The sequence below is a fragment of the Littorina saxatilis genome, linkage group LG9 (assembly GCF_037325665.1).
Source record: "Littorina saxatilis isolate snail1 linkage group LG9, US_GU_Lsax_2.0, whole genome shotgun sequence".
NCBI lineage: Eukaryota > Metazoa > Mollusca > Gastropoda > Littorinimorpha > Littorinidae > Littorina > Littorina saxatilis.
Genome location: NC_090253.1, coordinates 28,517,953 through 28,585,670, shown reverse-complemented (window position 1 = coordinate 28,585,670; position 67,718 = coordinate 28,517,953). Strand labels below are relative to the sequence as shown.

General features: G+C 44.7%; 1 protein-coding gene across 2 annotated transcripts; it reads left to right on the top strand.

Moving 5' to 3' along the window:
- The first annotated feature begins 12,748 nt into the window (after positions 1 to 12,748).
- LOC138975788 (homeobox protein cut-like) lies at positions 12,749 to 53,182 on the top strand. Of its 2 annotated transcripts, XM_070348543.1 has the most exons (11): positions 12,749 to 12,989; positions 22,062 to 22,110; positions 22,899 to 23,069; positions 32,722 to 32,796; positions 33,041 to 33,147; positions 33,636 to 33,788; positions 35,649 to 36,256; positions 36,883 to 36,998; positions 37,468 to 38,644; positions 39,882 to 40,562; positions 45,984 to 53,182. In XM_070348543.1, the coding sequence occupies exons 1-11, from the start codon at positions 12,835 to 12,837 to the stop codon at positions 47,072 to 47,074; spliced, it is 4,383 nt and encodes a 1,460-aa protein (XP_070204644.1). In that variant the 5' UTR covers positions 12,749 to 12,834; the 3' UTR covers positions 47,075 to 53,182. The 2 variants fall into 2 exon arrangements, with proteins under 2 accessions (XP_070204644.1, XP_070204643.1); XM_070348542.1 differs by lacking the exons at positions 12,749 to 12,989; positions 22,062 to 22,110; positions 22,899 to 23,069; ... (1 more) ...; positions 33,041 to 33,147; positions 33,636 to 33,788 and having other exon boundaries at positions 35,268 to 36,256; positions 37,471 to 38,644.
- The last annotated feature ends 14,536 nt before the right edge of the window (positions 53,183 to 67,718 follow it).

Sequence of the window (67,718 nt, the reverse complement as noted above, 5' to 3'; positions counted from 1 at the left end):
GACCGTCTCAGGAATGTATAGAACCTGTTCACCAAGTTTGGTGACGATCGGTCCGTTCATTCTTGAGATCTATATGCGAACACAAACACACAAACAAACACCCAAACAAACACATCGAGCGAAACCTATACACACCCCTATACCGGGGGTGTAAAAACTGAACACATATGGCTGGCTTTGAGTGTTTAGTGCGTGTGGCCCATAGTACGGTAGAAGGTTTTTCTGTGAGGATTGGAAACGGAAGATATTTTTGACGTGATGAAGGAGGCTAACAATGTTACAGGATAGGAACATTTTAAATGTTAATCAGCCTCGACGATGACAACATTGCCATCACTCGAGTGAACGAGGGTGTGTGGTTTTTTTCAATGGAAAGGGTGGGTTACGTCCCTTGTTGTAACATTAAGTGTAATACATGCAAACCCAAAATTTGATGAGTATATAAATTAGCATAATTTTGTGAAGAAATGATAATTTTCATGGCTGCCAGTTTACAGACTTGACATGAATGATGCGTTATGACTCCACTGCTCGTACCGATTTTGTTAATGCCATGTGGGAAAAATCATCCGTGTTTTCCATATTAATGAGAATGTTGAAACTGTTTGACAAGCTAGAGGTCCGACTTAGCATTAAACTGTGTTAATGTAGAATGTATGAATACAAGTACACTTAATGACCCGCGTTTTGAGAGAAGGATACAAAAACGGAAGACGAAGAAGAAGAAAAAGAAAATTGACAGGATGCATAAATTGACGTGAGGTGCACCCGCGTTTTAACGAATGAAGGGTGTATAGCATATATGAATATTGTGTGAACTGTACATGTGGTGGTTTTTGTCCGTATGGTTAATTGTTTTATGTAGGGTGTACATTTATATGTTATATTCTGTATATGTTCTTTTGTAAAGGACCTAGAGCCATAGGTTAGGCACTTGAAAATGTCAAGGGGATTTTGATTTTGTTTTCTTGGATATGTAGATTCTTTAGCGTTTGTGCTAAAATTGTGCGAAGATTTTGTACTTTTTGTTGTTGTATTCTTTCTTGCCAAATTGTTACGTACGTGGGGCGGGGATGTAGCTCAGTCGGTAGCGCGCTGGATTTGTATCCAGTTGGCCGCTGTCAGCGTGAGTTCGTCCCCACGTTCGGCGAGAGATTTATTTCTCAGAGTCAACTTTGTGTGCAGACTCTCCTCGGTGTCCGAACACCCCCGTGTGTACACGCAAGCACAAGACCAAGTGCGCACGAAAAAGATCCTGTAATCCATGTCAGAGTTCGGTGGGTTATAGAAACACGAAAATACCCAGCATGCTTCCTCCGAAAACGGCGTATGGCTGCCTAAATGGCGGGGTAAAAAAACGGTCATACACGTGAAATTCCACTCGTGCAAAAAACACGAGTGTACGTGGGAGTTTCAGCCCACAAACGCAGAAGAAGAAGAAGAAGTTACGTACGTGTTCTTCAGCATAAGGAGGTACTATACCTCCGATTATACGTCATGTGGAATGTTACTAGGATATCAAGGAAATCGAGCACACCGAACGATTTGAAGGATGGGATGAAGCTGAAGCTGGAATTGTTAGCCTTCTTCTGGTCTCTGAGGTATATTAACTGTGCAGTTGTCTTGGAAGACATCACTCTGATTTGTGTCTGGTAGCGGTTTTAATGGGCGAGTTGGAGAAAACATAACAGTTAGTAGCTTAACTGTGCCATTGTTTTGAAAAACAATACTATGATTTGCGTCTGTGGTTGCGGTTGGTTGGAGATTTTGAGAAAAATGGAAGAGTGCGTTTCTTGAGTATCAACTGCGTCATCATTTGCGAGAACACTCAGATTTGCATCTGTGATACTGATAGCGGCCAATGGGAGATTTGGAGAAAAACAGAAAAGTCCGTTTCTGAAGTATCAAAACCGCACCATCGTTTTCAAACACAATCATTTCATGTGTCTCCAATAGCGGTCTGTTGGATATTTTGTGAGAAAAGAAAGAAAAGAAAAAAGTTAGGCAAATTGATTTGCGGGTTTAATGGAAGATTGGGAGAGAAGAAAGGAAAAGAAGAATTCAGCAAAGACGATAGAAGTCCATTAAGACGGGGAGCTGGTCGTTAATTGTGTAGGAAGTGGCAGGTGTCAGAGTGTGTCGTCTCCACCACGCATCACACGGCTGGGGTTAGATGCCTGTTTCCTCGACCCTCTTTGAAATAATAGACCACCTTCCTCTTCTTCTACTGCTCTCGCTCTTCTCATCACACGTTTTGTTTTGTTGGACATCTACATCTACAACAAGAAACAGGCACATCCAGCTATATATATATCGCTTTTTTGACTCACATGCGAAGCAAAAGTGAGTCTGTACCGCAGTGGGGAACTGCGGTTATGAAATTAAAAGCCCCTCCTGTTTTTGGAACCGCAGGAGCTTTCTAGTTTGCTGTTAGGTAGATTTTTGGTTCCTCTTTCCTGTCATGCTCTCTTTTTCTTCATGAATTCTTTTCTTTTTTCTGCCTTCTTGCTCATTCACCTGTATTTTTTCCAAAAATCTCTTCTCTTGCCGCTTGTCTCGCGATTCATGTATAGTTTAATCTGTTAGTGTTCTGATGTAAGTCCAGCAGTAGATAGGTTAAGCCTATTTTAACATACTGGAAACTGGTAATCTTCCAGTAGGTATTAATTTAGTTTTACTAAAGCCTGCTGGGACACAAGTAATGGGTTAGTGCATTTGTAAACAGGAATCGCTTGACAAGTGGCCCCCTTCATCCCCCCCTTCCTCGTCCTGATATGGCTCTGCGTAGTCGGCTGGACGTAAAGCAACAAATAAACAAACAAACAAACTATGTACTCACCCGAGTCGTCCGTCCGTCCGTCCGTCCCGGCGTCCGTCCGTCCGGAAAACTTTAACGTTGGATATTTCTTGGACACTATTCAGTCTATCAGTACCAAATTTGGCAAGATGGTGTATGATGACAAGGCCCCAAAAAACATAGCATCAAGGTCAAGGTCGCAGGGGCCATAAATGTTGTCTAAAAAACTGCTATTTTTCACATTTTTCCCATTTTCTCTGAAGTTTTTGAGATTTAATACCTCACCTATATATGATATATAGGGCAAAGTAAGCCCCATCTTTTGATACCAGTTTGGTTTACCTTGCTTCAAGGTCAAGGTCACAGGAGCTCTTCAAAGTTGGATTGTATACATATTTTGAAGTGACCTTGACCCTGAACTATGGAAGATAACTGTTTCAAACTTAAAAATTATGTGGGGCACATGTTATGCTTTCATCATGAGACACATTTGGTCACATATGATCAAGGTCAAGGTCACTTTGACCCTTATGAAATGTGACCAAAATAAGGTAGTGAACCACTAAAAGTGACCATATCTCATGGTAGAAAGAGCCAATAAGCACCATTGTACTTCCTATGTCTTGAATTAACAGCTTTGTGTTGCATGACCTTGGATGACCTTGACCTTGGGTCAAGGTCACATGTATTTTGGTAGGAAAAATGTGTAAAGCAGTTCTTAGTGTATGATGTCATTGCTAGGTTTAGCTGAAGGTCAAGGTCATGTAAAGGTCAAGGTCAAGCATGTTTCTGTGAACTTTGTATACATGTCATGATTGTAACCCTTGTTAAAATAAACTTATGTTTAAACCAAGCATGTGAGTCGTATGGGCTTTGCCCTTCTTGTTTATCATTAACATTCCTTTTCAACGCATATTTTCATATGCAAGTTCTAAGACAAATTAGGGTTAGGGTTTGCAATTAGGGTTAGGGTTGACCCTAAACCGTAATTGTTTCTAAAGATAAAAAAATAAAGGAATTTAAGCTGTGTACACACAGATACGGTAATGCGTAAAGCTTGGTAAAGGGAAGTTTTGTTGGACGAAGCACGGGTCCTTGGAGATCTTTCGGAGACAGTTTGTCTCTGACTGTCTGTCAAGGACCGCCACCCTGCCCCTCCCGCACCCCCCCTCCCCCCCCCCCCCCCCCCCCCCCCGCACCTCCCAACGTTTATCTAGCACGCACACCTTTCAGCAACAACATCAAAAGTACATTTGTGAAAAATTGTCTCTTATTTTAACAACTCCCCGCCCTCCCCCCCCCCCCCCCCCCCCCCCCCCCCCCTCCAGACGTGACACGTGCGGTAATATACTTGTAGTTTAAGGTTACAGAATTATCTCGACTGCTTGGCACTTTCTTTCTGTAACTCATTTTTCTCCCGTTGAGACAAGGAAAGAGTAAACAGACTCATTACTTCAAACGAATTATACACCACCACCCCCACCCCCCTCGCCTCGCCTCACAGAGGGCCTTGAAATAGGTAAGTTGATTAAGGGGGAGGGGGGGGGGGTCCACCGCCCTTGACTCGAGCAGCATGAGGGTCGTTTAATTTCAACCTGTGCTTGTCATCATTGCCTGTATGGCACAATATCCAGTAATCGCGCGAGGGGCGACATTACCTATTGAACAAGAAGTATATATGGCACAGAGATATATGTCAATAAAAAAACAACCGCGGGTTAGGGGGAAGAATTTACCCGATGCTCCCCAGCATGTCGTAAGAGGCGACTAACGGATTCTGTTTCTCTTTTTACCCTTAAGTATTTCTTGTATAGAATATAGTCAATTTTTGTAAAGATTTTAGTCAAGCAGTATGTAAGAAATGTTAAGTCCTTTGTACTGGAAACTTGCATTCTCCCAGTAAGGTAATACGTAACATTGTACTACGTTGCAAGCCCCTGGAGCAAATTTTTGATTAGTGCTTTTGTGAACAAGAAACAATTGACAAGTGGCTCTATCTCATCTCCCCCCTTTCCCCGTCGCGATATAACCTTCGTGGTTGAAAACGACGTTAAACACCAAATAAAGAAAGAAAGTCAATACAAAAACACGTCGATGCAATGAATGATAAAAACTGGGATTTTTTTAATATATCATTTTAAATGTTATTTATTTTTTTATTGTTTCATTTTTGTGTGTGTGTGTGTAGATTGACTGGTTTACGAGTTGTTTTCCAGTATGTTAAAAGTATGTTAACCACTGGAGAGAAAAAAAGTATTGCACATTTCTGGTTAAACTCGAACACTGGATGTCATAGAATAATTAAACATCTCTTTATTCAAAACGAATAGGTGAAGAACGATTTTAAGCGGTAAGAGAAGCGATGGTCTTTGTTTTCACTCAGGTGTGAAACGGTTAAGTTCATTTCGGCGTGTCTAGGCAAAGTGTCAGGTGTGTGATGCGGGAGCTACATCTAGATTAGTGCCAAACTCGCTGCTGTCTCTGAGTTTGACTCGTGCAGCAATCTTCCTAGTTATCCCGTCTTATCTTATAGTCATTTTTGCCAGCGTGTGGATGGGCTTCAGTTCAGTTCATTTCAGCTCAGTTTAGTTTAGTTCAGTTCAGTTTCTCTACCTTTGTGACAAGATCCATATATAGACCCTTGGATCCATACACCATGGGATCACCTAGACCCTGGGATCCGTAAATCCTGGGATCCATCGGTCTTTGAGTCGACTGGCATATAGGTACGCGCCCTTCATAAAATGTAAGGTTCAGATAACATGTTCAACGAAGCAAAAAAAGACGTAACAGCGAACCGTGTCGTTTTTCATGTCGACTCACCGAGATCACGTGACCGGATGCCATTGCTTGGCGTTGTCGACTTGCGCCTATCAGAGTAATGCTCTAACGACACTCTGCATTTGTCTTCAGAGTGAGAAAACGTGTGGTGAATGGGTGGGTGGGATAATGTTATTATTGTTAATTGCCTGGATCTGTTAATTTGATATGAACTGAGGACGAACTTCAACAAGAATTCCGAGGAAGTGAGAAAAGAAATCGAACATCGTGTTGTACTCCCTCTTCAGTGCGCTCCCCGCCCCTCTCTCTCTCTCCCCCCCCCCTCTCCCCCTCTCTCTCTCTCCCCCCTCTCGCTCTCCCCCTCCCTCCCTCTCTTGCTATCTCTCATGGAGTCTCTGCGTGTGTACCAGGGAGGCCGTCACCAAGTATTTTACGCGTTGAAATCAGAAAATACCGGTCAAATCTACCGGACAGGTTAACCAGCCTTTGTTGCGAAAGCCAAGATTCGCACCAGCGAAGAAATATAATATATCGGTTTGCAAACTACCCAGCAGAGTTCACTGCATAGGGGACTTCCCTGTTGTCAACGAGAAAAGACAAGACATACACAGAAAAAAGATCACCTAAGATGTGAGCGTGCTATTAATTACTATGCAGGCCAGGAGACAAAGGATCTGGGAGAAGATGATTTTAAGTGGCAGGACATGGGCGTTGTTTTTGACAATCACTTACCTGTCCCTCACCCGCTCTCAATCAACCGGGGGTGAGAGAGGGAGGGGATAGGGGCAAGGGGGGGGGGGGGTCTTGTAGACAGGTAAAGACACAACAGACGCTGCTGCTGTCGGACGCTACATCGGCCTTTATAATGACTGATTGCTGTTTTACCGCCAACAGGAAAACGCTTCATTCTTATGGGATGATAAGTTTGAAACGTGATGAGAGGTGGGGTGGGGGGGGTTGAGAGAGATTAGGGGGGGGGGGGGGGATATGCAATTCATTTTTATTCCAAGGCGGTTCAGGGGCGGAGGACATCTAGTGGTTGTCATCTAGAGATCTATCCCTCGCAGAAGCAAAAGTAAAACAATTAAAAACAAATTCTGTCTCAGTACCAACTGCTATAGCGCCATAAAATATGTACAGTTTTCAAACGGTCTCATATCCGAAAAGGACCCCCCTCCCCACACAAAAAGTGAACCTTAACAATCGATTTACTTTTAGTATTTGTAGTAATAATTATAGTTCTCGAGGGACAACTGTTGCACTATTTTGCTGTCGTCGACAAAAAAAGGAAGAGATGGTATATTACTAACCTTGCTGAGGTGGACGGGGCAAAACAACATCAGACAATCCATTAGCCAAAGGTGGTGGGGAAGCAGACGACACGAACAGAAAGGGGCGTGGCTTATGTAAATGGGGAGGGCGTGATTGGAGTAAGGGTGGGGGGGGGGGGGGGACTAAGGGGTTTGGGGAAAGATATCATGAATGACTTAGACAAGGGGCTCGAGACAGTGATATAAGAGACAGCAATAAAACCAAAGAGACAATTGTTTGCACGTAAGTATTATTGATGCCTTCCCATTCCACCTCCCCACAGAGTACCGGACATGGACAGGGATATACTGATATATATGGACTGGGAGCTGCGGCTGGTAGAGGGGGAGGGGGGTAAGCAGAGAGGGCGGGGTGAACGGAGAAACAGATACGTGTGGATGAACACAAACGTGTATGATGATGCGCGAGCTAAAGAGACGAAGCGTGAAATGACGACTGTTTCGGATTGAGCACAGTAGAAAGGAGAAGCGATGTGAATAGAATTAGAATTCATCGCAAAGAATTGAGAGGCAGTTGAGGGTTGCATAGTGAGTAGTCGATAGTCGTGGGGTAATGTAAGAGGAACCTGACTAGAAAATCATGGCACAGTAATAGTAGAATACGAAGACTGCTGGTGCACAGACAGTAGTCATGCGGTAAGGTAAGCATTATTGATGCATTGGAACAAGAAGACTGTTGGTGAAAAGACAGTAGTTATGCGGTAAGGGAAGCATTTATTGATGCAGAGAAGAAAGAGAGACCGAGATATTGGAGGGAGGAAGAGACAGACAGATAGCGAGAGATTGGTAAGGTAAGCATTATTGATGCAGGGAAGAAAGAGAGATCGAGATATTGGAGGGAGGAAGAGACAGACAGATAGCGAGAGATTGGTAAGGTAAGCATTATTGATGCAGGGAAGAAAGAGAGACCGAGATATTGGAGGGAGGAAGAGACAGACAGATAGCGAGAGATTGGTAAGGTAAGCATTATTGGTGCAGGGAAGAAAGAGAGACCGAGATATTGGATGGAGGCGGAGACAGACAGAGAGCGAGAGATTGGAGAGAGAAAGACTGGAGGGAGGTGGAGACAGACAGAGAGCAAGAGATTGGAGAGAGAAAGACTGGATGGAGGCGGAGACAGACAGAGAGCAAGAGATTCGAGAGAGAAAGACTGGATGGAGGCGGAGACAGACAGAGAGCAAGAGATTCGAGAGAGAAAGACTGGATGGAGGCGGAGACAGACAGAGAGCGAGAGATTGGAGAGAGAAAGACTGGAGGGAGGCGGAGACAGACAGAGAGCAAGAGATTAGAGAGAGAAAGACTGGATGGAGGCGGAGACAGACAGAGAGCAAGAGATTGGAGAGAGAAAGACTGGATGGAGGCGGAGACAGACAGAGAGCGAGAGATTGGAGAGAGAAAGACTGGAGGGAGACGGAGACAGACAGAGAGCAAGAGATTAGAGAGAGAAAGACTGGAGGGAGGCGGAGACAGACAGAGAGCAAGAGATTGGAGAGAGAAAGACTGGAGGGAGGTGGAGACAGACAGAGAGCAAGAGATTGGAGAGAGAAAGACTGGAGGGAGGCGGAGACAGACAGAGAGCAAGAGATTGGAGAGAGAAAGACTGGAGGGAGACGGAGACAGACAGAGAGCAAGAGATTGGAGAGAGAAAGACTGGAGGGAGGCGGAGACAGACAGAGAGCAAGAGATTAGAGAGAGAAAGACTGGAGGGAGGTGGAGACAGACAGAGAGCAAGAGATTGGAGAGAGAAAGACTGGAGGGAGGCGGAGACAGACAGAGAGCAAGAGATTAGAGAGAGAAAGACTGGAGGGAGGCGGAGACAGACAGAGAGCAAGAGATTGGAGAGAGAAAGACTGGAGGGAGACGGAGACAGACAGAGAGCAAGAGATTAGAGAGAGAAAGACTGGAGGGAGACGGAGACAGACAGAGAGCAAGAGATTGGAGAGAGAAAGACTGGAGGGAGACGGAGACAGACAGAGAGCAAGAGATTGGAGAGAGAAAGACTGGAGGGAGGTGGAGACAGACAGAGAGCAAGAGATTAGAGAGAGAAAGACTGGAGGGAGGCGGAGACAGACAGAGAGCAAGAGATTGGAGAGAGAAAGACTGGAGGGAGGTGGAGACAGACAGAGAGCAAGAGATTAGAGAGAGAGAGAAAGACTGGAGGGAGGCGGAGACAGACAGAGAGCAAGAGATTGGAGAGAGAAAGACTGGAGGGAGGCGGAGACAGACAGAGAGCAAGAGATTGGAGAGAGAAAGACTGGAGGGAGAGGAAGATGAGCAGTGAGAAAAAGACATTCATTAGAGATTTATGAGGCTCGCGGCCTGTCAACGGACGGGTCCTGTCACTGTCAGCGTTTTTGACAGCCATCCTCCCGTAATGGATTTAGGTGTCCTCCTAGTCACTCCAAATCACCTGCCCAAAACACAACACAGCGCACAGCGCACCTCCCGGGCCCCCCTCCTTGTCTTACTTCTTGTCTCTGCCCTGCCACCTCATCATTCCTTCTCCCTTGGCTTTATCATTCCGTGTCCACAAGTCTTTTTTTTTCCCTGTCTATGTTATGCTCTGTGGTTTCTTGACATTTGGCTGACCTCCCGGTTTGTTGTACAGTTTGGTCCAAAGTTAAGGTACTACCCATCTGCCACTCGGAATCATCTCATCAAGAAATTATGTAAAACTCTATCTCCGCCCTCTGTTATATCTGTGTATGTCTTTCTGTCTGTCTGTCTGTCTGTCTGTCTCTGTCTGTCTGTGTCTGTCTGTCTGTCTGTTTGCCTGTCTGTTTGCCTGTCTGTCTGCCTCTCTATCTCTACCTCCCTCCCCTTCTCTCCCTCCCCCTCTCTCCCTCCCCCTCTCTCCCTCCCTATTCTCTATCTATCTATCTCCCTCTCTTTCTCTCACTCCCGCCCTCCTTCAATCTCTTTCTCCCCCTCCCTCCCCCCCTTCCCTCTCTCCCTCTCTCCTCCCCTCCTCCCCCTCTCTCCTCCCCTCCTTCCTTCTCTCTCCTCCCCTCCTTCCTTCTCTCTCCTCCCCTCCTTCCTTCTCTCTCCCTCCACACACTCTCCCCTCCTTCCTTCTCTCCCCCTCCTTCCTTCTCTCCCCCTCCCCGTCTCTCTCCCCCTCCCCGTCTCTCCCCCTTCCGTCCCCACCACCACCCTTGATCCACTCTACTCCCTCCCTATTCTCTATCTATCTATCTCCCTCTCTTTCTCTCACTCCCGCCCTCCTTCAATCTCTTTCTCCCCCTCCCTCCCCCCTTCCCTCTCTCCCTCTCTCCTCCCCCTCTCTCCTCCCCTCCTTCCTTCTCTCTCCCTCTACACTCTCTCCCCTCCTTCCTTCTCTCCCCCCTCCCCGTCTCTCCCCCTCCCAGTCTCTCCCCCTCCGCTTTTCTCCCCCTTCCGTCCCCACCACCACCCTTGATCCACTCTAGAGGGAGAGAGGGGGAGGGAGAGGGAGAAAAGGGGAGGGGGGAGAGACGGGGAGGGGAGAGAGAAGGGGATGAGAGGAAAAGGAGAATAGAGTGGATCAAGGGTGGTGGTGGGGACGGAAGGGGGAGAAAAAGGGAGGGGGGGGAGAGACGGGGAGGGTCCCCCCTTCCCTCTCTCCCTCTCTCCTCCCCCCTCTCTCCTCCCCTCCTTCCTTCTCTCTCCCTCTACACTCTCTCCCCTCCTTCCTTCTCTCCCCCCTCCCCGTCTCTCCCCCCCTCCCCTTTTCTCCCCCTTCCGTCCCCACCCCCATCCTAGATCCACTCTATTCTCCTTTTCCTCTCATCCCCTTCTCTCCCCCCTCCCCGTCTCTCCCCCCCCCCTCCCCGTCTCACCCCCTCCCCGTCTCTCCCCCTTCCGTCCCCGCCACCACCCTAGATCCACTCTATTCTCCTTTTCCTCTCATCCCCTCCTCTCCCCCCTCCCCGTCTCTCCCCCTTCCGTCCCCGCCACCACCCTTGATCCACTCTATTCTCCTTTTCCTCTCATCCCCGTCTCTCCCCCCTCCCCGTCTCACCCCCTCCCCGTCTCTCCCCCTTCCGTCCCCGCCACCACCCTTGATCCACTCTATTCTCCTTTTCCTCTCATCCCCTTCATCATGTCGACAGTTGTCAACAGCTCAATTAATTATTCCTCTCGCGTCTCACCTTTTTTTTCCTGCTTGTCACTTGACTGTGTGGCACTTGTTCGAGCGAACAGATCATTGTTTCAAGATTCGGCCCGGGTAATTATGCGTCTCGCTTCGTCAACTTTATGTCGTTATTTTTCACAAAGAGGTCCATGTTCATAGTGAAAGAATGTCGGATGATGAATGATATTAAGTGATTAATGTTTGGGGGGGGGGGGGGGGGGGGGGGGAAGCGGATGGGGGTGGGGGAAAAAGAGACGGCGTGGAGGGAGGGGGTAAGATCTGAGTAATTGAAGCTTGGCTGGGAGGTATGCATACTTCAGGTAGAATGTTTATTAATTTGTGGGTGAATCACCCACGGTTCAGTCAGGTAGTCACTCCGTCGGCGAATCAATCAATCGATCGATCGATCAAACGAGCAATCAATCAAATTTATGACTTCTCAATACGCGCAAGTGTGTGTGTGTGTGTGTGTGTGTGTGTGTGTGTGTGTGTGTGTGTGTGCGTCAGTGCGTGCGTGCGTGCGTGCGTGCGCGCGTGCGTGCGTGCGTGTGTGTGTGTGTGTGTGTGTGTGTGTGTGTGTGCGTGCGTGTGTGTGTGTGCGACCGTGCGTGCGTGTGTGTGTGTGTGTGTGTGTTTATGCGTGTGTTTTTGTATATCTACTGGTAACAAATGATGGGAGGGTGAGTGTTGTGGAGAACAGGCAATAAAAGTGCATGATTAATGCATCGCCTGAATGACAAACAAACGCAACATGACGCGCAGTTTCTGCACCACTGAATAATATCGTGCACTACATGACAGACGATGCGTATAAATCATAAATATATCTCTTGTCTTGCTGGATGCTGGAGTTTAACATAAAATAATATATCAAATCTTAAGCTCTTTTTTTGCCGTGCATCTTCGGCTTTGTTAATCTCGAAGACAGTGTATTCAAACTTGGGTTTTTATGGTAATGGGGAGACGTGTGGTTCATGGTACATGAGATAGGTGTGTGCTCTCAGAAGATGCTGCCGTGCACTTGTTTGTACATTATAATCCGCTCATAGAAATGAAATATATCGGTTGCTGTCTGTCAGAGTGTGGTAGTCGTTTATCACGATGTGCGTCGTGGTGACCTGGTGGCCTAGCGACAATCTCGATGATGCTCTTGTCTTTCTGCTCGTGAGTGCTTGCAGGTGACTATTTCAGTGTGAAAATGCTAATTACCTCATTATGAGCGACTGTTTTATATTCTGGTGCTGTAGACGTTCTGGATGACTCTCGAAAGTGCGAATTTCTAATGGAATGACTTGATGATTACTGATTAAATGCGATTAAATGTTTTATATGAAGCTCTAGAATCGTGGATTGGTTGGCAGTTACGACTTTTCATATTCTAATGAGACTAAAACGATTCTAACGACTTTAAAAAGTTTGAAATACGACTGTTGACTGTCCTGCAGTTTTGCACTCTTCATTTTCCATTGCGCTTTTGCAGGCCTATGGATATATTGTGTGTGGGGGGAGGGGGGCAGATATAGTAGTAATAGACTGTGGAATAGCGGAACATCACAATAGGCAAGCCATCAGCTGCCGCTATAATGGTTATGATGACGGTCGATGACGTCAATCACGATGACAGTGAAAAAGACGATGACAATAGCGAAGAAGACGACAATTCAAAATTCCGCCACACTCACCCTCCCTGCCTTGGGAGGAATGAGTTGTGTGCTGATGATGAGGATAATGTCGAGTACGATGATGACGACGACGACGACGTTGTTGCTGCTTATCGAGATGCATACCGTTCACGTGAAACGGTATAGCAAATGAAATTGAATGATTGTACAATGTATGACCAACGAAACTCCAGTGTAAAAATGTTGCTTGATGACTTTGTTGTTGTGTGTGTTGCAGCACTCGATGGCGTTCAGTCCGAGCTGTTCGAGGTGAAGTCCAAGTATGATGAGGCCACGTCCGCCAAGTAAGTCTTGCTCTCTTTGTCTTCGTGTAAAGCATCTCATTCATTGGGCCAAGTCGACTTCCCAAAGTCTACTTCACGAAGCTTTGGAACTACATTTTCGGTATAAAAATAAAAAAGAAATTCCTCCGAGGTAGGAAAAACACCCCCGTCCTTACCATTCTCACTGCCACCAACTGAGAAGGTTATTTCCCTTTGACCATTAATATGTCCCTCTATAAGTCCTTGTAGAATCTTAATCCACCAATAACTCCCTAACCGTGTGTTTGACTGGTCCCAATTTTTGTAAGGACCGTCTCAGGAATGTATAGAACCTGTTCACCAAGTTTGGTGACGATCGGTCCGTTCATTCTTGAGATCTATATGCGAACACAAACACACAAACACATCGACCGAATCCTATACACACCCCTAAAGACGAGGCGAAGTCGACTTCGACTCAATTAAGGTCGGCAATAAAACTTCAGATACTTTCTTTCCTGAGCAAATCACCGTAGATCCGCCCAGGCTGTTACATACATGTGAGTGGAGCATTCTTACGCTTGGACCAATTCCAACATGGTACAGCCTAATTGCTTTCTGTGCTGAGTGGGAATTTACAGTTGTTGCTGGGTTGGTTTAAAGGCTGACATCTGGACATATGTTTGAATTGGCGAATTTTGTACAGCAAAGACAAAAAGCGCACAAACACTCAAGTCCTTTAATGGAAAAAAAACCCGTAGGACTTTTAATATCAGTTGTACTACTACAGCAAAGACGTCAAGCTTTGGCACAGGAAGCAGACGCCCTGTTGGAAAGATGCCCTTGGCAATTTGATGACTTCCTTAAGTTTCAAGACCTGATTGTCTGATATTATTGGAGGTTTTAAAAGAGGGTTTCTTCTGTACTCAAGAAGAAGAAGAAAAAGGATGAGAGATAAGAAAGACATGTCACAGTGTTTGTGTGTCTGTCGCCACTGAGGGACAAGTGTGAAGAGCAGTTAGTGCTGGTGTATCCTGACCTAGAGTCTTTAAGGATTTTTAGCTTCGGGCACAGATAGTGACCAGTAATTGATTAGTGGAGAGGGTTTGTGGGTAAATCAAGACGTGAGTGAGTTGGAGAGAGGGGGAGGGGGGAGGGGGAAAGAGAGTGGGGTACATTAACATTGCAGGTAAATTGGGAGGGACGGATAGGAGGAAGCGAGATAGTCACTGTGACAGTCATAGCAAATGGAAAAGGGAAAGAGAGAAAAAAAAGACATTGACAGGCGTTGAACAGAGAAAAGAAACACCGAAGTAGAAGACATTGACGGATAGGGAGAAGAGACGACGACGTGATTGAGTTGTCCACTTTTCCTCCCCCTCCTCCATGGCAGTGACAATCTCCCCCTTGGGTCTGCAGTCAACACTGTCCCCCAGTGTCCCACTTACCCGTGCAACACGGCTTTCTCTGATCACTCATTGAGAGGTAATCAATTCACTGCTTAGCTCGCCCTGGTTTTCCTAGCTTGAGGGGGGGAGAAGGACCACTGGAGGACCACTGGAGTGGCCGTTTTGGTCTCCTTGTGAAGGGGGCTGTAGTTCCTTGATTAGCTCGTTTTGTGTAGTGGCTGTCCAAGGTCTTGGTTCCTGTACAGAGAGATGCAGTGTTGTGATTGTGTTCCTTTTGTTGTTACTTAAAGCGATCCGTCCATGTAAGCTGAGTGACTGATTGACTAACTGTCGCTTGTTGAAAGTGTCTTGTCATTTACTTCGGTGACGATGACAGTTATTTGTTTGATTGTGTACGGACAGTCCAGTGCGATCGTTTCAATCCCCCCGCCCTCACTCCTCGTTTTGAAAAAAGGAGGAGTTCGTTGTAAAAAGAGTTCAAATCACGGAAAAAGGAGGAGTTCGTTGTAAAAAGAGTTCAAATCACGGAAAAAGGAGGGGTTCGTTGTAAAAAGAGTTCAAATCACGGAAAAAGGAGGGGTTCGTTGTAAAAAGAGTTCAAATCACGGAAAAAGGAGGGGTTCGTTGTAAAAAGAGTTCAAATCACGGAAAAAGGAGGGGTTCGTTGTAAAAAGAGTTCAAATCACGGAAAAAGGAGGGGTTCGTTGTAAAAAGAGTTCAAATCACGGAAAAAGGAAAAAGTGAACGAAAAGAATTCGACGCTTGTTTTTTATTTGGTGTTTAACGTCGTTTTCAACCACGAAGGTTATATCGCGACGGGGAAAGGGGGGAGATGGGATAGAGCCACTTGTCAATTGTTTCTTGTTCACAAAAGCACTAATCAAAAATTTGCTCCAGGGGCTTGCAACGTAGTACAATATATTACCTTACTGGGAGAATGCAAGTTTCCAGTACAAAGGACTTAACATCGACGCTTGCTGGCAGTATCGGAAAGAAGAAGAACAACAAACACTTTATTGCCTCTGTTATCACACATAGTGATCTTCAGGCTTGCTGGCCAGATTGGAGTTAAATGATCAAACACGAGAACATGCACAAACAGAGATTGATAAAACACACATATTATCGTCATGTAATACCACATTTCAGACTAGCATTTCTCTCATACAGGGATGTTGTTGGTATATTCTTCGGCAAATTGGCCACAACAGTTCCGGAAATTTTCAGAAGATTAAGCCACCCCTTACCGTCAATTTTCTCCAATCGTAAAGAAGTTCAGCAACTCAGCAGAAATGACGGCAACGTTTTCGGTGATTTGAAACCAGTTTCACCGTCTGCCGACGCCAAACGACATATCTAAATGAGAAATATTCATAATGTTTAGCGCACACAGGAACGATTTTGAATCGATAGATAGGAACATACATGTTTCAGTGGTTGCAATTACTGCTGGCTGCAAAAGATATGTGGGGGGGGGGGGGGGGCCGCTGAGTAGGCCCCTTAGGAACCTGTAGCATTCCTGTAGCTGATCGTATCCTACCTGTGTAGACGTTGCCCAGGAATGTGGGATGTCTGAGCAAGGGGATTGACTGTGATCTCCGAACAGGCTTCCCCAATTAATTGTCATACCTGTACCCAGCTACAGAATGTCGAGAATGTTGGCACTGTCAGTTAGTACCCCCGATTTCCCCCTGTTAATCGTCTTATCTTGCTTTTCCTGCTAAAGGGCGCTTTTTGTCTGATTTTTATTGTGTCTGTAGCTGTTGGGATTATTTGAAGTACGATTTTCTGTTTGATTGTTCGTTGTGTTGATTGGTTTTGGGGTAACTCCAAATGGTGACTTCCCGTTTCATTGTTATCATGTCGCCCTGACTAACTGAACTAATTAGTCCTATTTGTCTGCGAAAACAACCAGCTCTCCCTCATACTGCCATGTTCATTTTGATTCGCCATTCCCTAAGATTTGTTTGTGAGTTCCTTGATGTTGTAGTTTCGTTCAGGTGGACATTTATTCACACAAAAACATGGAAAGCCGTTCCTCGTAATATTCACTTTTTTTTTAATAAATTTTTTAGGATAGAAGCACAACACATCCCGTCACCACAGTAGGTCACACATAATATAGTCTCTGAGCGATGCAAGTCACTGCCAGTTGACGAATGACCACTGGAGGCGATAAAACTGGGACGCGCATGACGTGCTTGATCAGTTGTTGATGGCTTTGGCAAGCGGTTGGAAGGAAAGACGGGGGAATATAGGTGGGGATGAAGGCGGGAAGGGTTAAGAGGAACAGACAGGTGTATTAGGGCGTGTCCAGGTTATCAGCGACGTTAATGGCCAGTGCTAATTGTGTATGATGAGTTTATAATAATAGCCTTGGCTTTTAAGGTCTTGTTCAGCTCCCTCCCTCTCCCTCTCTCTCTCTCTCTCTCTCTCTCTCTCTCTCTCTCTCTCTCTCTCTCTCTCTCTCTCTCTCTTTTCTTTTTCTCTCTCCCCCCCCTCTCTGTGTCCCTCTCTCTCTCTTTTCTTTTTCTCTCTCCCTCCTCCCCCCCCCCTCTCTCTCTCTCTCTCTCTCTCTCTCTCTCTCTCTCTCTCTCTCTCTTTCACTAACTCACTCTCACTAACTCACTTCATCTTTTCTTTTTCTTTCCGTTCGATTACTTTAACGTGTGTTTTATCCCTCCCCTCCCCCCACGCCCTCGTCCCTCTCGAATTATTTTTTACAATTGCCGTGTCTTTCTCATCTTTGTTCTTTTGTTCCTCTCTTGTCCTTCCCCCGACTCTTCCATTCATCCTCCACCTCTCAACTCTACTGCCCAAGAATTCACGATCCAGCTCATGATGTATTTCGTGAGATACCAGAGTGGGGGGGGGGGGGGGAGGGAGGAAGAGGGGGGGGGTGTGGACAATGAGACAATGACGGAAGGAGAAGTTAGTGTTGTTGATTGTTTTGTCCGCCACATCACTCATCCGAATCTGATCCACCACACACCAACATGGAACGTGGTTACATACCAACATGGAACGTGGTTACACACCAACATGGAACGTGGTTACACACCAACATGGAACGTGGTTACACACCAACATGGAACGTGGTTACACACCAACATGGAACGTGGTTACACACCAACATGGAACGTGGTTGACCCCCTCTCTCCTCCTGAAGGTTGACATTTGTGCTGCCAGCGAAACAACAGTGGCCAAAGAGACAATATCAGAAGCCCCTTGCTTTGCAAGTACAGTACTGATATCTAAACTCAAGTGTCTGCTTTGATTTCGCTCGGCGGACTTTAGCTCAGTATCAGGGTGAGTGAGAGAGAAAGGGGGGGAGAGGGAGGGAGGGAGGGAGGGAGAGAAAAGCTGAGGTTTGAATTATGACGGTTGCTATGAAGCGTGGCAGCGGGCATGGGGGGCTACTCTGGAATGACAAGCGCAGGGATGATGAAATACCGCTGCCTGTAAAGCCTCAACCCCCTACCCCACCCCCTCTACAAAACAAAACTTCTATTGTTTCAAGCCTTCACCACGGAAAACATGGCCTACAGATCATGATTCGGCCTTCAACCTCCTGGAGGTACTAGAATGAAGATTTATGAGGCTGGAGGAAGATTTTTCTGGGGAGAGGGAAGAGATAGAGGGGATGGAGGGGGTGGGTGGGGAGCAAGCTTCACGCTTGACTGGGTACGGTTCATTGTTTTATTTGTAACTGATTCTGACAGGTATGAACTACTGTGGAGGGTTAGAAAAGTGGGATCCGATTTTACTGTCCTTGTTTTCTTACATACTTGTGCTGATTAATGGTAGGCTTGGCAGCATTTTGCACTGAATAGCGGAGGGCAGGGGAAGAGGTCCCATGATCTATTGTCTTTTGGAAACAATACCCGCCTGTGTCCGACTCTGATCACGTTATCATTATTAACGGTTAATAAAATCCTCGGCCCGACTTCTTGATGTGTTCATCTCATGACCTCCCCCCCCCCCCTCTCTCTCTCTCTCTCTCTCTCTCTCTCTCTCTCTCTCTCTCTCTCTCTCTCTCTCTCTCTCTCTCTCTCTCTCTCTCTCTCTCTCCCTGGGTGCCACCCCCCTCCCCCCACCCTTATCACCTCTATATCACCTTGTCTGTCCCCTGAGTACCTGTATGTTAGTTGTTACACTTTCTTCGTGAAGTCGCCATGTTGATGAGGTTTGGTTGGGTGGGATCACAGATCATATACTTTCTTCAGGTGCAATGTCAGAATGAAATGTTTGTAGGCTTGTTGTTGTCTTCACCTTATGTCGATGTACATTTCCTGAACATGTAAAATATGAATAAACATTGTTCAAACCAAATGTTGTGTTCGAGGTTCTAGACATGGTCAGTTTGACCTCATAGGAAAGGCTTTCTTTTTTGTCATCCTCGTGACCATTATTTGTTGAATAGGAGACATTTGTACAGATTTGTGAAACAAAGCTTTCGACATAAGAAGTAAAGAAGACAGGTGCGCGAACACGTGTGTGCAGGACGGTTTGCATGAATACGCATACGGCATGTGTTCCGCACTGAGCTCTATAAACATAATTTCAGTACATTTATAGAGCTCGGAAGGTGCCCAGGAATTGTGTGTGTGCACTCATTAATTGTACGCATTACTTCCAAGACAAACGGAAAAGCTCAGATTTCAGACCTCACATTTGTATTGAGAATAATACAATGACTATGCATACATGAACATGACAGACACCCACCTGAAAAGCCAACAACAGAACATAGCGTTTGCACCGGTGCAGCAGCAGAGGTAAAGTGATGAATATGCCTGATGAGGTTTGAGGGGATGAAGACGGAAACTGGTGGTGGTCCTGGAGGGGGGGGGGGGGGGGGGGGGGCTTATGGAAGGGAAGGGAGGAAAAGGTTCGGGGGTCAAACGTTGCCTCCCTTTTCATGTCGTCTGTCTCCAGTCAACTTATCGCTGTCGCCCCTAATTGGCGATATATGGAGCGTCGCTTGTCGGCGCCAGCCATTCGCGATGTATGGCTGCTGGCTTGTCAGGCGCTCGGCATTTTATTATCTATCTCCCTTGTCTTCTCTGCTCATATCTCTTTCTTCTTCTTCTTCTTCTTCTTCTTGCTCTTCTTCTTCCTCTTCTTCTGCTTTGTCTATCTGCCTGTCTCTCTGTCTCTCTGTCTCTGTCTCTCTCTCTCTCTCTCTCTCTCTCTCTCTCTCTCTCTCTCTCTCTCTCTCTCTCTCTCTCTCTCTCTCTCGTGAAGACGAGGTACACTTTCTTTTCCACTGTACAGCCTATGCTGATATCTGTGCAAAGTGTAACGTGTTAAAAAAAAGTCCTGAACCAGCCTCAATGGAAGATGTAACCCGTATCCTAGCCCTGGATGAAGAAAGTGTACTGGAAGCAACTGCACAATTTATTTCTAAGGCACTAAACATGCGCAAAAAGAAACTAGATGAGTCAAGCTGAAATGATGTATAATGTAATTTTTACATACGCAAATGTTGGACTGGATGGTCTTCTCATTTAAATCGGGTTGCGTGTACATGTATACGCGTGGATTTACACGTGTGCGGGTGTAGTCTATATAAACGTATATGTGTGTGTGTGTGTGTGTGTGTGTGTGTGTGTGTGTGTGTGTGTGTGTGTGTGTGTGTGCGTGTGTTTGTTCGTCTGCAGCCATTGTTGTTTTTGTATAGATGTGTATTTAGACATGTCCCCCTACTACTACTAGTCACGCGAGGGTAACGCCGACTAGGGGTTTATTGGTTTTAAATATTTGTGGTCTGCAGATTGATTGGTTTTATGAGTGTGTGTTAACTGTTGGATCAGTATTTTCCTTTGTGTGTACATACTATACCTTGCTTTTTACCCTTAGTCTTATATTTTTTTGTTTACCTATGGCTTTCGTGTCGGTGTGTTTGTTTGTTCGTACTCATATGTTTTTGTTGTTATTAATGTTTTGTTCATTCGTCCTTTTACCCCTTTTATGAATGATGCAGACATTGTTGTTTTACCTTGTCTATAAGGCTTTTATTAGCTAATGACAATAAAGTGTCAAAGCAAAGCGTCTCTCTCTGTGTTTCTGTTTCTCTCCCTCCCCTCTCTCTCTCTCACTCGCTCCCCCCCTCTCTCCTTCCCACTCTCTCCCTCCCCCCCTCTCTCCTTCCCATCTCTCCCTCCCCCTCTCTCCTTCTGACTCTCTCTCTCTCTCTTTCTTCTTCTGCTCTCTTTCTCTCTCTGTCTCTCTCTGTCTCTCTGTCTCTCTCTCTCTCTCTCTCTCTCTCTCTCTCTCCCTCTCTCTCTCCCCCCCCCCTCCCCCGGACCAATGCGCAGGTTCTTTGATTTGAATTTGGGACGAAACATGACGATGGCTTGATTTGTTTGTGGGGATGACACGCATGTACACGAGGATGGTCGCATCCGTCTAATTCCACCTGCATACCCATATGTCCACGAAAGGGGGTTGGTTTGTGTTGTTGGGGGCAAGATTTGTAGAAAACGGTTTGGGAGAGGGAGGTTGATGTTTATCCGGTTGAAAGTTGATTTTGATCACTTATACCCCCATTCCACACACCCGTTCTAGCTTCCGTTCCCAGCCGTCCTGAGACGGCTGCTACTACGATCAGACGCTGCGCAAACGGACGTTTGTGGCATCTTTGCGCAGCGTCTGACTGTAGTGGCTGGGAACGGAAGCTAGAACGGATGTGTGGAATGGGGTATCACGTTTGTGCTTAAAATGTAGCTTCCTCCTTGTGAATCCACCTCGGTAAATCATCATGGATTCCTCAAGGCTTTTGTATGGGATGAGAGAATCTTTCGACTTATACACATACCAACAATCTCCAGCCTGGCTGCTTGCTTGGTGTGCTCAGTGCTAATGTTTTGCTGAATTCATTTCTTGGCTTAACTGGAAGGATGGTCTTTATTTCATGTAAAGTTGAATTGGGGGAAAAACCCAACTTTCCTGGACATTAATTTTATTCTTGGCGGCGATAAACTTGTAGGCACAAGTATGTTTCCAGCTGAGTGAATCTGAACAGAGCCTGTAGTCTTGGTGAACCCAGAGCCAGTCTAGGCTTGTTTCCTTGTTCCGGTTCCCGAGCGATTCATCTCAGTGGTCGGTTTCAAGCCGTTGCCTCCCTTTGATCAATCAGTCAACACTTCCTCTCTTCAACCGTCCCCCCCCCCCCCCCCCCCCCCCTTAGTCAATCGTCAATCGATTTTTGTCCAACACAGCCAGAGGCTCCCCCTGCTTTAGATCGAGGGAAGATAATCGATGGCGCAGTCAGTCGAACCGGCCATGTATTGGCAAATTTCAACGATTTTAAGGTCCTGGCTATAGAATCGATGACTGCTGGATTTTCCGCCTAATTGCAGCCAATCAATGATTCGATTGACCGCCCTTGTCGCCGTTGATTGGCCGATGTATTGATGGTGTTTGAGCCAATAAGATCAATGCGCGGTAAAGCATGTCTTGAGGAGTGGCTGTATGGTCGTCAAGGTCGTGGGTAATATTTTTGTGGATGTGAAAAATGTTTCTCAGAAGAGTTTGGAATTATTCACCCCCCCCCCCCCAAACCCACACACACAATTACGCAATAGCTGTTTTGCATCCCATGTATTTTTGGTTTTACGGGTCGTTGGTTGAGTAGTGTATTGATTGATTGATTGATTGATTGATTGATTGATTGATCAATTGATTGATTGATTGATTGCAGGTCGGATGAAATGGACATGGTGATGGCAGATTTGGAACGAGCTAACGAGGTACGTTGCAATCATGAACCGTCCGACGTTTTGTTAAATGTGTAGGTTTGTTGAATAAGTTTAGTTGTTTCGTTTGTTTGTAAAGGTTTCACTTTATGCTTATATTTGACTTGGCGATTTGCTGTTTGTTTCACACCACGTTGGAATTGATAGCAATACAAACGCAGTTCGAGAGGACTCTTGATCGAACTTTCAATGTTCCAAAGTGTTGGCCTCCCGGCATGTTGTTGTTTTACTGCATGTCATGAGGTAAAGAGGACGTTTTGGCTTTAGTTAGACACTGTCAGACCGTTACCGGATGCTCCCCAGCATGTTGTAAGAGGCGACTAACGGATTCTGTTTCTCCTTTTACCCTTGTTAAGTGTTTCTTGTATAGAATATAGTCAATGTTTGTAAAGATTTTAGTCAAGCAGTATGTAAGAAATGTTAAGTCCTTTGTACTGAAAACTTGCATTCTCCCAGTAAGGTCATACATTGTACTAAGTTGCAAGCCCCTGGAGCAAATTTTTGATTAGTGCTTTTGTGAACAAGAAACAATTGACAAGTGGCTCTATCCCATCTCCCCCCTTTCCCCGTCAAACACCAAACAAAGAAAAGAAAGAAAGAAAGTTTGAATGTGAAAAGACTATCCTTCCATGCCAGAAGTCAACAACCTCGCTGCTTCCCGGGCATAGTGGGGATGTATTCAATACATTTCTTAAGTGAAACAAACAAACAAACAAAACTTAAAATTAAAAGACGAATTTGAAAGAGCAAGAAAACAATGAAATCTGTCACTGTGTGTTCAGCGAGCAGCGTCGGCGGAGCGTGAAGCGGAACGGTTACGTCAGCAGCTGCAGTCGGCGTCCCAGAGCTTGCATCAAGCCGACCAGATGAGACAAGCCCCTGACATGGAGCAGGCCCTCGACATCCTGTCCAGGTCCAACATGGAGGTCGAGCTCGCCGCCAAGGAGAAAGAGGTGAGGGGGATGGGGACTCTGTGTGTGTGGGAGGGGGGGTGGGGGGGTGGTGAGAGAGAATGGCGGAGAGGGTATTCAGAGAAGGAGAGGTTTTAGTCATAGAACAAGGTATTGGATTTAATGTTTAGATCAGCACAGTTGACCTGGAGATCGGTCTCTCTGCGATGGGAGAAAGGATAAGAAAGTTGACTGGAAGGGAAGTGTGGATTCAGTGACAGGAGGTAGGGGTTGGGTGAGGGTGTGGTGAGAGTGGGGGGGGGGGGTTGTCAAGGTAGAACAGGTCTTCGCCATGGAATAGGTCTTAGGCATTCTCTTTAGATCGAACCTAAAAGTCGAGCTCGCTTGTCAAGGCAGAAGAGGTAAGAGAGGTGTGTCTGTTGCTGAGAAAGGGGGATGGCCTATGTGGGTAGGTGTGCGAATGAAGTGTCCGTAACTACGTTTAATGTAAACGGGTGCATGTCTACGTGTGTGTATGTCCTGTCTGTTTGTCGTTACTTATCTCCGTGTTTGTCTCTCTGTGTTTGTCTCTCTGTGTTTGTCTCTCTGTGTTTGTCTCTCTGTGTTTGTCTCTCTGTCTATCTGTCTATGTCCTGTCTGTTTGTCGTTACTTCTCTCTGTGTTTGTCTCTCTGTGTTTGTCTCTCTGTGTTTGTCTCTCTGTGTTTGTCTCTGTGTTTGTCTCTCTGTGTTTGTCTCTCTGTCTATCTGTCTATGTCCTGTCTGTTTGTCGTTACTTCTCTCTGTGTTTGTCTCTCTGTGTTTGTCTCTCTGTGTTTGTCTCTCTGTGTTTGTCTCTGTGTTTGTCTCTCTGTGTTTGTCTCTGTCTCTCTCTGTCTCTGTCTCTCTTTCTCTCTCTCTCTCTCTCTCTCTCTCTCTCTCTCTCTCTCTCTCTCTCTCTCTCTCTCTCTCTCTCTCTCTCTCTCTCTCTCTCTCTCTCTCTCTCTCTCTCTCTCTCTCTCTCTCTCTCTCTCTTGATATATTAGCGCATAGTGTATTGACATGTGACACATGCCACCGTTCACAAACTCTTTTCTCACTCCGTCACTCCTGCGTCATGCTTCGATACGCATGACCTGTTGGCATTGACGCAGAGAAGGGACGATAAATCAACCACACAATGTCCATCGCTGTGTCCATCACATCGCTGACCAGTTCCACACGGGCGTTTGTCTTAGCCTGCAAGCGATCGTGGGCTTGTTCAGATCAATCACAATACGGAGAGCAACCATGTAGAAAAAAAAGGAGTAGTCATGGCTTATTGATGTTTTCATCGGATTGTTTTTGTGCCATTCTCTCGACACAGAACATACAGTGACTGCCCTCTCGCATTTCAGATTTCATAAAAAGAAAAAAAGAGTTGTTTTTGAGATTTGATCAAAAGAAAAAAAAGTTGTTAAAAACAGTGACAACCCTTAGGGTTAGGAACAGACAGGATAAAGAATGTATGTATTACAATGGCGGAAGTTTGACAGCGAGGGGGCGATTCGGTGTTTGAACAGTATAGATGAGGATGTCTAAGGACAGGGAGAGGAGTAGAGAAAGACAAGCCTGGATCGAGGATTTGAGTGAAGGCAACAAGGGCCCATTGTCACTGTGCCTGGCAGTGAGCGATTGATTTCCCATGAGATTGATTGCCTTATCAATCTTACCCCCCCCCCCCCCTCTATCTCTCTCTCTCTCTCTCTCTCTCTCTCTCTCTCTCTCTCTCTCTCTCTCTCTCTCTCCTCTCTCTCTCTCTCTCTCTCTCTCTCTCTCTCTCTCTCTCTCTCCCTCTCTCTCCCTCTCTCTCTCTCTCTCTGAGCGTGATTGCAGGCATACGGCGCGCGTGTGTGTGCGAGTCGATTTTTCTTTTCCTTTGTATTTTATTGACATACATGTACTAATTGTACTTTCAATGTTCTGTTGTGCATTATGTATTCGTATAGGTAATGTTGTAGTTTGTAATACTGTATGATTGTGATTGATGATTGTCTCTATTTTTTTCTGTTAGTCCTGTGTTGACAACTCTTCGACAAGCGCTTAGAACTGTACCCACGGGATACGCGCGATATAAGCTTCTTCTTATTCTTATATATAGTACAGTAAACGCTCGCCATTGAACCTCACGCAGCCAAAAGTTCATGCCCTTTACCCCTAGGGGGCAGCACGGGAGCTAGCGAGCGGGCGATTGATTTGGTTGATTGATTGCCCCGTGCCATTTATTGATCACCTAATGGTTCCTCCATGCGTTGCCACGGCAACCGAAGCTAGGGTATGGAGAGGGAGAGGGAGGGGGATGACGGGTGGGGGGAATGGTACGGTTTTGGGCGTCGATAGGCAAGCTGTCAATGTGAGGGGATTGATCAGTGATCGGTTGATTGATCGTCGGGCCGTCATCGATCACCTTGATTGATCTGTTTGTGACAGATGGGGGGATGACTGAGTCACGCACGAGGGGGGGGGGGGGGGGGGCCTTCAGTCAATCGTCCGTTACAAGGACACGCCGTTACTGCTTCTGTGGTTGCGTCTAGTCGCGAAAGTCCGCTTTTTGTGGACAGTTGGGCAATTTTGTTTGTGTGGTGGAATTCTCTGTTTTTCCCAAGAAGATCTGAAGATGTGAATTATTTATATTCAAATTTTTTTTTAAATCTGTGTGCGGTGAGGCTCTCTTTATTCCCTAGATCGAACAAAGTGGTGATTTTGATTTGCTTTGTGTGGATTTCTTGATGTGCATTCGCTGAGTCTTTCTTCGCTTCTGTGCGAAAAAGTGATGAAGTTTGTTTGTGTGGTGATAGTCAATACCACAACGCACTTTCTTTTATGTGTATTTATTTTAGCAATAACAGTGACTTGAAAACAAACTACACGACCAGTGGTTCTCAATTGAGAAGGTAAAGATAATACTATATATCGCAACAAAGTGCGCGGTAGTGCGACTATCTTATTTTTTCCAACGAGGAAATTCTATTGCATGTAGTTGTTGAAAATCTATTTTAAAAGATAAAGAGAGATTATCTTTTGTTTACAGCGTCATCCCGAGAAACTTTATTTTTATTTTTTGACTGCTAGCTGATTTGTTTGGATGTGCGTTTCAGTGTGATCGTAAACGGTGATTCAAGCCATTTGTCAGGTTATTTTGTTGGAAGCTTTTCGAGTGTCAGTTTGGTTTATCCTTGTCTCATGACCTTGACTCGAAAATACACTCGTTATACAACATCGACTTCTAAGCAAGACTCGTATGCTGCGAAATATATGACTATGTTTATTCAGATTTGGAAAAGTTCAGCTAGCCGCTTAGCATCGTTGTAATGTTTGTCCAAAGGGGAAAATCGATGTTGTTAGCTGTGAAATTTTGTTTGTTTGTTTGTTTGCTTAACGCCCAGCCGACCACGAAGGGCCATATCAGGGCGGTGCTGCTTTGACATATAACGTGCGCCACACACAAGACAGAAGTCGCAGCACAGGCTTCATGTCTCACCCAGTCATATTATTCTGACACTGGACCAACCAGTCCTAGCACTAACCCCATAATGCCAGACGCTAGGCGGAGCAGCCACTAGATTGCCAATTTTAAAGTCTTAGGTATGACCCGGCCGCGGTTCGAACCCACGACCTCCCGATCACGGGGCGGACGCCTTACCACTAGGCCAACCGTGCCGGTAGCTGTGAAATGGAGGCTTTTTGTGATATATCGCTTTGGAAAAAAAAACCAATTTGTGTGGAGGATTGTTGGATTGATAACTATCAGAGCTTGTTGTGTCAAATTGATCGAGGAAAAACAAAAAGGAAAACTGCTTCACGCAAAATACTGCAAAGGAGTCGTACTGCAATGGAGTCAGTCACAGTGTGATTTGTTCACGCGAGGAGAGTCAAAGGCGATGTTGGTATTGTCAAATAACGGCTTACTTATTTTGTAGGGATGGAGAAAAGAGAGCTTAAGAAAAGCACCTCAAAGCGGGTTTTTTTTCTTTCTGAAAATAAGTATAGAAAAAGCTTTGAAGGAGAAAGAATTGATGCTAATGAATAAAACCCACTGCACTCAGCGGCATGGTTTCCAAATCAATCTAAACCACTACGCTGATTTCTTTTTCTCTCATTTCCACCTGGAAATAAAAAAATCTACTTACGAAACAGCGATTTATCGATATTTTCATCACAAACCCCTGTCAATACAGAAACTCACTCAACCAACCAGCGAACAGCAGCTGAGGGAGAGAGAGAGAGGTAGAACGAAAAAGCCAATATAAACGTCGAGGTGTTGTGCTTGTGGCTTTGAATTTTAAGTATTGATTTTCCCTCTCTCTCTCTCTGCTCTAGTCGCCGAGGCCAAATATCGTGATTGTAGATTTCCTTTCTCTGGTAAGCATCTCTCGTTCTTTTATTGTGAGGCTTGATTGGAGTGGTTGTTACAACACGGTGCTGGGAGAGAAAAGACCTGCTGCTGCTGCTGCTACTTCGGCTATAATGATTGCCTTCGGGGACAAAGATTGTTAAAACTGTGTTTTACTATCAAAGAGTGATCATTTGGTCAGGACGTTGTTTGTGGAGTTAGTTTGGTCATTAATGAAAAAATACATCTTTGAAGAAGTGTCGCGACAAAAGTATGTAAAGCACAAAAAGTGCATATAATGACTTGTCGGTATCAATCGTTTTGTCAGGATCGATGTTATTGAGGTTTGTTTGGTCGTGAGATAATGATTCTATGAAGAAGGGTGAAAAAAAAGTGTGTGACGCAGAACAAGGGTATGTTGTGACTTTTCAGTATCAATCGTTTACTCGGGATGATTTTATTGGAGTAAGTTTGGTCCTGAGATCATACTTCGACGAAGAAATGTTGTGAAAAAGTATGTGTGGCTAACCGAGAGTGCCTATTGCGACTAGTCATGATGCAGTTAGTAGAGTTAGCTTCATCGTTAATTTTAATGAGAAAATAGCTTGATTGAAAAGTGTTGTGAACCTCGTGTGATCTGTTCGTGGACGATGTTAACTCGCTCCCTACGGCAATGTGTGTGCTTTATATCCCTTGATAAGCATGTGTTTGGAGTGGTATTTGTGTTAAAATATATCCGTAGCACATTTTAATTGCTCTCTTGTCGAAGACGTAGACAAGGATTTGTTTGATACGATAATCTAACGGACGTTTCCGAAGAAGCGTTTAGGGACAAGAAGGCAAGCTCTGTTGTGTACAGATAAATGTGTGTGAGAGTGCAATTTCTGTCAGTCACCTCACGCTAATGCATGAAAAACTGTGTGCGTAACTTTCGTTCCTTTCCCAAGTGTCATCGATGATCGCTAGGGGGGTGTTAGGGGGTAGACCACAGAGGGGTAGACCGAGTGATAGGGGTGGGGTGGATGGGTCGGGAAGAAGGAGGGAAAACGGGTGGAGGGGACTGTCTATTAGGGTTTAACGTCCTCTTAAACCAACTGGTCTATATTGGGACAGGTATTGGCAATACGCTGAAGATATGGTGTGATACTTTGATTCGAACAAGCCAGCATTGGGCAGGGGCGGATCTGGGTTTTGAAAGGGGGGGGTGCAAAGTTCTTTTTTTTTTTTTTTTTGTATTTTATTAGCGAAGGAGCGAAGCGCCGAACCGATGGCGCGAACCGCCGAGCATGCTAGGGGGGTCCGGGGGCATGCCCCCCCGGAATTTTTTTTAAAAAAGGAAGCAAAATTGTGCAATCTGGTGCAATCTGAGCGTGTAAAGTGCTATTTTCAGGTGATACATTTTTCTTCTTTTTTTTTAATTTTTTTTTTTTGTCCCGCTGGGGGGGGGGGGGGGTGCAATTGCACCCATTGCACCCATTGCACCCCCCCCCCCCCCCCAGATCCGCCCCTGTTGGGTTTGTCTCGTCAAAGTATCGAAATACGATCATGATAATCAGAGACGAGAGATGATGCATGCGTGTCTTCGTGTTTTCCAAGCCCTGAGACTTTCGCTGTGAACGTGGGCTTTTTCGTGCGCATGTGTGCGAAGAGAGTCTGCACAAAGTTGACTCCGAGAAATAAATCTCTCGCCGAACGTGGGGATCGAACCCACGCTGATAGCGACCAACTGGCTACAAAGCCAGCGCGCTACCAACTGAGCTACGTCCCCGCCGGTGGAGGGGAGAGAGAACGGGGGAAAGGTGCAGGTATCAAGGAGTTTTCTACGGTCGTCTGATCCGGCTTGACCGGGTAGCTTTGAGAGAGCGGTACGTGTGGAGGAGCTAATTAGGTTTAGTGATTTGAGAGAAATCTTTGGGTTGATTTGCGAGAAAGCTTCGGTTTACTCCTTGTAGCTGAAAGGCGATGAGTGTGTCAATCCGCTAGATTTCAAATGTGAACATATTTAGGAATGCATTTCAGTCTGTCGCGTAATATGGCTGGGGTAAGGCTCAGTGTTGGATTCAATTTTATTTGGTTCGTTAGTCACAGTGTCGGTTAGGTTGAACATTACTTAGCGAAGCTGTACGTGTAATCATGCTCTCGTGAAAGTCTCCACAACTATCTTTTTTGGATAGGGGCATAGGAGATAACGTCTAACCCCCCCCCCCCCCCCCCCTCCTCGCTCTCTCTCTCTCTCTCTCTCTCTCTCTCTCTCTCTCTCTCTCTCTCTCTCTCTCTGTCACTGTCTCTCTCGCTCTCTCTCACGGGGATTGACAAAGTGATAGACATAAAGACGAAAGTCGACTCGCCTATCCAAAATCAATGAACAACGTCATACAACGCGATAAAGATGCCTGCTAATCAATACTAGCGTGATAAACATCGACGTCATTCGCATGCGCGCGCGTACGTACACACACACACACACACGCGCGCGCGGTAGTGAACCTCTCTCTCTCTCTCTCTCTCTCTCTCTCAATCTCGTTGCATCCCTGAGAAAATCATCCCCAGATAGCAATCAATAAGTCGTTGAAGAACAAAAGACGAGCATCAGAGATGGAGGAAGACAACCAACACAGTCATGTTAGTATAAGTACGCTATCAACTGGGCACAGGTTATCTAGAGTTTAAGCTTTTCAGTTGAAGATAGTGAGGGGGGGGGGGGGGGGGGGGTTAGCTCCAATTCTTAAGCTTCCAGTCGGAGGGATAGAGAGGGGATGAGAGAGAGAGGGGGAGGGAGAGGTAGTTTGGTTTGTAAGCTTCGGAGCGGGGAGGGGGGGGGGGTGGGAGAGAGGGAGGGAGGGAGGGATGAGAGACGGAGACAGAGAAGCTCTAGCTATCTATACTAGCTTGTCGTGTGGGGGGTTGGGCCGTTAAAAGCCAGTGTAGTTTTCGCTGAATCGATCGATCTAGTGAAACAGTTGCGTTATCTACCTCACTATCTGAAGGCTTCATCGATTTTCATCTGCAGCCAAACTTGTGATCAGCGCTAGTGGTTGGTAGTCGCTTTTCCTTTGCAGGGATAGATATTGAACACACCACATACACATTTGGCTCCCTCGCCGACATGTGCGCATTGCTGGCTTGCTGTATGATACGCACACAAGTCTAAAAGAGTAGTATCGTTACACCGGTTCAGTTCGATGCGTGCCTTTTGTTGAGATGAAGTTCTTGCAGTAAGCTGTAAAGGTTTTGCCTGTGGAGATTTGTATCGCTTGTCTTGTGGAGATGATTATTCCTGTTAGCTTTTGCTGGAGGAGTTTTGAATTGTTGTTAGGATGAGAGATGCAATAAGACGTTTGGTCGTTACTGTGGAAACTTTAATTTGGATGCTGTTGGGCTATGGCTTGCGGGTATTTGTATCACAGTTAGGTTTTGCTTGTTGAGAGTAATATCGATGTTAGGTTACTGCTTGTTGAGATTGATTAGATTTTGCTTGTGGAGAGTTTTGTCCTTATAAGCCCTGTCTTGTAGAGATGGATATCCCTGTTCGGTTTTGCTAGTGGAGATATCTATTGTTGTCAGGATGAGGGATGCAATAAGCTGTTTGGTGGTTACTGTGGATACTTTAAACTGGATGCTGTTGGGCTATGGCTTGCAGAGATTTGTATCACTGTTAGTTTTTGCTTGTTGAGATTTGTATCACTGTTAGGCTATGGCTTGCAGAGACTTTTTTTACTGTTAGTTGTTCCTTGTTAAGATTTGTATCGCTGTTAGAATACGGCTTGTAGAGGTTTTGACTTTTAAAGAGATTTGAAAAAAGAGATTTGAAGATGACTTGCATTGAGATGAAGGTCTTTGTTTGCGGAGATTGGCTTGAAAAAAAATCAAGATGATTTTCAGTAAAGATAGGCTTTCATGCAGTTAGCTGTTAGGTACTGCTTGAGGAAAAATCTTATCATTGTTAGGTTCAGATGATGTTCTTGCAGTAAAGCTGTTAGGCTTTGCTTGTAATGATTTCTCTCACTGATTTGTGTTGGTGTTGATGAGAGGAAAGGGATCTTAAGCTGCAGTTATCTTTTCCCCTGTTGTCGGTTTGGTTTCTCTTGTTACAAGTGTTTGGATGTGTTTCGCTATTTCGTCATCATGTTGATTGGTCGTGATCTAAATTGTATGGTTATAATATGGAGCATCGTTTCAGTCTCTTTGCAGTTCTGAGGAATAGAAGTGGTTGAGACATTTTCTTTGGAGGTCTTTTATCGTGAACTCAGTTATAGTTTACGTTACAAACAAAAAATCCATTGTGATTTCAACCGTTACGTGACTTCAGGGGGATTTTAAAAGAGAAAGGGTACTTAGGAATTGACTTTACGAGCGAGCAGCACATTTTCTGTTACATAGGCCAGGGAGTCTTCATTGAAGGTTTTAAGATGTAATATCTGAATTTGACTGTATGATTGATGGCTGGTCTGGTGAGCTGCACAGTTTCCTGAAAACTTTATTTTCATTCAGTGGAAAATGTTGTGTTGCAGTTTGGTGCATTTGTTATCATTGTGAAATAAGGGGAAGATTGCAAACATGAGGGTTGCTTTCATGCAAACTTCCCCTTGTGCTAAGTTTTCTAACTCGGAGATGAGGTTTTGCTGTGACAAAAATGTCATGAGCCTCATGGGAAATTCTGTTGACAGGTAAGCTGACAGGCTCATCAAGTGTCTTTAAGCTTCGTGAAAAGGAAAAATAGAAGACTCATCCCTGTGAGCGAACTAGCAAATGACAGAAGACAATGCGTGACATGGCGTCTAGTGACAGTAAGGGCAGTGACATGTCAGTCACTCGTGCCAGTGTCAGAAAACTACGCAGCAGGTGCAGGGTGGTGATAGGTTCTCCTGTGCTCAGTAAACCGGAAGTTTCTGCCAAATGCAGAAAGCGAAAGATGAAGAACACACATGTGAAACTAGTCCTCGACGCAGCAAGTAGAGACAGTGACACTACTAATGAGCCTATGAGTGACAGTGACGCGTGTAGTGACACAGAAGTGACAGCACACATTGAATCCGACACGGCGTGTAAAAGACACAGCGCCAATTCCGAGAAATCCAACAAACACGCTCCTAACCTAGGCACAGAGGAAAGTGATATTATTCTGCAAAAAATCAACAAACTGATGAGAACTATTTCAAAAAACAATCCTGACACAGACACAAATCTGCAACACATTAACGGAAACAGCGCGTCGTGTGTCAGCGACGACTCGAACGTGCAGTGTGTGGATAAAGGCAGCAATGTGATGGACACGAGATCGGGGACGTGCGTCAATCAGACGTGTGAGTTTTGTCGTAACACCAAATGTTCTGTGGGTTCCCAGGTGGCTCAGCTGGTGGATGATGTCCAAAAGCTACAGGCCTCCCTCAACAAACTGCGCGAGTCTACGGCTGCACAGGTACGTTGTGGAAAAGCTACATGTAGGTATAGGTTCTTGTTCTCCTGATTTTTTTTATATGTTCATTTTTGATTTTTTTGATTTTTGACAGTGGAACGTCCGTTTAGAAACACTCATGTGTGTATGTAGCAAACGTAGACAGACTAGCTGACATGCATGTAAGTGTGCACATAAATGACTGAGGGACAGATTGCTTCAGAGTTGTGCAGACAGGTTGACTGACTGTCATGTTCGTTATGTGCAGGTGGCCAAGTTGGAAGAAGAGCTGTCCAAGAAGAACAAGGCTCTCACCCTCCTGGAAGAAAAACTCAGCTCCCAGGAAGACTATGAGGAGATCAAGAGGGAACTCGGGTAGGTACCCCTCTATCCACCCTGCTTTTTTGGTTCAACCCCTTTATACTGTTCACAGGTGAATTGTTAGTCAGCAGCAGAAGACATTTTCAAAGATGTGTTGATACTTTCCGGTGACTGTTTGAGATAATTATGAAGCCCGGAGAGTGTCTGTGTGTACAAAGGGAGCTAACTTCTTTTTTGCTCTGTTCTGATCATGTGTTATGTGTCCCTACTGCTGTTTTACACTCACAGTCACAAGTATGTGTGTGTATTTGTGAGACACAGCTGCTTTGAGTGAAGACTTAGGTATATATATGCAATTTGAACCGCAGGGTGTAAGTGTGTGTGTGTACGTGCATGTGTCATTGTGTGTGTGTGTGTGTGTGTGTGTGTGTGTGTGTGTGCGTCCATCTCAGTGTATCTGTGTCTGTGTATATATGTGTGTGTGTGCATGTTAGCAGTAAACATCAAATGAGTGAAGACTTACAATGGCCATGTAATCACAGGGTGCTCAAGTCCATGGAGTTTGCCAGCGGGGCAGAGGAGGTCGAGGAGAAGGGCAAAGGGAGATCACTGGAAGTCCTGCTGCTGGAGAAGAACAAGACGTTGCAGAACGACAACACTCAGCTCAAGCTCTCCAACACCGACCTCTCAGGTAAGTGCTGCGGGGATTCTCACACCTGGGAACATAGGGTGACTGACACCTTTAGGAATGTCTTTTGCAGCTTACCTGACAAATTCAGCTCAGAAATAAGTGCAGATGACAAATTATTCTTGACGATCTCACAGGTCTCTAAACCTATCATGAATTTATTCTTGACGATCTCACAGGTCTCTAAACCTATCATGAATTTATTCTTGACGATCTCACAGGTCTCTAAACCTATCATAAATTTAATCTTGACGATCTCACAGGTCTCTATACCTATTATGGACATAAATGTAGTGGTTGCACCAGCTGTAGACAGCGACACCTGGGAATATGGGTTGGTCTGGCATCTCTGACATTTCATTCAGTCTTTTTGACCAAATTCAGGACAGATGTGGTTTATGGTGGCATACACCTTGGTTTAGAACGGTTCTCCTGCATTCATTTTATCATCTTGAGAAATTGTGTTGCTGAATTTGTCAGGTTAGCTGCTAATTTAACTGGAGGGAGATTATATATGTGAAGCTGAGCTTTTTTGACAGACCGGGGAATCTTTGCGACAGGAGGTGGGATGTCAAAATGAGAGAGTTAACAGTGCATTCCAGATGCTTCGAGATTTATGTAAATTCTCATCAAAACTGTGGTCTGTCAGATACGTTCTTCTGAGGTACCTCAAAGAGGGGTGAAATGTTATGGTTTTCTTGCTCTTCCTGACACGGCAATGGAGAAAGACCAAGCCTTCGTCTGCTGAAATTATCAGGTAAGTAGTGTAATATGTGCGCTTTTCAACAAGGGCACAGGTTTGTGCAGGTAAGTATTTATAACAATAGAAATAGATCTGACATAGGTACTTGCAAGAATAGGAGATATCACCGATAAGTTACAAAACAAATTGACTGAAAAAACGCTGGTAGGGTTATTGGTGCAGCTTTTTATCATGTGTGTGTGTGTCTGTGTGTTGTGCTGATCATGTTAGGACCAGTTTCTGTGTTTGTCCAAGACTTGCCAACCCTCCAACCTTTGGTTTTCTGTAGAGCAAATCATTCTTCACTCATATTTTTCCTCCTCGACATCAAAACCATCGTAGTTGGTTGACCCTCCCCTCCTCTGATCATGAATTTTGCGAGTTCTTGTGTGATGGTCGCGGGTGAGTGATTTCATTTTGCTACTGTCCTGTGTCGCAATGATGTGAGCTCTACAGGGCGCGACCGCCAGCACACGCGACCTGGCAAGAAAGGTGTCAAATGCCCAAGGGAATTTTAAGATCCATATATTTGCAGCTTATTCAGTGATATAAAAAAATATATCATCCAAATTCCAAAATTATGAGTTGTTCCACTGTCCAAAATTAAGAGGCATTCAAAGTTTAAATAATTGTAAGAAAGGGAGCAAATTGGAATGTTTTCCGTGAAAAGAAATGTAATCAAGTCTCATTTTTGGCATGATGGTGATAAACCTCAGTGTATGATGTCTGTTTTGACTCAAAATCTGTTATATTGCACTGTTCGTATGCAGTTGAAACAGTCTTTTCATGTCTGTTATCACAAGAAGAAGAAAAAAGTCAAAAGGTACACTCAAGCTGTATCTCAGGAAAAGAATGATTTGGTCGTGACCAAAGAGAAAACAGCCGTCCTGTATTTGTCTGAATCACAGAAGTATTTTCAGGAAACTGATTGCCAAAGAAAGGTCCTTATTGCATGCTAGGACAGTTGGCATAAGATCAAAACTCAGAGGCCATTAACAGCCCTGAGCAGTCCCGGATGACTCTGTCAGTGTAAAGAGCCGAGTGATGGTCGTTTCACACCTTTCTTGCAGGCCCAGCGTCTGCTGTGTCGGACCAGCCCTCCTCCTCCGTCTCCCCCGACCCCAGCATCGTCAGCACCGAAGACACGCCCACCAAAGCCTTCGCGCGCATGGTGGGGGAGGAGATCGTCAACAACTACCGCCCTCGCAGCTCTTCACGCTCAACCACCCCCGCCACCTCCACAGTGCGCAGTCCACCGGAGACGCCTACTTCTTTCAGCAACCACGCTTTGCCTCCCACGCCCACATCAGCGTCGGCTGCAGCGATCGCGGCTGCAGCAGCTGCAGCAGCGTCTGTGGGGGTCATAGACCCCAGACATTTTCCCATGGCCCCACCGTCTCCGTTTTACGGCTACCCAGGGTTGGCGCCGCCTTTCCACCCGGCTTTTATGCCTGTGAACTTAGTGAAAGCGGAGATGAACAATTCCGGGGGGTTAGACACCCAGTACGTGGCTAAGAATGTTCGCGAGCTGCTGGCCATTCACAATATTGGCCAGAGACTGTTTGCCAAGCACGTGCTGGGCCTGTCGCAGGGTACGGTCAGTGAACTCTTGTCCAAGCCCAAGTCGTGGGACAAACTGACTGAGAAAGGGCGAGAGTCGTACCGCAAGATGCACGCCTGGGCCACCGATGACTCCAACATCCTGGCGCTCAAGGCCATGTCACCAAAGAAAAGTGAGGGCATTTTATGTTCTGTTTTAAGTTGTCTGTGTCTTATTTTCCTTGCTCAAGATACACATTTTGTTCTTGTTTTGATTGAGTCTTGTTTTATTTAATTGTTTTTATCTTTTTAAAAAAATTTTTTTTATTGATTCATGATTTGGTAGGAATGTTAACATTGTTGTGTCTGGGAATGTTTGGTTGATATCTACAAAGAAACACGTTTGAGTATAGTAGCACGAAGAAGGTGAATTGAGCTTAGGAGTTGGAGAAGCCATACTTGTAAGCCTAGAAGATGTGGAATGAACTTTTCGTGAATCCCATCTGTAGCATAATATCTGTAGCTTTGGATTATAGAGGAGAACTGCCACCATCTTGCATCCGTTTTCAAAGTAAAAATTATCAAAATGTAGCCCATATCGGTCTCTGCAGCAGATTATAAATGTTTGATGAAGTAAATTATTGTTCATCTTTTGCGTTCCTGAGCTTTTTACTTGCAGTGTTACCTATGTTCTGCTAAACAAGACCTTCTGTTGACATTTAGCCAGATTGTACCAATCACATTTTTTGTCTTCTTATTTCTCTGAACATTTGCTGACATTTTCTCAGCATGCCTAACCTACAAGATGTCCGCGTTTCAGGTTCCTCGACTCCTATAGCTAACAGCCAAAAAGAGGACAATGTGACAGAGGAACGAATCGCCAGCATACTCAGCGAAGCTCAGCAGGCCATGCATGCCAAGAAAACTGCAGAGCAGGTAATGCTGTCTATCTGTACGTCCGTCTTTTTGTCTGTCTATCACTCAGTCTGCGTGTCTGCCTGTCTGCCTTCCTGTGTCTGGGTTTGGCCAAGGGCCGGTTGTGCTCCTCGGTCAACAGGACAAAGACTTTTGTAGACCTGCTGTGCCAGTTGTTTTTATGTTTGATCAAAATGAATACCATTACACAGTACATGTCTTGCCTGCATGGTTAATGTTTCTCTTTTAAACTGCGACAACCCAGTTGGTAGTTCTCCGAAAGAAAAAAAACACACACAAAAAACAACAAAGTGCTGTCTACAATTAAGAATTTAAAAAAGTACATGTGTATTTCAGTTTGTTTTGTGTATTGCTGAACTTCAGAAAAGCACTGTATAAATGGACTAATATTCGTCAGAATTTTTTTTTTTTTTTAGCTCAATGTGCATCCATGTTCAGACGCTAATTTTAGGTCTTCTTCACGTTTCAGCAGCATGTGGCCAGTGCCGTAGTGTCCAGTATCTACCAGATGGAGATGAGTCGCATCGCCGCCGCTAACCCCCACCTGGTCATGGCCGGGACCCCCCTTTCACCCACCTCCCCCTCCCCCTCCTTTTCCCCTCACCCCAACAACAGCCATCATGGACACTCCAACCACTCGCGCAAAACCAAGCGTGACCCAGACAGGTATGCGGAGCCGCATGTTAGCCGGAGTCGTGCCGATTCTGAACGAAGCCAAGGTGAGAGTGGAGGGGAGAACTCGCAGGAAATTGTGTCCAGGATCTACCGCCAGGAGCTGGAGAAGCTGAAGAACGCAGCGGAGACGGCTGGTAACGTAGCGGCTAGTTCCATGTACGATCAGGAACTGGACCGTCTGAACCAGCAGAGCCAGCTACAGAAACACATGCAGGACATGGCGCTCATGGAGCAGGAGAGGAAGCTCAGGGAACAACAGCTCAACGGCATTGCCGTGAAAGCCGAGCCTCCAGACAGCACGTCCGATGACACGGCCTCCCAGACGTACGGCCCCATAGACCTGAGCAGCAAGCCCCACAGTTCTTCCACCCACTCCTCCTCCTCCTCCCCCACGGAGGGGATGGCGGGGAACGGTCGTCACGCCGGTAGTGCCTTCTTCCTCGTCAAGCCGCGGGTCAACGGTCACGACAGCGGAGGCGAAAGCCCCCACCCTCCCAATACCCCCGGCACCCCGCTAGGTAGTGGCGCCTCCTCGGGCATCCCAGAGTCTCTCTCCCCGCTGCAACGCATGCAGAACATCGCCAACTCCCTGACGTCACGGCCCAACCTGGGCATGCCCAGTAACAAGCCGCTACGCTCTGTGCTGCCCCCTATCACCCAGGAGCAGTTTGACTGCTTCGCCAACATCAACACCGAGGACCTGGTGAAGAAGGTCAAGGACGCGCTGAGTCAGTACTCCATCAGCCAGCGTCTGTTCGGCGAGAATGTCCTGGGCCTGTCTCAGGGGTCTGTCAGTGACCTGCTGGCGCGGCCCAAGCCCTGGCACATGCTGACGCAGAAAGGACGCGAGCCGTTTATCCGCATGCAGATCTTCCTTCAGGACACGGAGGCCATCCCCAAGCTGGTGTCGTCGCAGTACCGCATTGCACCCGACAAGCTGATGCGCAGCAACTCGCGAAACGAAGTAGTTGGTAAGTACCGGGTTATTCCTTTTGGATTAATCTTTTTTTGTCTCTCTTTTTTCCTTGTGGTAGAGACTTAGTTTTTGTTTTCCTGATTGTTTCCGTCCTGGTTTAATTTGGTGTTTGAAGCCTGCTTTAGTTAGTTAGTAGTTGACCTCCCAAACCACTCTCTTTGGTGTAACGTCCACGGAAACAGTTTCTCGTATTTATTTTCCTTCCTCCCCCTCTTACTTCTGTGATCCCTGTACCTTGACTCACATAGCACAGTGTTGTTGGGTAGGTGTGGCAAGCAGTGGTGAAATGTTTGGTAGCTAGTTCCATGTTTTGTCTTGTCTTGTCTTGGAGAATGGGTGTTGGTAGATGCAGTCCTGTGTTTTCAGCTTAGTTTGTAGCGCTGGTGAGCGGAGGACAGTCAGTGTGCAGTTCTTTCTGTGTACGCTTGCTTTGGAATTGTTTCGACAGTTTTCTGGTACCCCCATCATGGCAGTCTAATGACCCTTCAAGGAGAGGAAGAAAAGGGAGGGGGGGGGGTGCAGTTGTCATTATTGTTGTTTTATCACACTTTCAGAGAAGCAGAATGAACAAGATTTTTTTTAATTGGTAAAAGAATTTGGAGGCAGATCAATCACTTTACCTATGGGCACAGTTAAAGGGGAACCTTGAAAAAGTTATTGTGAGAAAATCTTAACGGACAAGAAATTGTCTGTGTCCAATGTGTCTGTCAGAACGGTTGTGAATGTACATGAAACATCAGGTGCACAAAAGTTAGAAGCACAGAAAGGCCAAATAACCATTATACAGGAAAGGGGGATGAGATGAACAAGAATCACCTAGACTAACCTGTCTGTGAATAATTTCAGTCCAGGATTTCATCTTGGCACTTGTAAACTGAAGAGATTATTTCAGTCTGTATGGATATTCGAGGGGGGTGGGGGGGGCTGGATGCTGCATAAAGCAGTCATGTTCTTCTGTAAGTAGCCTCATGAACAAGGTTTCTGAGTGGCAATGTGTGACATTACTTGTAACAGTTGCAGGCTTAGTTGTTTTTTCCCCAAGCACTATGTTTTGCATACGGTAGTGAACTGGCTGAGGGCTGCACACGCTGACTGGCAGGCGATGAAGCACACACCTTTTTCTCACACACACCTGTCTACTCTGACTGTCCCTGTGTTCTGTGTGTGAGTGTTGTGGTCGTAGTGTCCTCTGGCACTTGCTCCTAGCTCTTGCCCTCTTTTCTTTTGTGTAGAGTCAGCTTCCACCGTCAGTGAGCAGGCTGATAGAAGCTATGGTAGCACTACTTTTCCTCCTTCACTCCCCTCTCCTCCACCACCACCACCACCACCACAACTACCACCACCACTTCTTCCACCTTCCCCCTCTTCTGCTCCCCTCCCCCCTCCCCCTCATCTTCCACCACCACCGCCTCCACCTCCACGACCACACTCCGCCTCACCGTTGGGACTCCCTCCTCCTTCTCTTCCGTCTCGACTGCCACCGCCTCTCCAACTGCCGCCCAAATTGCAACAACAACAACAGCATCAGCTGAATGTTGCCGAAAACCTGATAGGGCCGTTACCCCCTCTCCCTCACCCGGGTCTGTCGCCGACGGCGGCCCAGCAGCGGCAGTGGGGATACTTTGCCTTCCCGTCGTCCCTGTTGGAAGTGTGGGCCATGACTGCGGAGATCGAGACCTTGGCCTTGACAGCGAGGGTGAAGGACGTGCTCCAGTTTCACAACCTGGGTCAGAAGCTGTTCGGGGAGGCGGTGTTGGGGCTTTCGCAGGGCTCGGTCAGTGAGCTACTGTCCAAGCCCAAGCCGTGGAGCATGCTGTCCATCAAGGGCCGCGAGCCCTTTATCAAAATGCACCTGTGGTTGAGTGACCCCCAGAACGTAGAGCAGCTAAAGTACTACCAGAGTCAGATCAAAGGTAAGCCTGCCAGCCACCGCCGCTTGCCCAACGCTTTGCCTGCCTGTGTCCCCAAAACCACCACTACCACTACTACCACTACCACCAACACACCAACAGCCCATCTCCCGCTCCCGCCCAACATCCATCGCCTTGCCATGTTTATTCATTCTTACTTTCAAACTTTTAACGAAGGTTCCTTCGGGAGCCACAGAGGCTAAGGATGTACCATAACGCTTGTAAAACGACCAGTATTGGACGTGAAGAAGAGAATGACCGAAAGTGGAAGAGCTGTGCCCTTGTAAACGCGCCGCTCATCCAATCATTATTGAAGTACTCATCCACTGTTCATGAATATTCAGACCAGCCTGCACACTAATCAGAATTATACTCTGTGTAAAATCATGTTTATATTACTCAAGGTCATCATTTTGTATACTCTCATTGGACAAAATTTCAGCTTATGCATAATGTACTTTGCATAAAATGTCTAAAAACTTTCACGACTTGCGCAAGTCTGTTTAAAAGCCCAGTATTTTGCTAACACTGAAACTTTAACGTAGATTTGACTCCTGCTTTAAGATAATGCAGAGCTTTCAGACTTAACTGTACTTGGTAGACATGAAATGCTGAACAGGAGCTCATAGCTTGCCACATATATCTCTAGTTTAATGCCTGAAAGAAAATTACAGTTAACCAAGCTTAAATTGAAGAAACAAGTTATTGCAACTGCTTTATATGGCTATATTAGTTGTTGTTGTTTTTCTTTTCAAGAGTTATGTTATACTGAGAAGAGATCTTACGCACATTTATGAAGTTGGTGGCAATGGGGTAGTAGTGGATCAATGAAAAAAAGCATTCCTTGAAACAGAAATTGAACTGTGATCTGTTTTCTGACAAGCACGCAAGGAGAATAAAAGCGGCACCATTGAGCATTGCAAGAAGTGGCAGAGAGAGGAGAGAAATTGTCAGTGCATGCTGGAAGCATAACCGACTGCATTTGGTAATGTGTGCGTGCACGCACTGTGTAACCGCCTTGTAACCATGAGTGTAACCACCGTGTGCAGAGAAGGCATGTAACGTAACGATGTATCCCACTGAGTATACATTAATCGCTCATCTTGTCTGATGTGAAGTCAACACTCCTTTTGGCTGAAATGACCACATAAGCATCCACCCTTATCTAAACATCGTTAAGATAGACCAGGCGAATGAGATCATATTTACCGTGCCTGAACTATGGTCAGATAGTCAAAGAAAAGTTCCCCAAGGCCAAGACAGAGGGAAATTAAGTGACAGTTTCATACGACCCTTTTAACATTAAGTCAGACAGAACCAGAGTGTTCCTTGAAAGGACGTGTACCAGAAGGTATAAACTGTTGGTGGCTCAGGCTTTAAAGCTGTAAGGTGGCTCAGGCTTTAAAGCCTTTGAGGGCTGATTGGCAGATTGCAGCATCAGTCTTTTGAGGCTGAATTGACACAAGTCCTTTGTCCCCATCCCAGCGGTGAAGAAAATGCTTAGTGGATTGCTTCTGATCTGCGAAATCATCGGAGGTCGTCTTCCATCTGAAACATCCCGGGGAAACTCAGTTGCAGGCAGTCGAGACCTTTGACCCTCGGTGACCTTGAGTGACCTTGACCCCAAGCATGATGGTGGATGTCGTCTTGCAGTGTGAGCAAACTCCCAGTGTGGCACAGTTCTCATGCTCTCTATACTTTCGTCTGTACATATCATTTTATTTTTTTCTCTTGTGCCCCAGTTGTAGTCGACTCAAGAGTGTCTTTCCTGCACAGGTTTATTCACTGCCGTTCTCTTTTTCTAGATGTGGACTCCTTCATTCAACTTCTGCTTATATGTTTACTCTTGTTTATATATATATTTTATTTTTATTTTATTTTTATTTATTTTTTCATTATTATTATTTTGTATACAATGTATTAGTTCAGTTATTTGTTTACTACTACTTGTTTTGTGTGTGTGTGTGTTTTTTTTATATTATTTATTTACCAATATTTATTTACTTATTTGCTGTTATATGCTGATTTTGTTTTGTTTTTGAAACAATGTGTTAAGTTAAAGCCCATGGCTTTTTTATTTACATATTTTTTAAATTTAATTTTTTTTTTAATCAAATCTTATTTTGAAAGAGTATTTTCACAACCTTATCTTTTGACAGTTCTCTAATTCCAAAATCCTACAAAGTGCAAAAAAAGGACACATCGGTGGATATTCTTCGGTGCTAAATAAGCAGCAGTGGGTCAGGTTAATGTGATTGATATTTAAAGGAAGGCTATGTCTCATAGAACTGGGTTGCCTGTCCGCTGTTTATTGCCCGAAAGAAACTTTACTAACAAAACCTGTACTATAATAAAAAATAAATAAAAAGTCTCTCAAAAAACAAAAAAAAACAAAAAAAACCTGTACTTTATATAACTCCCTTTCTTTCATTAGTCGACCCTGCATTATTACCAGAGAAAGATGCACTTGTGTGTGTGTGTGTCTATGTGTGTGTGTGTGTGTTTGTGTGTTCAAATCTTTTCTATCTGCTTTTCTTCATTTTTTTTCTGTCTTCGTTTGTTTGTTCGTTTCTTTTTTTCTTTCGTTTTGCTTCTTTGTAGAATTTTCTTTCTTCCCTGACAGAATTTTCTGTGGCTGTTCTTTCTGTCAGAAATGTTACTTCAAGGCTAAAATGGGACAAAGGTATAGGAGTAGGACGGGACTTTTTCAACAATTTATCACAGAGACCGTTTGATTCATCTCCAATCTTTCCTGTCTCTTTTCTATGCCAAGAGAAGTTGATGTTCTTGGTGGGAAAGAATCACTTTTCCTACTCGTAAAAAGAAAGTGTTTTAGAAATCCAAGGGACCAAATATCAGCTCATGGTTTTCCAGGATGAGCTTCATTATTATTTCTGTGCATGTAAACTGCTTCGGCTTTGTCTGTATTAGTATCATCAAGGAAAAGATTAATCCATAATTCTGGTATTGTATCAGTGATTAACGAATGTGCTTGTTTACTAACCTGGGCAGTAATGTATTACGTACATGGCTCAAAACCTGCAGTATTTAACCTGTATCTTTCAGATTATATTATGATATTATTTAATTTTATTTTTTATGTATTACATAAACAAGATTATTTGAGCTAAAAATGTATTGAAGAATATTATCTTTCTTCTTCTTTTGTATTACTTGGTTATTTCTGTGGTAAGTATCTAAGAAGGCAGTTTATATTAGTTATTTCTGCCTATAACTTTCTGATACATGTTGATCGGTGAGCTTTATTTTACAGAAAGATTAAAATGCATTAAGGATATCTATATGTATTCAGTATGAGCGCTATGTTCTCTTGAAGCTGAATCATAATTTTTGTTTTTCATCTCTTGAATTCAGAGTAATAGGCTTATCAGAACTATTTTTTATGTAATACTGTGTATTTTCAAATGTTGCCTGCAAGATGACAAAAAGCCAGTATTCTCTATTTTTGTATGTATTGTTACAGCAGACTTCCACTAACTCGTGGTCTTTGGGGTCCAAAGATTTTTGATCGCGATATATCCGATTCGCGATGCAGTTTGGGGTCCAATTAAAGGGAAGAACCGCGTTCTCTTCTGAGTCAGAGAAAAACGCAGTTATTTCCCTTGTTGGTCACAAAAAGCCTGCGTCACGTTGGCGTGTGTGCGTTTGCCGTGTGAGTGCATGTGTGTGTGTGCATACATGTGTGTATGTGCGTGCGTGTGTGTGTGTGTGCGCGTGCACACGCACCCCTGGCATGTGGTTGTGCTACAATGTTCATGTGTATGTGTTACTGCATTTCTCGCAAGTGTGACGCTTCTGTTGGCAACTAAGTTCTCAAAAGATTAACTGCGATGACACGTTTTCTTTTATCAGCAGATGACGATTTCTTTTCTTTTTCTCCGACTCATACGTCGTCACAAACTTACTAGTTAATCAGACAACGGAGAGGGGAAACATACTATTTGTTAGATCAGAATGATTGGCAGTGGATCAAAATCATTGGTTGACGTTTACGTTTTTAGATGTGTCAGTTACATGGATAAGCTTTTTTTGTTTTGTTTTGCTTTGTGTGAGTCTGAGTTGACACGCGTTTTGTCTTTGGCAGAAAGCATGTAGATTTCTTCTTTGATTGTTTGCTTTTTCTGCCACCTGCTATAACGCAAGAAGCTGAAGCACTTCATGGCGCCTGTAGAAAATCCGGGGCCTCTAGCTGAGATCGCGATTAGCGGGACTCGAGTGTTAAATTGCATGCCTGACTAGATTGCAGAAGACTGAAGCGCAGTTTAAGCACTTGATTGGCGCCTGTGGCCACCCGGACCGGACCGTCTAGCAGAGCCTCTATACGCATGTGGCCAATTTGACGATACCGATCGTGGCATGAAAGTTCTTGACGCGTGAAAGGTTTCTTTTTCTTTTGTTGGCAGGTCTCGATCAACCCGTAATGTAAACAACCTGAAAACACACACACACGTAGAACACTATTTGGAGAGAAAGAGAGACTGATAAGATGAAATGACAATTTACTGCATGATGAAAGGCCATCGGACCCAGAGAGAGATAGCGTGGTTATGATAGAACATTCTTTCATGATCTGTACTATTTTTTGGCCTTTACGTGACTAATTTTGTAAAAATATTTTTATTTTTTTAACATTTTTTAATTTTTTTTAAAGGTCGGTCCTGTTTTTTTCGGGGTCCAAGAGATCTCCGCGATATAGCCGAATTCGCGATTTAGTGGACCGCGAGTTAGTGGAAGTCTGCTGTATTTTGAAATTGATTGCTGTTTGAGTTTAGTTTGCAGTGGAGTTCACTTGTCATTTACCTTTCTCTGTTTTGCTGCAAAGTGCCTGTGTTGTGCATTTGGTGCATACATTGAGTCACATTTGGTGCATACATTGAGTCACATTTGGTGCATACATTGAGTCACATTTGGTGCATACATTGAGTCACATTTGGTGCATACATTGAGTCACTTTTGGTGCATACATTGAGTCACATTTGGTGCATACATTGAGTCACATTTGGTGCATACATTGAGTCACATTTGGTGCATACATTGAGTCACATTTGGTGCATACATTGAGTCACATTTGGTGCATACATTGAGTCACATTTGGTACATGTATAAGAAGCATATTGCATGAATAGTAGTTGACAGCAGCAGCCAAAATCTTTCAGACAAATTTGGTCTGTCTAACCCTTTGGGTTGAAAGATAAAGGAGCTTGGGACATAGCTTTTGTGAAGACAGTTTATGTTTAATTGTTAAAACTGTAGTTCAAAACTGATGTGGGACATCGCAGTACTCATGGGATGACTGCATGATTTTTTTTGTTTTGTTACCTGTGTGTGCTGATAGCTGATACATGGATTGTCAGTGATGTCATGTGTGCTTATTATTCACCTCTGCCTTGCTTTGTTTTGCAGCACACAGGCGCAGAAAGAGCAGTGCTGACGAACGCGGGTTCGACTCCCCGACCACCCCAAAGAGGCCTCGTGTGTTCTTCACGGAGGAGCAGAAAGACATCCTGAGAGCGGCATACAACCAGGACCCCTACCCCAACCAGTCCACCATTGAGAGTCTAGCCTCGGACCTGGGCGTGGGGGTGAAGACGGTCATCAACTGGTTCCACAACCACCGCATGCGAGCCAAGCAGCAGCACCACACGGGCGCATCAAGCGACGGCAGCAGCGATGTTGGAAACGGAGCTATCAAATCCGAGCCGGCGGACGAAAGCTCGAACCACAGTGACATGTCGAGCGTGTCAGGTGACGCGTCGTGCCAGCAGGCGGTGGCAGCAGCAGCAGCGGCAGCCATGAGACAGGTGGAGGCGTCGCAGTGGATGTTCCCGCAGTTCGAACCGGTGGGTCTGCTGCAGCGCAAGTCATCGGAGGAGTGGGACCAGGACAGCCTGGACGATCGCATGGACGAGACGGACGGAGGTTCCATGAGGGTCAAGGACGAAGAGGGCACGTCTGCCTCTCCCTCCACCCTGTCCCTCCCGCCTCCTTCTCTTGCGCCCCCAGCTGGCGTGAACAAGCGCAAGAGGTCGAACCCCCAGCGGGTGTACGAAGGCGCTCAGCTGGAAAGGAACAAGCTGCAAAAGGCAGCGTCACAAGCAGCAGTGGTGTCGGTGGTGACGGAGGAGGAGGCAGGGGACACAATCAGCATCAGCGAGGACGTGCAGGAAGCCAGCACCAGCTGTGCCGCAGTCCCCCCACAGTCCTCCCCCTCCACTCTGCCAGAGGACGACTCAGAGGAGAGGGGACAGTCCACAGAGGACCCCAGCCTCAAGTCGGAGCGTGAGGGGAGGATCAGCAAGCTGGAACAGGGGCTGGAGGAGTCGGCAGGCTGGGGGGACGAGGGAGACGACGACTCGCAGGACTCCATTCATAGCACTGGAGAAAAGATTCAAGGTCAGGCCAAGGTGACCTCTGCCCTCTCAACCTCTGCTCTCTCACCGGAACCGTCGACAGCCGAAACAGCCTCAAACGGTGGTGACGACTGGGAGTTCTGATCAAAAGGAAAAGAAAAAAAAGAAAAAGAAAAAAAATTGTTGTGTATTTGGTCTACAGGCTTTAACAAACTTTGTTTTATTGACCACTAATCTTCCCCCGTTACTCTTACAGCTTAAGCGTATCGACTTGTTTTTATTACCCGTTTTATGACCAGTGAAGTGGTACGGGGCTTCAGTGCTGCCTTGTTTCTACAGACGATTACATGGTATATGACACTAGACATACGCAGAGGCCAGAGCGTGCAGTGACTGCATTGAGACGGAGCTATGCAAAGGCATAGATGAATGATCGTGACATTTTGTTTCAAATGACTTACCAAAAGGTGCTGGAATGACAGTCTTATGACGCTGATGGAAGGGCAAGCACCTTTCTACACCGTTGTGCTAAGAGTTTAAACTCAAGTTGTACCATTACTGCGAAGGGCTGGACTATCTCATACTGTTGCTGCAGAAAAGTTTGCCATTAGACGCCAGTCGAAATACCGCTTAGTCCAGCCACCTCTCTGGTTCAGGGCAAACTGTTTGCACCACCATGCTACGACTGGAACTTGGGCAAGACTGTACCATCAGGGCTTTTATTTTGGGTTTACTGCCCAGGAAGGCAGGCATGAATCCCTTCTGATTTTGCTCTCCTTTTTTAAATTTTTTTTGGTGGTTTTATTTGTTGATTTTTTTGTTGTTGTTGTGGACAAAAATGTTGTGTCAGTCAATGGCCGAGAAGACTGCAAAGGGCTGGAGCCTTCTAGACTTTACAACCTTTGCTTGGATTTTACTCACGTGTTCTGGAAGGGTAAAAACTTTCTTATTTTTCTACGCATCCTGGACGAATCGGAGTTATTTTTTATCTCAGAATATCGTTTGTACCTGTGAAATAATGCATGATTGACTTTCCTGCCTTTTTGGTTTTGTTTTGAGGCGAACTCTGAAGAAAATTCAGATGTTTTTGCTGGCACTCAACAACGCTCATCGGTGTTTATAATGAAACAAAGGGACTTTCCATTGGACGTGTACAAGAAACTGACTTTTATTTGCATGCCAAAGTTACTCAAATGCCATTTGTAAGTGTATTCTGATACCTGCCTTTGCATGAAAATTTACCTAATTTGGGTGATGTCAATTTTTTTCCACGTTTCTCCCCTTTTGTTTAAGATGATCGTCTTACCAGACTCTTTAAAGAAATGAGTGTCATGTCGTTTAAAGGTTCAGAAACCAGACCCATTTTGTGTTCCACTCAATGCCTCTTGGTTTGTTATTGAATGCAGATTTACTTCTTTTTTTTGTATGGTTTTAAAGAGAAGAGCTATGAAAAATGCACCCTGTAAAAGCCTCCTTAGATTTGTTTTGATTTGTTTGCATATTTGTTCTTTTTTGTTTTTAGTAACTTGAATAGTGGGGTTTTTTTCAGTTTTTTTTTGGGTTAAATTTCTGACAGATCTGACTTCTGGACAGAAACAATTTCAAATGTTTGCTGCAAAGTGAGCAGGGTTTCATGCTGAGGGCAAAATTGCTTCCTCTAAGCTGCGAAGGCATAATGCCCTTCAGCAATCAGAGAATAAAAGATGTGCCGATATTTAAAAGATGGTCGGCTGTCTGCAACCTGAAAGCAGTTGCAAACCTAATCGGGTTAATTCACGCTTGCTTTGCAGCTGACACGAAATGAGCATGACATTGAATGACCTGGGCTAATGAGTGACCTTGACTTTGGTTGACCTTCCTTCATGCTGGAGGAAGACCCTTTGTGTTCATGTGGGTTTTGCTCCGAGTAGCAAAACTGTGTATGGGTATCTGAATCGCTGTTCCAATCTGCCCGGCACATTTTAAGGCAAGCTGGTGACCAGCGACTCTCTTTCATTCTTGCAGTTTCTCTTCTTGACAATGTGTGTATGCAACCAGCATGCTGTACAGGTCTCATGGGCTCATCGGCCATAAACTGTATGAGATGATCTGTGTGCATGCTTTCTTGAACACACCTGTGTATGCATGCATGCATGTGCCAGCTTCCCCTGAGCCTTTAACTGTGACGAGTGAGACCAAGACGTTGACATCATGAGACGTTTCACATCCTGCCGGGTGCACGACACAACACCAGTTTCCAAAAGGCAGCTATGCAGCTCTATTTTCTTCGACGTCTTCTTTATTATGCACTCACCACGCGCCGCCGCCATTCACCCTTTGAACTTTGAACTTCAACCTTGTGGATAATGACGACTGTGTTTGTGTGTGTGTGCTCTTTCATTGTTTTCTTCACGCCATGTTTTGTGACACTTTTGCTGTCCCCCTTTTGCATTTTCATTTGCATCTTGTTGCACGAGTGCTACTCGAGAACAGCGGATAAACATTTTGCCTACGTGTCGGACTTGTTATTTTGCATGGTGCAGGCTGCATGAAATGCCTGATGTTTTGTCATCGGTACAAGTACAATGTTGGTGGCAAGCCCAGCCTCATGTGTTCAAACATTTGTCCCAAGCATGCTACACAGAGTGAATTGATTAATCACACTATCTATTTCTTATTTGCCTCCTCTTCTTCTTCTTCTTCTTCTTCTTCTTCTTCTTCTCCTCTTTCTTCTTCTTCTTTTTCTTCTTTCATTTGTTTGTTCTTTTATGTGGAATGGCATGGTGTCTTGCAATGACAAAGTAACTATACATGTATATTACATTTTTATGCTTATAACCTGAAGTGACATTCCTCACTACCTCACAATGAGCTGGCTCAATGAGCGTTATCAAAAATTAAATTGGCACAATCAGCAGATTTATCCCGTTTGTGGTTATCTTCCTAAGAGTTACAGGACTTCCGAAGGACTTTCCGTTACCCTTTTTATCGCATCTAGTTGTGTTTGGGTTTTCTTTCTCCTCTTTTGGCAATGGCTTTTGTGTATATATATATATATATATATAACATCAGAAATTGTGAAAAAAACAATTGAAATATATATATATACTTATCTCACTCACATGTTTGGATAAATGGTTTTGACACTTTTTTTTTCTTGTTGATCTTTTTAGGTGTAGACTTTGCAGAGAACATTTTCTCAACACTCAAAAAGAGAAATACAGTTTACCTGTCAGACGTAAAAAAACGAAGAATGTCATGCTTTATGAGGGAAAAAAAGGCACTTTAACTTTTTGTTTTGTTTTATTGCATATTCCAAATGTTTGGCTACAATTTTGATTCCCCCATTATTATCTGCTTACATGTGCAGGTTTAGATAGCTTAGGAACTCCATGACCCGATTTGACACAAGAAAACCGCAGTCATTTCATTTTTAAAGTTTTGCCTCTTTGCCCTGTTTTTGAATTGTGATGTTGTTTTTATCACTTGTGAAGACATTTTTTACAGAAAATTTTCCAAACCTGTGAGTTTTTTTATATGTGTTTTGTTTTCTGTTAACACCCTTTAAGAATAGAATATTAACCTGATTGCATAAAGTGCTAGTAAAAACTATGAGCTGCAGAACCCAAATCTGTGAACGACTTGCAAAGGGCAAGTTTGAATAACCTGGCTTGCCAAAAAATAACAAAAATGGAGAAAGAAAACTTTTTTCAGTAGTGTAATGATTTTTTGGTACTCAGTCTTGTACACTTCCGCTGGTTTACAAATAAGTAAGGGACACAGTGAACAATATATTTGGATTTTAAACAATGTTATATGATTTATCCTTTTTTCCTGTTAAATTTGTTGAAATTATCGCAAGGAATTTACTATTTATTTTAACATTGGTGATCAATGTTATGTAATAAACGTCATATTGTTTAATTTGTTGGGCGGACAGAAGAGCTATGTTGCTGGATTTCTATGAGTATGATTTTACACATCGACTGTCGTCAAAATATTCTTGCCAAATAAGCGGTATGTGAGTTATATGAAGGACACTATTGCTCTGTTATTGATTCATCAATAATTCAATGATCTGACTTTGTGTATGCACCTAACTATCTGCTTAGAACCGACCGCAGGAGAGCATTTTTTCTTGTTATTGAAAATAAAAATATAGGTGTTGCATTTATACACTGTCAACATTCGATTTTAGCAAGTGCTTTTCAGTTTATGCTGGTATTGTCAGGCTGTTGTAATCAGTGTTTCGCTGACTTGTTGATTCTTAAGGCTGGAAAAGTGCCCCTGCTACTGTTACAGAGATTTTTTCACTTCATCTGGGTTTTATGTGCGGAATTTTAGACTGGTTATTGTCTGCATATAGAAGTTCTTTGGTTTGACCAAAACACTAGTAGATTGAGCTGACCAAGCACGTCCGTTGGTTAGATATGCTCTAGGGCCAAGAAACAGCTAGTACACTCAAATCCAAAAACAAAGAGACTGGCCAACGTTCCAAAATTCAGAATCAAAAAACAAGAAAGGTAAGTTAATGGAACGTTGTTATTGTCAAAGTTACGTTATAAAAAAAAAAAGTTCAAGATTGTTGGGTCAACATTTGTGACTGTAAGTAATTTTGTCAATAACAACGTTCCAACAGCTAGTACACTGATATGAAGAAGGACAGTTATAATTACTCAAGTCAAGTCAAGTTAACTTAAAACAATTTGTATCTCAAACATGAGAAACAATAGACATGGAATCACACAAGACCACCTTGGAAAGGCAGTTTGAACTTAGAAGTAGAAGTCCATGCACAGTTGTTTCTTCAGTGTTTTGCAGGGAAAGTTCAAAAAGAGAAGTTATCAGAAGCTAGTTTCAGGATGTTAGTATGCAGATGTCTGAATTGATTGAGTCAAGAGTATAGGGTTGTAGATCTACAATTTATGTAACATTTCGATGGCAGGGATCAAGTGAAAATTGAATTACGGTCCTGTTTCTTTCTTTATTTTGTTTGCTACCTGTGAAAGCTGGCAGTATTTAACAACATTGTAGGTGAAATCAAAATGAAAGGGCAAAACTTGCATGGCCTTCCAGTCTAGCACCAGAGGCAACAAAGGGCTACATGCATATTGGCAATTGAAGTTGAAACTCAGAGGCAAGAACATTACAAATGGCAGTTGAACTATTCAGCTGAATGAGTTTGAGAATCAGTTTTTGTTTATTTCCCCATGTGAAAGTTTTAAATCTTGTTAGTTATAGATGCTTATCCTAACCCTCCTTTTGTGTAAACTTTTTACATTTTTATTAAAGTTGACTCTTTTTTTCTTGTGTACTGTTACGGTTAGTTCTTAAAACTACTTGAAATGACTGAGTTTGCTGGGTTCATGAATAGTCTAGGTATCGGGTGATGTTTTGACTACAAACAGTAAATTAAACCCAAGATTGCCGAGTTTTCCGTTTAATTAAGTAGACATTTACATGGGAAACATGGCCAGTGAGTGGAAGTGTGATGGTTTATTTTCCTTCACAAACTTTACGTAAGGGACAAGAAAACAAACAGAATGACTGAAGATTCACAAGGTTGTTTTCCTTTCTGTTGTAAGTCAGTAAATGAAAGGGTTCACATTTATTGTTAAATGGGGTATTTGAAAGCATGGCACCTATTCAACGCTTGATCCAAAAGGATCATATTATTTTGTGACAGCTTGTTACTTTATGTACTCATGATGTGTTCATATTCCGGTTCATCTATACAGAAAGTGTTCATGTTAGCAATGTCTAGGTATGCGTGCAATTTATTTACTGCCCTTGCTTGGGCTTTAAATTCTCCGATTTTTTGCATTTGTTGGTTTGTGTTTATTTTAGTTTATTCATTTTGTACAGAGGCCGCTGTTTTTACTCATGGCAAATACACTGTACCAATCGTTGTTCAGCTTTATATACACATGTATAGATACATTCTATGCGAATAATTTGCTTGAAATAGTTCTTTTAATGTTGACTTTTGAATGAGTATTTTGATTTGACCATATTATTAAGCAAACGGTTAATGCATCCTACCAAAAATCATGATACAACTTACCACACACACACAAACAAATGAGGTCCTGTTTAAAATTGGATGGGAAGACTCGAGAAAGGTTCTAATATTGGGGTGCAAAGTTGTCATAGGTCTTACTATTTTGTAAACATTTTTGGTTTCTGTTCAGTCTTAGAAAACAGTGGAGCCAGAGTGGAACTGGAAATAGCAACTACTGTTCTTGGAATATTTGCATAGGGGAGGGGGGGGGGGGGTGGTGGGGGGGGAGGACTGAATAACTGCTTGTGCAATAATTATATATATAGGCTTGGAATAAAAATCTACAGTTGCAATAAATATTATTACTTGTACCTTATTGTATGTCATTGGTCCCAGGCCCAATCATATTGGATCATGGACTTTGTTGCTGCAGCCAAATTTTGTTTTTAGTCCTGCTTTAACTGAATTTTAAAGCTTTACAAGAATGATATGATTTAAAAGTGACCATTTTTTCACGATGAAGCTTTCTTGAAGCTAATATTAAAAATTTAAAAAACAAGAACTCCATAACGGTTAATCTGTTTGGTTATATTTTTTTTAAACCAGGTTTTTCTTTGCGCACAGATAGGCATCAGGGCAACAGAGTACGGTGTGAATTACATTTGAATTGTTTTCTAGGCTGATTTTCTCACTGCCATGTCTGAAGACTGATCGTTTTGTGATTAATTCTTGTTAATTTTACGTGAAAGCTGGTAGGATTTGCAGATTAATTTGAAGGGCCGTTATGCTGTAGTGAATTTTTTTCTTCTCTGTGGTTTTGTTTAGATGGTCATAGTGTCACTGTCAAAGTTAAATTCAAATTGTGTTCAATCGCCATTCAGACCAGTAAATATGTATAAAAAAAGTGTGTACTATTGGGTTGCAATGCAGATTTGTGCAATAGGTATGATGTGAGTTGTTCTGTTACTAATGTGGAGGCAGATTACACCCCCCACTCCCACCCCCACCTGCCCTCCAGTTATGATCACAACAGTGCATGCTTGAAAAATAAGAGACCAAAGGAATTTTGTTTCTCTCAGATGGTGTTTGTATTTGCATCCGTTGCCAGTGACCCCTTTCATTTCATGCCCTTTTCAAAACAATGTTATGTGATCACTTAAGTGTACCTGATGTGCAAGTACATGATCCCCTCCCTGCCTTGCGCTCATGGTGATTAGCTATAAACAGTGTATCTGTACATAGGTTTACTTACCTGTATTTTTCGTTTTGACGATTGCAGCCTGCGCCCCAGTGTTCAGTGTAAATAGGCAAACGCTGGGCGCTGTGGAGACTGTACCTGTAGCTGTAGTTTGTTGTTAGCCGACAGCACTCGACCAAAGTGGACCCTGTACTTAACCCGCCCCACACACATGTACATCGTGGCTGCAGGGTTAAACCGACCTGAACTTAGATACACGTACTTGTGTTTCCATCATTTTCCTGTATGCAGTGAAACCTCTGCTTTTGATTCGAGTTATAAGACTTCTTGTACTCGTGTTTGCAACTGATCCCTCTTTTATAAGACCTGAGTTTCTTAGATTTTTGAAGGTCTTGAAAGGGGGGGGGGGGGGGGGGGGGAGGTTGGGTCTGTTTTCTTTTTCCTCTGTCTTTTTTCCCCAGGTAACTGTCGGCATCTAGATCTGTTCTAAAAATGAGTGTTCTTGAATGTAAGTGAAGGATTTTGAATTCTTCTCGATTTTTTTTATCTCTCCCCACTTTGTATATATTCTTTAAATTGATTTTCACAATCCTTTGTGAGTGACTGAATGTAAAATGGAAGTGGAGGTCAGTTCACTTTTTTGTGTTTAATATTTCCCAACTGCCAAAGTTCTCTCTCTCTCTCTCTCTCTCTCTCTCTCATTTCCCTCTCTCTTCTTTTCCTCCCCACTTTCTTTGGTCTTCTGTGCTTTACCTGTTGCTATTTCAATCTGGATGTCTTTATCCGGAAAAACTAAAATCAAACCTGTAAGATAAAACGATCTCAAGAATATGCACTTTGCTTTTCCACATTTATACACTGACTGCCTTGATTTAGAAAAAGAAAGTGTGTTTGTGACTCTGTGTGTGTGTGTGTGTGTGTGTGTGTGTGTGTGTGTGTGTGTGTGTGTGTGTGTGTGTGTGTGTGTGTGTGTGTGTGTGTGTTAGCAGGTGCTCACGTTTTAGTAATGTAGGATTATTTAGTAGTCTACTTGTAACTTTCTAAAGTTGTGAGAGATTTTCTCCTGAAAAGTTGTAACATTAATAAAGTTTGTCAAAAACATGAGATAAAAAGGAAGACATATTAATGATCGAATGAGAGAAACTTGCTCAACATGAAGGGAGAGGAATAATTGCACGACCCACACTGTTTGATATATATTATCAAATTGTGTTTAAGTTTGCCGCTTTCCTTTAATCAGTAGCTACCTGATTTTGGAATCAAAAATCAAATTTACTCTTTTGGTTAATTTGTTTACTTATACACTTATTTAATGACAGTTATTTGTTTCTATCCCTTTTTCTTTCTAATGACTTATTTCATGATAATTCCCTTTCATTCTTCGTCGTTTAAGTGCTGTTTTTTTTATCAGTGTTTATTATTATTATTATTATTATTATTATTATTATAATACTTGAAAGACGCTGGTGTTTTTTTCTTCTTAATTTTACTACTATTATAGTTGTATTTACAATAGAACTATTTGGCATCCCGCAGTGGGGCACTGCGGTTATGAAATTAAAGGCCCCTCCTGTTTTTGGAACCGCAGGAGCTTTCTAGTTTGCTGTTAGGTAGATTTTTGGTTCCTCTTTCCTGTCATGCTCTCTTTTTCTTCATGAATTCTTTTCTTTTTTCTGCCTTCTTGCTCATTCACCCGTATTTTTTCCAAAAATCTCTTCTCTTGCCGCTTGTCTCGCGATTCATGTATAGTTTAATCTGTTAGTGTTCTGATGTAAGTCCAGCAGTAGATAGGTTAAGCCTATTTTAACATACTGGAAACTGGTAATCTTCCAGTAGGTATTAATTTAGTTTTACTAAAGCCTGCTGGGACACAAGTAATGGGTTAGTGCATTTGTAAACAGGAATCGCTTGACAAGTGGCCCCCTTCATCCCCCCCCCCTTCCTCGTCCTGATATGGCTCTGCGTAGTCGGCTGGACGTTAAGCAACAAATAAACAAACAAACAAACAAACTATTTGGCATTAGCCTAAACACAAACAAAATCAAGAACGAAGTGCCTTAGACTGTCTGTTTTGCACTTTTGGTGTGTTTCTCGTTTTGTGTATGTTTATGTGCACAGACATCCTTGAGTAAAGCCAGTGCTAGATGGTGTATAAAATGCTCAAGAAACTTCAGGCAGTTGGTTTCTTGTCAGTTTATCTGATTTTTTTTTCTGCTCACTTTCTCTCTTTGTTCTTCTTGTATCCACCAACCTCCCTGCCCCCACCCACCCTTCTTTCTGTTTTTGCCCTGTTTTTTTCTCACCTGCATAGCTGATTTTTTATTATTGACCAGATTTTGTTCCTTTTAGGGACTACATTTGTCTTTTCCTTATGTTCCACTGTGCGTTGCAAAATAACATGATCGATATGTTAAAGTGCCTTTACTGCTTATCACAGTTTACCCCCAAGTATATAAAAAATTTTTGCTGTTCTCCTCTTGGAGAGCCCAGCAGATGTGGAATATTGAAGCATAAAGGGTTTTGCTGGGATGATAAGAACTAAATTAAAACTATTGCAGAATGTTGCTGTTGTTAACATTTTCCACCCCCCCACCCCCTTACCTGTCCCATCCTACTGAAGCGTGTGTATTACCTGATTCAAGCTTTTGGAACAGCATGTACCTACAGTGATCTTGAAAGGAAGAAACAAACACAATCTGCTGCCAAATTCATCACAAATATTTAATCAATTATTCATTTAAATTTCAGCTGTATTTTCTGTGTGTACTGGAAAGTCGTACAGGAAATGCAGTTTCTAAGTTATAAGTCAATTGCGTCTAATTAGTACTGTTGATCCGAAAAGTAACAGTTTAAGGACAAAACTGTTTAAATAACCGCACCGGCCCAAATTTATGATTATGCACAGCCATTTTTAAGCCTATTTTGTAATTTCAGTTCTAAAAGCCCAGCTTTGACTGCATGTGTTCAGATCAGCTTTCGTTATTCTATCACTATTGCATGTAAGTACATCTCACTTTGTATGCATTAATGTTTGAGTTGATCTGTTGTTTTGAATCTTTTTTTTATTATTGCTTGTACCAGTTAATTCCACAATACGTTCATTAAAGAAACAGGATCTGCCGCGATGTAACCAAAGAGTTTTATATATTTTTATATATAAAGATTGTGTGCTTTAAAATTACAGGAGTATAACGACAGCTTACACCTTTATGCCATTGCGTTGAATTTGGTGCACTGCCCGCCTGCTTTTGGTGTCATAATGAATTCTTCAAAGTGTCGCTCTCTTTTTCCTATTTTTTTTCCAATTTGAACTTACACTTGTGTGTTGAATTTTGTATGTGACTGATATTGCAGCAGTGTGTTGATTTGTGTGAAGGTACAACTCAGTACCTTTTGTGGAAAAAAAAATATATATATACATGTAAATTGTAATATCTCTTTGTACAGTTGACATTGATTCCATGTATTTTCTCTTTTGATTTCTACAAGCCATCCCTTTCAATTGTTCACTCATTCTCTTCCTTGTCTGTCTTCACTCTTTGGATGTTGCTGAATGAGCTGTTTCGCTGTTGATGAATATCTCTCTGGCTCAAAGTTAAGAGTGGTTTGCACTGTGGTTGGTGTGTAATTTTCAATACCACCCTCGCAAAGAGAATTCAGGTCAGTTTTTGCATGACAGATAGGATTGAAAATGCCTATGCAATAATGGTCCGTAATCATTGTGGCTTTTTTGCTGTCCCTTTTTCCCCATTATCATATTTGCATGCGGAGAGTGTATTGGTCATGCAGAGACATTGACATTCAGTAATAAATTGGACAAAGACACATACAGAAACACGCGCATAAACATCCATGGAAAGTAAACATACGTGTACTTGCATGTGGACTTGACAGGCATATGTTCATGCGCACCAACATTCGAACACACATCACGTTTGTCACGTTTCAATATATCACTCAAGGTGATTATGAACCGGTTAATTACTACTAATTAACTAACCACACCACGATCCACTCTCGCAGGCATACAATTAAATAGAGTCAACAAAAGTATAAGTTTCAGACGCCTGTTTATGTATAAACTCTCCACCTCCCTCGAGCCTTCACTCAAAATATGTTCCTTTTACGTTCTCAACACGTAAAAAACCAGTGTTCACTGACAAAATGCCAGTACTATGTAGAAAATTATAGTAACACGCTGAACCCGTGTAAATACAGTCGAAATGAGAATGTTCTGTTCGAAAAGCTCTAGTTCGTGCAGGTGTCACACACCCCACGTTGTCACTACTCCAATGAAATCATAGATACGAAAAGACAACGGTGGTCAACGGGGTGCGTACGACATGGTGCACTTAGCTTTATCTCTGCTGCTGCTGCTTAGCCGGTATGCTGGTTAGTCGGTTCGCTGGTTAGCCGGTCCGCTGGTTAGCCGGTTCGCTGGTTAGCCGGTCCGCTGGTTAGCCGGTCTCCTGGTTAGCCGGTCTCCTGGTTAGCGTAGCCTCAACAGTTCCCGCCAGAGTCAGCCGTGCCGATGTTACGGGAACGTAACGAACGAACGAAACGAACGAACGAAGGAAGGCTGCAAACAGAAAGCATCGGTGCACTAAACATGTCAGCTACCCCTCACCCACCACCTTAAAACATGTCATCTTTAAATATCTCATCGAGCACGTGGGCCTGCACAAAACTGACTTTTTACAACAACAAAACAGCCATTTTCCGTCCTTCTCTCCCTATCTGCAAAAACCATATACAGATTAGTATTTTAGCGTCACAGAGAGTAAATTATGCGCTAACCTGGAAAGAACAACAGAGAGTATTTCATTCCACAACACAGACTCATCAACAGCGTTAAATAATGATTTATTACCTCAAAAGCCTATGATTGTAACTCTCAATGGAAGCAAAGTCCGCCTCCTCCCTGGAACAGTCTCTGTTCGTCAACAGTGACCCAAAACGTCCAGAACCCCTTGTCGAATCCTTATGCGAAAGCCATCGCCGACGAAGGAAATGTGACGACTTGTCCTCAGCAAAATACGTGGCAGAGGAAAGGAATAACTTGTGGAAGTTCCCCTAGAGTGCCGAATATGATACTCGGTGAAAAACCATCATACTCTAGTAACTGTGTGTTAGGTCCTTCCCCTTCTGCCGCTGGGTGTCAAGTGTGTCGTCCTTGAGTCTCTGACAGACCACCTAGCCAAATACACGTGACTGACCTTGTCACCAAACCAGTCCAGCTATACACAGTTTTGCCTCCCCAAGCAGGAAAAAGACACGAGAAACTCAATCCCTGAAAATCCCGTGCGCGCTGTCAGCGAAAAAAACCGTCAGCCCTATGACAGCAGAAACCTGCACTGTGAAGCTCGTGCGTTTCAAAACATCCGTGCTCGGGAGCACTGTCAGCAAAAACTCTGCTGTGTCCAATATCACGCACAGGCGCTTTCTATCATACATTGACCCAGAACAGGCACTCCACTGAGTGACGCTTTCTTGGTCTCTGTCACCCGATCGTGACACACCTCCCCTCTTCAAGACGAAACCTCGGTTTCGCTCACAGTCATGTTCTCCTCTACAGCCCGAGAGAGAAAGTCAGCTCCAACATTGTTGGCGCCCGGAATGACGCGTACCGTGAATTGGTACGGTTGGAGAATCAACGCCCAGCGCATAAGTCTGGCGTTTGCCAACCTTGCAACCTGAAGATATTGCAGAGGTTGATGGTCCGTCTCCAGACAGAAAGGTCGTCCGTACAGGTACGCTTCGAACTTCTGGATGCCCCAGACAATGGCGAGACACTCGCGTTCAACCGTTGCATACGCTGCCTCGGCCGAGGTCAGCTTACGGCTGGCGAAGCAAACAGGGTGCAAAAACCCCTCTGTCTCCTGAAGCAACACTGCCCCAAGTCCCTTCCCTGAAGCGTCTGTCCTCAGCACGAAGTCCTTGTTCAGGTCTGGTAGTCGGAGAATAGGCTGACTGGTGAGTCGCCTCTTCAGGGTGTTGAATGCGGAGCTACATTCCTCAGTCCACACTACAACGGTCGGTTGTAGTTTCTTGGTAAGGTTGGTCAGTGGTAGAGCGATTTCGGCAAAGTGCGGGATGAAGCGTCTATAGAAGCTGGCTAGGCCCAGGAAAGACCTGACTTCTTTCTTCGTGCGCGGTGGCTCCGCCTCCCGAATCTTCTGGATCTTGTCGTCCTCTGGAACGAGCAATCCCTCGCCGACAACATGACCCAGGAAAGACAATTCCCGGAATCCCAAGTAGCACTTGGACGGTTTAGCTCCCAGATTTCCGTCCTTCAACCTTCCGAACACGTCGCGCAGGGCGTCGAGATGTTCAGTCCATGTCTCTGTCGCGATCAGCACATCGTCGATGAAACTGCTGATGTCCTCGCGCTTCAATGGTTCCAAAAGTTTCCTCATCATGCGAGTGAAGACGGCACCTGCATTCTGTAGACCAAAAGGCATGACTGTCCACTGGAACTGGCCGAATGGAGTGGTAAATGCAGTCTTTGGGCGGTCTTCCTCGGCAACTGGGATTTGCCAGTATCCCTTGGTGAGGTCCAGTTTGGAAAAGTACTTGGCCTTGGCCAAGTGACTGAAGAGGTAGTCCACATCGGGCATGGGTTCCGCGTCAAACGCCGTAATCTTGTTCAGCTTCCGGTAGTCAACACAGAACCTGACGCGTCCATCCTTCTTCTTTACAAGCACAATTGGTGAACTGTAGGGAGAGTTCGCTGGCTCGATGACGCCCAACTTCGTCATGTCGGCGATTTCCTTCCTGACCACCTCCTTCTGGGCATGAGGCATGGGATACTGCTTCGTCCTCACTGGCTGTTTCTCCAGCAAGTCGAAGGTAAACTCCTCTAGATGCGTCTGAAGTGGTATGTCTGTAAGGACCCGTGCTGCATCCTTCAGGATCTCTTGCAGGTCCGCCTGCTGGTCGTCCCCAAGATCAGGTGAGATGTGCACGTCCGTGAGATCCTCACTAGCCTCCAGCGGACAAACTGGTACCCGTCCTCCTCCCTGTTCTTCCGTTGTCTCGTCCATCACGACAGCAACTGCTTCTGTCACTTTGTCCTTTTCCCCGTAGGCAGTCCTCTCTATGTAGGCGCGCAGCAGGTTGGCGTGGTACAGGCGTGCTTTCCCGTTCATGACGATCCTGTAGTCGTTTTGGCCCACTTTCGCTGTCACCTCAAAAGGTCCTTGCCACTGCAGTTGTAGCTTGTTGTGTTTGACAGGTAGAAGTAGCAACACCCGTTCTCCAATCTTGAAGCTGCGCGGCCGTGCCTTGCGGTCGAATCCTCGCGCGTAACGCTGTGCTGCTCTTCCCAGGTTCTCTTGAGCCAATTTGCAGGTCTCTTCAATCCTGTTCCTGAGTTCTACGATGTAGGTCGCTGTCGTCTGCACCTCCTCGTCAGCTTCTTCGTCCGTCCAAGCTTGACGCAGGATAGCCATGGGACCGCGTACCTGTCTGCCGTACAACAACTCAAATGGGGAAAAACCCAAGCTCTCCTGAGGAACCTCGCGGTATGCAAAAAGCAATGCTGGGATGTACCTGTCCCACGTGCGTGGTTTCTCCTGAGCTAGTTTCCTCAGCATGGTCTTCAAGGTGCCATTAAACCTTTCCACCAGTCCGTTGCACTGAGCATGGTAAGGAGTGGTGAAGTGCTGCTCCAGTGATAGCAGTCGTGCTGCCTCCGCCATCACTCCTCCCGTGAACTGCGTGCCTCTGTCGGTGAGTACCTCTGATGGAATTCCCAGCCGGGACCACATAGTAACCAGAGCCTCAGCTACTCGCGTGGCTTCAATCGATTTCAGAGGGATCGCCTCTGGGTATCGAGTAGCGTAGTCCACCATGGTCAAAATGTATCTGTTTCCGTCCTCAGACGCAGGCAAGATGGGCCCGATGATGTCCACTGCCACCCGACGAAAGGGTTCGTCGATGAGCGGCATCTTCTCTAAGGGGACCTTCCTCACCCTTCCTTTGGCAACCACCTTCTGGCACTTATCGCAGGACGCACAGAAACGTCGGACATCCGTGCAGATGCCTGGCCAGTAAAAGTGGCGCCAGACACGATCCGTGGTCTTCTTGGTACCAAGATGACCTCCCAGAATCGAGTCGTGTGCCGTTGCCATGACACCCTCGCGAAACTCGCGAGGCACGACAACCTGTTTGAATGTACCTTCTTGGTTGCTGAACTCACGGTAGAGCAACTTCTTGTCCCTGAGGAACTTTGACCTCCCATGCTTCCCGCTCAGCTTCACCTTCCCCGACTTCGCGTGCTCCCGAGGAGTAGCTAAGGTCGGGTCAGAATCCTGAGCCTTCGCGAGAAGCGCGGGGGTCACGTTCCCCAGGGCAGCTCGTGCAGCAGGTAGGGGTTTGAGAGGTTTGTCCTCTCGCTCCGCCTGTGCCCGCGTGAGCACTGAAATGACGTCGGGAGACCGATAAACGGGAACCTCCCTGGTGACGCCGTCCACAAACTGAACCCGGTTTCCAATGAGCAGGTCGCATGGAGGATCGTCCATGACGACGGCCACAATGGTCCCCGTGAACAACGGGGTTACGACCTTGATCACTGCCGTGTTCAAGTCGTAAGCGTGAGATGCCTCGGCCATTCTCACCCTGATGCTGTCTCCTGTGTAGGCCATAGCTGGAACTAGACTCGCCCGAACCACTATCATGTCTGCCCCTGTGTCCCGCAGACCTTCGCCCTTCACTCCGTTAACGTAGACGTTGCAGTGGGGCTGGAAATGTTTCCTGGAGCACGGAACGCAGAGTTGTGGGATGGTGCATGAGCTCGTGACGTCCCTGAACTCCTCACTGCCAACGAAGTGAACGCCCTTCTGGTCAGCCTGTCTCTTGTGGCAGTCCTTCTTCACGTGGCCCCGCTTGTTGCAGTAGTAACACTGGATGTCAGTTCTGGAACTCGATCCCTTGTGTCCCTGATCGTCCTTCCCGTCCTTGGGTCCTGAAGAACCCGAATTTCCCGTTTTTCCTGGCCGTGAGCCTGAAGATTTGCCGGAGATCGCCTGGGCGTCCTCGTGCACTCTGATCCAGTCGGCTGCCTCCTGAGTAGTCTTGGGCTGGTGCTCCTGCACGAAGGTCACCACCTCAGGTCGCAGGCTGGACATCAGTTGTTCCATGACTATGAGGTCGGCAAGGTCGTTGACGGTCCAGTCCTTTTCGGCCATCTCCACCCAGCGCCGCAGGTAGAGGTTAAGGCGTGCCACAAACTGATGACTCAGCTCGCCGCTCAGTCTCTTGCTGTTACGCAGACGTCGTCTGTAGGCTTCAGCAGTCAGGTTAAAGCGCTGGAGTAACGCCTTCTTAAGTGCCTGATAGTCTCTCGCCTCGTCGTCCTCCAAAGCGTTGTAGAGCTGCAATGCGCGTCCCTTTAAGCAGGTGCTAAGGCGGCTAGCCCACGTGGCCTCTTCCCACTTCTGGTCAGATGCAATGCGCTCAAACCGGCGTAAAAAGTCGTCGAGCTCGTCCTTGTCATCGTCGAACGTCGGCAGTCTCGTACGGTCGGCAACAAACGTCGGCGCGCTAGCCTGAGTGAGCGTACCCTTCTCGGCCTGTAGCCTAGCTAGCTCTAGCTGGTGATCGCGATCCGCCTGTTCCTTCCGGTCTAGTCTGTCACGTTCGTCTTTCTTTTCCTGTCTGTCAAGTTCGGCCTGTCGTTCCTGTCTCTCAAGCTCGTCTTTCTTATCCTGTCGGTCACGTTCGGCCTGTCGTTCGGCCTGTCGTTCTCTTTCTTGTCTGTCACGTTCTCTTTCTTGTCTGTCCAGTTCGTCCTTCTTTTCCTGTCTGTCTCGTTCGTCTTTCTCTTTCTTGTCCTGTCTGTCACGTTCGGCCTGTCGTTCTTGTCTGTCAAGCTCTTCTTTTCTCGTCTGTCGCTCTATGTCTTCCCTACGTTCCAGCTCCTTGCGTTTAAGCAAACTACGCGCTCTAACGCGTGCGTCACGCTCTGTCTGTTCCTCACTGCCAGGAGTCTCGAAAGTTATTCTCCTCGTCGGAGATCCCCCTGTAGCCATGGTTAGTTTTAGCAAAGCTTTATCACAAAAGTAAGTCTAACGCAGCTATAGCTAGAATACGCGGTGACGAAAGCGGTGGATACAAAAATCCAGCAACCGGAAAATGCAGAAGAAAAATCCAAACGGTGTAGAACAAATCGCGTAGCCTACTTTATGGCTGCTTTCTGCGGTGAAACAAAGTGTTTCCCACAGCCGTGGCCTACTTTATCGGCTGCTTTTTGCGGTGAAACAGAGTGTTTCCCACAGCCTTGGTTAGGACAGAAGTCCTCGGACCCTTCCCCCCCAAAATTCCAACAAAGTCAAAATATGGAGAAAAATCCAAGTAAAACAAGACGGTAGAAAATGTAACCTGTTACGGAATGCGAAACAACAATGTAGAGAAAACTGAGTAAAACGAATAACAAATCCGCTAACCCCGCTCAGCTCTCTGCAACGGAAAACTCTGAACGTACAACAACAAAGATTCACAAACAAAGGAAAGGGAGATAATCACAGTTAGCGCATACAATAACTCACAAATTACAATTTACATTTCCTGCAAGATGTGAATCGCTTAAGGTGTGGTATATGATCAAAACTATACAAAAAAGGGTAGCACCAAGCAGAAAATAAGTCGAGCACTGACGAGATTATCTGCTCTTAGTTCTCCTTAATTGGTGGGTCTTTATCAGTTGGAAATTAACTGAGTAAATCCCGGCTTGGCCCCCACGTGTCACGTTCGTCTTTCAATATATCACTCAAGGTGATTATGAACCGGTTAATTACTACTAATTAACTAACCACACCACGATCCACTCTCGCAGGCATACAATTAAATAGAGTCAACAAAAGTATAAGTTTCAGACGCCTGTTTATGTATAAACTCTCCACCTCCCTCGAGCCTTCACTCAAAATATGTTCCTTTTACGTTCTCAACACGTAAAAAACCAGTGTTCACTGACAAAATGCCAGTACTATGTAGAAAATTATAGTAACACGCTGAACCCGTGTAAATACAGTCGAAATGAGAATGTTCTGTTCGAAAAGCTCTAGTTCGTGCAGGTGTCACACACCCCACGTTGTCACTACTCCAATGAAATCATAGATACGAAAAGACAACGGTGGTCAACGGGGTGCGTACGACATGGTGCACTTAGCTTTATCTCTGCTGCTGCTGCTTAGCCGGTATGCTGGTTAGTCGGTTCGCTGGTTAGCCGGTCCGCTGGTTAGCCGGTTCGCTGGTTAGCCGGTCCGCTGGTTAGCCGGTCTCCTGGTTAGCCGGTCTCCTGGTTAGCGTAGCCTCAACAGTTCCCGCCAGAGTCAGCCGTGCCGATGTTACGGGAACGTAACGAACGAACGAAACGAACGAACGAAGGAAGGCTGCAAACAGAAAGCATCGGTGCACTAAACATGTCAGCTACCCCTCACCCACCACCTTAAAACATGTCATCTTTAAATATCTCATCGAGCACGTGGGCCTGCACAAAACTGACTTTTTACAACAACAAAACAGCCATTTTCCGTCCTTCTCTCCCTATCTGCAAAAACCATATACAGATTAGTATTTTAGCGTCACAGAGAGTAAATTATGCGCTAACCTGGAAAGAACAACAGAGAGTATTTCATTCCACAACACAGACTCATCAACAGCGTTAAATAATGATTTATTACCTCAAAAGCCTATGATTGTAACTCTCAATGGAAGCAAAGTCCGCCTCCTCCCTGGAACAGTCTCTGTTCGTCAACAGTGACCCAAAACGTCCAGAACCCCTTGTCGAATCCTTATGCGAAAGCCATCGCCGACGAAGGAAATGTGACGACTTGTCCTCAGCAAAATACGTGGCAGAGGAAAGGAATAACTTGTGGAAGTTCCCCTAGAGTGCCGAATATGATACTCGGTGAAAAACCATCATACTCTAGTAACTGTGTGTTAGGTCCTTCCCCTTCTGCCGCTGGGTGTCAAGTGTGTCGTCCTTGAGTCTCTGACAGACCACCTAGCCAAATACACGTGACTGACCTTGTCACCAAACCAGTCCAGCTATACACAGTTTTGCCTCCCCAAGCAGGAAAAAGACACGAGAAACTCAATCCCTGAAAATCCCGTGCGCGCTGTCAGCGAAAAAAACCGTCAGCCCTATGACAGCAGAAACCTGCACTGTGAAGCTCGTGCGTTTCAAAACATCCGTGCTCGGGAGCACTGTCAGCAAAAACTCTGCTGTGTCCAATATCACGCACAGGCGCTTTCTATCATACATTGACCCAGAACAGGCACTCCACTGAGTGACGCTTTCTTGGTCTCTGTCACCCGATCGTGACAACGTGCATGCGTCACTGTGCACATACGTACGTACGTACACACACACACACACACACACACACACACACACACACACACACACACACACACACACACACACACACACACACACACACACACACACACACACACAACCTTTGTACTCTGAATGAAGATGTGCTATAATGCATGCCAATCTGTTTCCTTTCTCCTGTTTCCCCTTTTTAAGCAGACTACTACTTCTACTACATTTCATGGATGTTGAGCACGGGAAACGTTGTCATGTGTTCATGTTGCTTCTTTTCTGTGCTGTAAAAACGAATGCGTTCTTTTCCCTTGTTGTTTTACTCACTGAAGAAAATTTGTCATACGAAGCTAAGTTTATGAACTACATCATTTGTTCATGTACAGTGTTTCTCATTTTCCACTCTCCCTTTTCCCTGAAATATATTACCAAACAAAAATGTTAAGCAAAAATCTTCTCTACTCTTGATCCTTTTCTACAAAGTTTTTTCTTTGTTCTTCTTCTTCCTCTTCATCAAGTTTGATTATGCTTTCATGATCGTTGAAGGGGGTCGTCTTTTATACTCTGTATCCAAGTAATACTGTGCATTTATACGATATCTCAGTAAGACTCATGTACGTCTTTATCTAGTCCTCGACTGTTAAACATGAAACAAAAAAAGATAAGTGCATTTATAACTTTTCATAGGTGCTTCACATCATGTTAATAAATATATATGCAAGAAGAAAAACAAGTGGTTTTGATTTGTGTGTGTGCGTGTGGTTATTGATTGTATGTGTGTGTGCGCGCGCGAGAGAGGGAGAGAGAAAGCGTGTGTGCATACGTATGTTTTCGTGTGTGTGTCAATGTGTGTGTATGCATGATGTGCATATGTGCAAACGATGGCGTGTATCTGTACATGTGTTTGTCTGTTTCTTGTGGGTAAAAAGCTGCACCAAAGTCAATGGTTTTCTTTGAAATTTGACATGGATTATCAGTTGACATAAATGTGTATTTCTCGGTACAATGTATCGAAAGCAATATTTGAACACATGCACACATACAGATACAAATGAAGTCTTGAAACCTGCTAGCTACTTTTATGTTTGTCAGAAAGAGCCGTGTAATACAGTACTAAATTATAAAGTAGACGTGTTAGTTGGCATTTCAGAAGTCTGTATTTTTAAAACATTTGTAAGGAAAGGAGACTATTGTTGAGAAGAAAGGCCTACTCTTGCTAATGAAGCTGCACATATAAAGGTGAAGTATATTTTTTATAATTATAGTTATAAACTAGATA

Bases quoted from the DNA above. Each gene is read 5' to 3' on its own strand.
- LOC138975788 (XM_070348543.1), top strand. From the start codon at position 12,835: ATGAAATTGAATGATTGTACAATGTATGACCAACGAAACTCCAGTGTA. The intron at 33,789-35,648 runs GTGCTGCGGGGA...CCCCGACCCCAG, and splicing joins AACACCGACCTCTCAGGTAA to CATCGTCAGCACCGAAGACA. The intron at 40,563-45,983 runs GTAAGCCTGCCA...TTTGTTTTGCAG, and splicing joins CTACCAGAGTCAGATCAAAG to CACACAGGCGCAGAAAGAGC.